Genomic DNA, 72,089 nt, shown 5'->3' on the forward strand with positions numbered 1-72,089 from the left:
AATTAATGTCTGTTTTTTTTAACCTTTCACCTTTTTTTTTTTTTTTTTTGTTATCACCGCTTTGTCGAATATTTGTTTAAACTTGGGCACATGAAATTGTTAGATTTTGGCCATTGCTAACAATCTTATTGTTTCTTACGTCTTTATCATTTCTTTTTCTCAAGCGCTTCATTGGGGGACACAGGACCATGGGTATATGCTGCTTGCCACTAGGAGGCTGAAACTAGGCTTAAAAAAACAAAAGAAGGTCTGCCCCTCCCGGCAGGATATACCTGGCTCAGAGCAACTCTGTTTTAGCTTAGTGTCAGAGGAGGCAGAGGCAGGTCTGGAGCCTCTCCAGACCTGGTTTTAATTCTTACGTTTTTTTCCTAGTTTCAGGTTCTAGTTAGATTTTCTCTCCCTTTTTTGTTTTATCTAGCATGGGGCGACAGGAGCATGGCGCTGCCTGATCCCCCCCACCTGCGAGCTAGGGGCACGGTGCATTGCTGAATGGGCCGTTAACCCCTATTCGCCATCAGCCAGCGCTTGGTTGTGTACCCTGGGTCCGGGTCCCCCTGTTTGCCCCTGTCTGCCAGCTGAGCATGGCTTAAGGCAGGTGGCCCTAGCTGGCCGAAGACTTCATTGGTGAGTATGCTGGAGCTCTGTAGGTGAGTATTCCCTCCCTTTCCTGGGCCCCCCTCTCCCTTTCCTGGGCCCCCCTCTCCCTTTCCTGGGCCCCTCTCTCCCTTCCCTGGACCCCTCTTTTCATAGGGTTGGGGAATGTTTGTATTCCGGGGAAGTAAGGGTTAATCTGCCGCACCCCCCCCCCCACCCCCATCTCCGGCAAGCTAAAGGTTAACTTGCCTTTGGTTCCCTGTTCCCGGGGCTGCGCACGCTGTTCCAGGCTTCACTCAGTTTCCAGGCATCAGCACTCTGGAGGCTGGGTTCCCTAGGTCCTCTGGGGAACCCGGACCGTGGGCAGGCATTAACGTTAGCCCACAGCTTGGGCCTGTTCTGCCGTGGCCTTCATCCCGGCGCTTCTCCACTCCTGGGGCACTTTCCTACCGGCGGCACTCTGTACTGCCAGAGGTCTCCTCTATGGCCGGGGCTGCGCTCTGTGTACTGGGCCTTCCTTCTCCTCTCCTGGCCTCTCCACCCTATCCAGCATGGACCTCAAGGCTACAGCTCTGTACAACTCTGTACAGCTTCTGATTCAGCTGCTCCTTCTAGACCTGCATCTCTCTGGACACAGGACCTGGGTGAGCTCGCTCCTTGTCTGTCTGTCTGTCTGTCTGTCTGACTGACTTACTAGTGGCTATGTCCGACCCCAGCCCTTTCCCCAGCCTTTGCCTCTACCTGAGTTTCCAAGACTCTCTTGGTCTGGGCCGTTCAGTTGCGCCAGGGGATTTTGTCAAGCGCCTCCCCCGGTGATTTAGCGGAGCTAGCTCAGCAGATCGCAAATGCCGGGGATCACCTCTGCTCGGCCTCCTTGGAGTCGGCTCGCTGCGCTGCCTTTGCATCTGGGAATCTGGTGGCCCTTCGGCTTTCGATGTGGCTTAAAGCTTGAAACGCCGACGTGCCCTGAGCTGCCTTTCTTGGGGTCCCACCTGTTTGGTAAACGTCTTGATTAGATCATCTCTGATGCTACAGAAGGTGAGAGTTCTTACCCCATAACTGTCCGCACCGTTCGGACTCGCGGCGGAAGGCCCCTTCCTTTCGCTCCCTTCCACCCTCCCCTCTTCCAAGGCTGGGACTCGCAAGCCTCCCTCCGCCTGAAGGTGCGCCCTCATCCGAGCCTTTCCCTCGGGTGGGTGGTCGCCTGTCCCTCTTTCAGGACGTCTGGCTGGCGCAAATCCAAGATGCTTGGGTTCAGGAGGTTGTATCCCATGGCTAACGAATAGAATTTTCTTCCGTTCCCCGGGATCGTTTTTTCCGGTTCAGCCCTCCTCGTTCTCCCCTCTTGCTGCAGCTTTTCAGGTGACCCTTCGCACCCTCCTGGCTCAGGGGGTGATAGTACCGGTTCCTCCCCAAGAAGGATGTCCTATTCTCGATTTGAAGCTTCTGGACCGTCTGATTCCGGATGGAATCTCTGCGGTCAGTGGTTGCCTCCATTGACCCGGGGGAGTTCCTCTCCTCTGTGGACATACGGGACGCCTACTTACACATTCCGATCTTCCCGGGCCACCAAAGGTTTCTACGGTTCGCTGTTCCTGCGGGGCATTTTCAGTTTGTCACCCTACCCTTTGGACTGGCCACTGCTCCGCATGTCTTCACAAAGATGCTGGTGGCAGTGTTGGCTCTCCTCCACTCTTGGGGGGTCTCAGTACTTCCCTATCTGGACGACCTTCTCATCAAGGAGCCCTCCCTGGAACAGAACCTGGTCAGCCTCAACATCACTCTGCAGACTCTCTCCAGTTTCGGTTGGATCATCATTGTGGTCCCTTGGACCCCCTTCGCTCTGCCCTACCTTTTACTTCTGCTTCCACTTCTTCCCAAGGTCATCAGGAAGCTCAAGGCGGAGATAGTCACAGCGATTCCGGTAGCCCCCGACTGGCCGCGTGTGGTATGCCGACTTGGTTGGTCTCGTGGCGGACGTTGCCTTCCGGATCGCCCCAACCTCCTCTCCCAAGGACCCCTCTGCCACCCCAATTTACTTCCACTGCATTTGACGGCGTGGCTTTTGAGACCGCAGTTTTGAGGGATCAAGGTTTTCGTTGCCGTGTGATTCAGACCATGCTCCGTGCTCGGAAGCCCTCGTCCGCCAGGATTTATCACGGTACCTGGCGGGCTATTTCCGCTGGTGTGAGGCTCGTTCGCTTTCTCCCACCTCCTTCTGTTTGCCTAACCTCTTGTCCTTTCTCCAATCGATGGAGACACATCTTGCTCTCAGTTCCATCAAAGGGCAAGTTTTGGCGTTGTCTGTCCTCTTCCAATGCCCGCTTGCGTCCGATCTTCATGTGCGGACGTTTTTGCAGGGCGTGGCTCATGAGGTTCCCCTGTTCTGGTCACCTACTGCCCCTTGGGACCTCAACTTTGTTCAGGATGCCCTACAGGGTTCTCCGTTTGAGCCTCTGGGGCAGATTTCCCTTTGCTTCCTTTCCTGGAAGGTAGCCTTCCTTATCGCAGTTACGTCCATTCGCAGGGTGTTAGAATTGACCTGGTGCTTCACCAAGACAAGGTAGTCCTTCGGCCTGTGCCCTCCTTTCAGCCCAAGGTTGTGTCTTCTTTTCACTTAAACGAGGAGATTGCGTTGCCTGCCTTCTGCCCGTCTCCTTCTAATCCTCGAGAGCACCAGCTTCACAAGCTGGACTTGGTTTGAGCAGTCCGGACCTATTTGTCGGTCACTTCCTCCTTTCGGCGGTGTGGTTAACTGTTTGTGCTTCCAGAGGGACGGCGCAAGGGACTTCCGGCCTCCAAGGCCACTATCTCCCTGTGGATACGTTTTGCCATTTCGGAGGCGTACCATTGCAAGGGTCAGGCGCCCCCTTTTCGCGTGAGAGCTCTGGTCGTCTCTGCACACCTTTGCCAAGTTTTACCGTGTGCATACTTTTGCGTCCTCCGACGCCGGCCTTTGCCACAAGGTTCTCCAGGCTGCAGTTCCGTCGTCCGCCTGAGTTCTGATCTGGCTGGGATGTTAGGCTCTCCCTCCCAGGGACTGCTTTGGGACATCCCATGATCCTGTGTCCCCCAATGAAGCGCTCGAGAAAAGTAGATTTTTGGACTTACCGTAAAATCTCTTTCTCTCGCCCATTGGTTTGTTAGTGACCAGCCAGTTTCCGCCACGTGGTTCAGGGGTGTTTTGTTTGTGGTCAGCTCCCTTCTTTTTCTGGGGTTTGTTCGGACAGTTTTGTCTTGGTCAGTTCTCCTTTGCTTTGGGACTAAACAGAGTTGCTCAGAGCCAGGAGGCGGGTATATCCTGCCGGGAGGGGCCGACCTTCTTTTTGTTTTTTAAGCCCAGTGTCGGCTTCCTAGTGGCAAGCAGCATATACCCATGGTCCTGTGTCCCCCAACAGAAGCTCAGAAAAAGAGATTTTACGGTAAGTCCAAAAATCTGCTTTTTGCACCCTAAAAAAATATATCTGATTGTTTCACATGGACAACTGCTTTACTTTTCCTTTTTTTTAATTTTTAACTTTTTATGTCTTTAAACATTCTTATTCTCTACCTTATTTTTTCTCTCTCTCTCTCTCTCTCTCTCTCTCTCTCTCTCTCTCTCTCTCTTTCTCTCTCTTTCTCTCTCTTTCTCTCTCTTTCTTTTTTGCAAACAGACAGGAGTAGTAATCTTTTTTTAGACCTGGTCAGGAGGTGGTCTAGATTTGCGTTTTTGTTTTTGTTTTTGCGCCAGTTGCTACAAAAGTTGTGCAAAAATCTAAAACACACAGAAAATAAATTCGTGACCACTGCATCCGTCACTTTAAAAAAATGGTCTAGCAACACCAAAAGGTCAAAATGACGGATTTTAGAACTTTGAAAAAAAAGGGGGAAAAAAAAACACAATTAGCGCAAAAATAACAGAAAATTGCAAATGTAGACTAAAAAAAAAAAGCAATAGAACAAAATGATAAATAACCCCCTATGTGCCCTGGGATCGTCCCTGTTAAGGATAAACCCTTAAGAGTTTGCAGTGATACAATCCTATTCCTATAAAAGAAAGTCTTTCCTATTTGTTGTAGGGCTGTTGTGAGAGCTCCACTTGTGAGATCAAAGTCCTTTGTATATCAGCAGAGCTATGCTCTGTAATTCGATCCTAGGGAGAGATGTTAGTGAAGACTGTGTCCTGGCTCACCCATTCTTGTAGTTGCTGTGGTCCTGTCTTTGCCGCAACTCTTTCAGCTGGATGTAGCGGCTGCCACTGCGGGCAATCCGTCTCTCACAGCGAGCGCCGGCGGTCTGCTGTGATGCGAGTCTTCGGCAGTGTGTGAAGGAAAGGGTGTGTAGTGTAGGAGACAAAGCGCTCTTTCTGCACTGAAGCTGGATCGGTGCAGGGGTCTGGGATGAAGTCTTATGCCGATTATTGTTTTGGTATGCAGGCTAGACGCGTTTCTGGAGGCTTCTCTGTTCTTTAGTAGCTAAGTGTTTTTCCTCCACAGGGATGATCCCAGGGCACATAGTGCTCCAACAGATACACCATTTTGTGTTTATAGGAACAATTTGGAGTACAGTATTTTAATAATTTTGATTATATATGTTTAAATATCTATAGCAATAAGAAATGAAATAGTCTTTTTTTAGGAACTGTACTTTGCATGTTTTATTACCAAAACTTAATTTATCTATAGTGCCGCACGTATATTAACTCTGCATTTAAGGCTGGGAGTGATAACCGCAAGGGCCCTGCGGTTTAAACTACCCACCACTTTGCACCAAGTATATTAATAAAGCATATTTATATATTTTATCCAGTGTTGTAGCTATCTTCTCTTTCTTCTCTCCCCTTTTCTTCCCTTTTCCCCTCCCTTCTCTTCTTTCCCTCCCCCCACAGAATCCCATTAGAGAGTGCTTTGAGAACTGTACCCCTCCAATGCAACAGTATGTAGTCATGCTGTCCCCGTTCTCTTCCCAGCCACTCAGGCTTGATTTACACACTGAGTGCACCCATATTTCTTTCTTTCTTTATTAATAATTAAAGAAAAGCTATATAAATTGGATATGGCTATAACCAGATTGACTCACAAAATAAAGATAAGATGCTTGTTTTACTGTAAACAAATGCCCCATAAACACCCCCCCCCCCCCCCCACAACCACATACCCACACTCTGCTTGTTTGTTTTTTTCAAATGTTTCAAATTCACCTTAAAAAAAATGTGTACCGGTAAGTTTTTACAAATTTTATGGTGAAATGAAAGTTGTCATTACCAAGTATGCATGTGTTTAGATGATAGGGGGGTCTGTTCCTAGTTGAAGTACTCTTAACTTTGTTTGTTTATTATAACAGGCAAAGCTGCATGCCAGCACCCTACCAATCTCAAAATTTCACTCAGAAAGAATTATTGCAGACTTTGTACGACTGCAAGCTGAGCCAGACTTCTCACACATCCATATGGACTCTAGTCATCTAAACAGCGGAATTTTCCAGCCTATTGACTTCTCATCTGTTAGCGACTTTAAATTTACACCCATGCAAGAGCTGCCAACTAAGACCTAACAGTTTCCTTCCCAGCAATGACCATGTTCCCATGTTTTATTAAAGACAACATCCCATGGTGTAAATTTTCTTTATTATGATCATGTCTGTTGTGTAAATGATCACTGATATTTTGTTTTATATGCTTTGTACTATATATACTTTTTTTTTAAACGTTATTCGTTAATTTATTTTTAAATTAACTTAAAATTACACCTAAACATTAATTTATTTTTAACCTGTTGGGGACCACGGGCGTATGGATATGCCCTTGCGCCCTGGTACTTAAGGACCACCAAGAGCATACCTGTACACCCGTGGGAATTTTGATCCCCGCCGCTAGCCGGACGGGGATCAGACCGGGATGCCTGCTGAAATCATTCAGCAGGCATCTCGTGCAAATGCCTGGGGGGGGGGGGGGGGGGTCCTGAGACAACAGATGTTCAGATGTTGCCGAACTACAACTCCCAGCATGCCTGGGCATGCTTGGAGTTGAAGTTTTGCAACATCTGGAGGGCTACAGTTTGGAGACCACTACACAGTGGTCTCCAAACTTGTCTCCCCCAGTTGTTGCATAACTAAAACTCCCAACATGTCCTTCGGCTGTCTGGGCATGCTGGGAGTTGTAGTATTGCAACAACTGGAGGCACACTGGTTGGGAAACACTGAGTTAGGAAACAGACAGTGGTGCGGAAACACTGCGGTAGTCTGTTATCTAACTCAGTGTTTCCCAATCCAAACCAGTGTGTCTCTAGCTGTTGCATGACTACAACTCCCAGCATGCACAGTCTGTCAGTGCATGCTGGGAGTTGTAGTTTTGCGCCCCCCCCCCCCCACGCACATGTGAATGTACAGGGTACATTGACATGGGCGGAGGTTTACAGCAAGTTTCCCACTTCAAGTATGAGATGCGGCAAATTTTCCGCTTCAGCAGTCAACACACTATAAACCTCGGCCCGTGTGAATGTACCCTAAAAACACTAACCTGCACTAACCCTAAATAAAGAGTAAAACACTACATATACACTACACCCTGACACTGTTGCCCCCCATCCCAATAAAATGTATTTCAAGGCAACAGTTTAGGGCCACACATGGGGTATCGCCTTACTTGGGAGAAATTACGCTACAAATTACTGGTGGCTTTTTCTCCTTTTACCCCTTATGAAAAGGTAAAGTTGGGGTTTACAGCAGCATGTTGGTGTAAAAATTATTATATCTTTTTTTTTTTTTTTACACTAACATGCTGGTGTTGCCCCATATTTTTCATTTCATAAAAGGTAAAAGGGAAAAAAAAGTCCCCCAAAATTTGTTACACAATTTCTCCCAAGTACGGAAATACCCCATATGTGGACGTAAAATGCTCTGCGGGCGCACAACAAGGCTCAGGAGTGAGAGCGCACTATGTACATTTGAGGCCTAAACTGGTGATTTGCACATGGGTGGCCGCTGGTTACAGCGGTTCTGACATAAATGCAAAAAAATAAATACCCACATGTGACCCCATTTTGGAAACTACACCTCTCATGGACGTAATAATGGGTATAGTGAGCCTTAACACCACACAGGTGACTGACAGTTTTTGGAACAATGGTCCGTGAAAATGAAAAATTTAATTTTTCATTTGCACAGCCCACTGTTGCAAAGATCTGTCAAACGCCAGTGGGGTGTAAATGCTCACTGTACCCCTTGTCACATTCCTTGAGGGGTTTGGTTTCCCAAATAGTGTGCCATGTGGGGTGTTTTTCGCTGTTCTGGCACCATTGGGGCTTCCTTAATGTGACATGGCCCCCCAAAAACCATTTCAGCAAAATTCGCTTTCCAAAAGCCTAATGTCGCTCCTTCCCTTCTGAGCCCTCTAGTGCAGCCGCAGATCACTTTACATCCACATATGAGATATTTCCTTACTCGAGAGAAATGGGGTTTCAAATTTGGGGGACATTTTCACCTATTACCCCTTGTGAAAATGAAAAATTTGTTGGTAACATAAGCATTTTAGTGAAAAAATTAAATTTTTATTTTTCACGTCCAATTTTATTGAAAATTCGTCAAACGTCTGGGGGGGGGGGGGGGGAGGTGTTAAGGCTCAATGCACCACTTGTTACGTTCCTTGAGGGGTGTAGTTTCCCAAATAGTATACTGTGTGGGGTGTTTTTTTTTTGCTGTTTAGCACCATAGGGGCTTCCTAAATGTGACATGCCCCGCAAAAACCATTTCTGCAAAATTCGCTCTCCAAAATCCCATTGTTGCTCTTTCCCTTCTGAGCCCACTACTGCGCCTGCAGAACACTGTACATCCACATATGATGTATTTCCTTTTTCGAGAGAAATTGGGTTACAAATTTGGGGGGGGGGGAGTTTCTCCTTTTACCCCTTGTAAAAATAAAAATTAAAATGGTTCTACAAGAACAAATTTGCTGCTATTCCTGTGAAACACCTAAAGGGTTAACTTTCTGAATGTCATTTTGAATACGTTGAGGGGTGCAGTTTTCATAATATGGTCCAGTATGGGGTATTTCTAACATAAAGACCCTCAAATTCACTTCAAAACTGAACTGGCCCCTAAAAAATTCAGATTTTGAAATTTACTTGGAAAGTTGCTGCGGAACTTTGAAGCCCTCTGATGTCTTCAAAAAGTAAAAACATGTCAACTTTATGATGCAAACATAAAGTAGACATATTGTATATGTGAATCAATATATAATTTATTTTGTATGTTTTTTTTCCCTTACAAGCAGAGAGCTTCAAAGCTATAAAAATGCAAAATGTTCAAATCTTTCATGAAATTTTAGAATTTTTCACCAAGAAATGATGCAAGTATCGAACAAAATTTACCACTAACATAAAGTAGAATATGTCACGAAAAAACAATCTTTGAATCCGAATGAAAAGTACAAGCATCCCAGAGTGCAAAAAATGCTCTGGGCCATAGGGTCAAAATGAGCTCAGTCCCCAAGGGGTTAAATATATATATATATATATATATATATATATATATATATATACACACATTTTTAAACCTTAAAGGGGTACTCCAGTGGAAAACAATTTTTCTCAAATCAATTGGTTCCAAACAGATTTGTAAATTACTCCTATATAAAAATCTTAATCCTCCCAGTACTTATCAGCTGCTGTATGCTCCACAGGAAGTTCTTTTCTTTTTGAATTTCTTTTCTGGCTGACCACAGTGTTCTCTTCTGACACCTTTGTCCATGTCAGGAACGGTCGAGAGCAGGATAGGTTTGCTATGTGGATTTACTCCTGGTCTGGACAGTTCCTAAAATGGACAGAGGTGTCAGCAGAGAGCACTGTGGTCAGACAGAAAATAAATTAAAAAAGAAAAGAACTTCCTCTGTAGTATACAGCAGCTGATAAGTTCTGGAAGAATTAAGATTTTAAATAAGAAGCAATTTACTAATCAGTTTAACTTCCTGGCACCAGTTAATTTAAAGGAAGAAAAAAAATATTTTCCACTGCAGTACCCCTTTAATGTGGCCCTGTCAGTAAAAAAAAAAACTGGAGTGTAGATAAACACATAGGGCTAGTAATCAGGATTTTATTGAAAGACGGAGGCTCATATTATGCATTTCTTTCTTTTAATTTAGCCCACAGCAGCAAGGGTTAACATACAGAAAAGTGAAGAAAACTTTTTAGCGTAACCAAACATCGGGTGTATGGTAGTCCATATCATCCAATCAGCATAGAGTACAGGTGATAAGGTCCGTGAACACCAACTGTTATTCCTCTTTCTTGCTGCTCACAGCTTAAGATAAGTACACACAAATTTTGCTCCTGCATTATTTCACGCATATATATTTATATACATATATATAGGTATATACCCGCGTGGTGTGTGTATGTGTATATGTGTTTTTTCATGTCATACATATTCAGATATATTTGATATTAAGTATATAGATATAGTTTCCCTATCTTTTCTTCCCGTTGCCTATTTCATTGTGGTACCGGGGTTCTCAACTGTTAAACACCGTTTCTACTCACGGTCTTTCACACCTGGTCCCGGTTTATTGGGTCGGGTCCACGGGGTGATCCGGAGCGTTCTCCATGTCTCTCGGTGGACTCCGTTTCATATTTTCTTCGGTGGCGCAGTTCCTTTTCGCTATCGGCCATCTTTCGGCCGCGCGCGCATGCGCAGTATCGTCTGATTCGCATCTTCTCGTTTATCGCGAGAGTTGCGGCGCAACTGGTTCTCAGTTGCTTCCCCGCCCCGTTTCTCCTCACAGATCTTCCCTCACAGTATTGCGCTACGATAGCTCGACAATATTAGGAAAAATATTGAGTTTTGTCCTTTCATCTGCCCATATACCTTAACTAGTGTATTTTTCAATACATTTGATAGGGTTTTGAAATTTCATACATTTAGAAAATCTCATTTAAAATTTTTTCATTATATTATATCACCATGACTTCTGAGGTGAATACTGTCTCCCCATCTGAGGTTAGAGAATTAACCTTTATTAATGGGGCTCATGTACAAAATTTGGTCTCAGACTCTGTGAATAAGTCGGTTCACTCTGTCATTAAGGAGGCTTTTTCTTCTTTACAAGAATCTATTTCTACCTCAGTCAAAATGGCGATTACTCAAGCCATCCCTATGCAACAGGGTCTGACTACTCCCTCAGATTTATTCTATTCTGCCGAAGAGTCGGTCTCTCAATTAGCCAGAGGCTTCAAATCTGGTAAAGCTTCCAGAAAGCGGCATCATTGCCATGACGACCCTTCATCTAATAAGAAATCAAAGAAGGGTCAAGTTGACAAAATTACTGATGGCCGTTCACATCATCACGGCAAAAAATCAAGTGGAAAATCTTCCCACAAAAAACCCTCAGTCCATGAGGAAGTTATAAATAAACGGACATCGAAATCCTCATTTAGAAACAAACCGGACTCTTATGTCCTATCTGACCGGTCATCTTCCGAGTCTGATACCTCTTCTGAGGAACATGATTCCAGTTACGAGGATGTGTCGGAATCTAATGAATCAGATAATGTAGCTGTAAATGACACCTCGGCTGAGGTAAGGTTGGACAGTTCTGGCACCCCCTATTTTGATCCGGATCAAATTTTTCATCCGAGATCAGGGTCCCACATCCAAATGTGGCCAAATATGTTTAGTCCTGTTTTAACAAACCTATGGACAAGAAAGCCAGAAACAGACTTAGGGCAGAATGCCCTAGACCATCTTTACCTGACATAACCACTACGACCCCTGACATAGACCTCACTTTGGTGAAATATCTATCTAAGTCAGGGAAGAACCCCAAAAAGGGGCTGGACCGATCTCTAAAATCGTGCCAGGATAAATTAATTGACATTTTGGGTCCTTTAACGAAGATTATGAATCTTTCTGAAGAGGCTCTAGCCTCTAAGGATCCCATTGACCCTCATGTCCTACATGGGTGGATACAAAGGGCATTTTGCTTCTTTGGCAATGCCAACTCTGCCCTCTCAGCTGAACAGAGAAGGGCTATTTTACTAAAGATGGATCCCCAACTTACCCATCTTGCTCCCAATGAACCGTCTCCCTCTAATAAGGGATTGTTATTTGGAGAATCCTTCATTAAAGAGCTCAACAAATATGTGGGCTTATTTTCAAGCCTAGATAAGGCTCAAACATCCATAAAAAAGGTTTTTCAACCAAAGGTTTTTCCCAAGGCTGGGAGAGGAAGGGGCCGCTTCCCCAGCCGTACTGTCCAGGAACGACAACAGTTTCGAGGCCCCAATCAACCCAAGACCTCTCAAACAACAAACTCCTATACCTCTCCGTTCTTTCCCTATCGTGGAAGGCCATGGCGGTCCAGAGGATTCCAGAAATCAAGACCTTCTTCAGGTAAGTCCGATTCCTGTTCCTTTCCCTCACATACCCCTAGGGGGCAGACTAACCCATTTTTTCCAAAATTGGTCTATGATAACATCAGACTCTTGGGTGCTCAACACAATCAAAGGTTATCAAATAAAATTCATGACTCCTCCTTTTCAGTCTCATCTCCCCAATCCAATGTTTTTTTCCAGTCTAGATCAAAATCTTATAGATTTGGAGATCAGCGAACTTCTTTCAAAAAATGCTATCATCCCTATAGAAAGATCTCCTCAGAGTTTTATCAGCAACCTTTTTCTGGTGAAAAAGAAAGATGGCGGTCACAGACCAGTCATAAATCTCAAGTCTCTCAATGCCTACATCAGATATCGTCATTTCAAAATGGAGGGTATTCATCTCTTGAGAGATCTTCTTCTTCACGGAGATTGGCTGGTCAAGATAGACCTCAAAGACGCCTATCTCACGGTTCCCATTCATTCTTCATTCCAACATTATCTTCAGTTTTCCTGGAAAAATCTAATTTGGCAATTTACGTGCCTTCCATTCGGTCTGGCATCCGCTCCTTGGTGTTTCACCAAGTTGATGAAACCAGTAGTGTCCATATTGAGGAGTCGGGGTGTATGTCTGATAATATATCTGGACGACATCCTCATCATGGCTCAATCTTTTCATCTCATCAACCTTCATATGCAATGGACTCTTTCACTACTCACAGACCTAGGATTTGTTATAAATTACAAAAAATCTATTCTGACCCCTTTAAGGGAAGTAGAATTTCTAGGGTTTTTGGTGAACACCGTTACAGACACTTTGAGTCTCCCCCCAAGACGGTTGAAAACTATTCGTCGGGAGATTCGCTCGATTCTGAATAAGAATCTGATTTCCTTGAGGAATATTGCACGTCTAGTGGGCCTCCTATCTGCATCCATCCAGGCTATTTTCCCGACCCCATTACATTACAGAGCATTACAATGATTCAAAATTCAACACCTCCAGAACGGTTTAAGTTATTCAGACTCGATCTCTCTCACACCAGAGACGAAGGAAGAATTATTTTGGTGGCTCCAACATATAGAATCTTGGAATGGGAAGGCAATTTTTCATCCCTTCCCGGACTTTTCTATAGAATCAGATGCAAGTCTTTTAGGTTGGGGTGCTCGCTGTGGCCATCTCTCCACCGGAGGGAAATGGTCTTCAGACGAATCCCTCCTTCATATCAACTGTTTGGAGCTTCTAGCTGGATTTTTCGCTCTCAAGAGTTTTGCGAAGAACAAATCCGATTGTTGTATTCTTCTACGGATGGACAATATTTCGGCGGTTCAATACATCAACCGCCTAGGGGGTACGAAATCAAAAATGTCAGAAATCTCCAAAGAATTCTGGCATTTTTGTTTAGACAGGAACATTGTTCTCAAAGCCGAATATCTTCCTGGTCTTTCGAACAGGATTGCGGACTGGAACTCTCGTTTTCTTGTGGATGCCAGCGACTGGCGCCTAGATCCTCCCATATTTCATCAACTCAATTATCTTTGGGGTCCTCTGTACCTAGACCTCTTTGCTTCTCATTTAAATCGTCAACTACCTCTCTTCTTCAGTTGGCGTCACGATCCAGAAGCCTTAGGCGTAGACGCCCTTCTCCAATCTTGGCCCGCAGAGACCCTTTACGCCTTTCCTCCCTTTTCTCTAATCCCCAGAGTCCTCCTTCAAATTCTCTCCCAGAAATCGACTGTGGTTTTAATAACCCCCTGGTGGCCATCTCAAGCATGGTTCCCTCAGCTTCTGGGTATAACCGTAGATTTCCCTCGGATCATTCCCATGTCCCCTTCAACCCTTCTGGATCCATCAGGGAATTCACACCCTCTAATTCTGTCGGACACCTTGTCTCTAGTAGCTTGGCTAGTATCAGGGAAATCTCTAATGATCAGGGACTTTCACAATCGGCTAGAGACATTTTATTGGAAGCATGGGCCCCAGGAACCAGATCTGCTTACAGATCTGCCTGGAAGGTTTGGTCTCATTGGTGCGCACAACGGGATCTGGATCCCGTTCACTCATCTTTGAATGATATTCTAAATTTCCTCTCTTTTTCGTTCGATCAAGGTAAAGCTTATCGCACGATTAACGTATACCGTTCTGCTATCTCATCAAACCACATCCCTATTGATTCTAGTCCTATTGGCAAACATCCTTTGGTTTGCAGACTCTTGAAAGGGATTCGCTTCAGAAGACCCCCTCAGCCCAAATATACTTCTACTTGGGATGTTAATCTAGTATTGTCATTCTTGGATTCTTTAGGTCCTAATGACTCTCTATCCTTAAAACTCCTTTCCCTTAAACTTTCCATGCTTTTATGTTTAATCTCTTGTAAAAGAGTCTCTGATGTCAAGGCTCTTGATATTTCTCATAAGTCTTTTTCTCCTCAAGGTGTTACTTTTTCCATTTACAAACGTACTAAAACCAATTTACATTCAGTGTTCTATCCTTATTTTCCACACAATGTAAATCTTTGTGTAGTTCTTTGCCTTCAATCTTACGAACGTAAAACACTTTCTTTACGCTCTAATTCTTCTTCTCAATTATTGATCTCTTATTGTCGACCCCATCTTCCCGTCTCGTCGGCCACTATTGCCAGATGGGTCAAGCAAACCATGCACCTAGCAGGTGTGGACACCTCCAGGTTTGGGGCTCACTCTGCTAGAGGGGCTATGGCCACTAGAGTCATTCAATCCGGAGGCTCTCTTTCAGACCTTTTGAAGGCTGCTAATTGGTCTTCAGAATCTACTTTCAGGACCTTTTATTTCAGACCTTCCTCTCATGTTTCTATGTCTGTATTTTAACCCCTTAAGGACCAAGGACGTACCGGTACGTCCTTGGTCCTGCTCTTCTGATATAACGCGGGGTTACACAGTAACCCCGCGTCATATCATGGCGGGCCCGGCGTCATAGTGAAGCCGGGACCCGCCTCTAATAGCGCGCAGCGCCGATCGCGGCGCCGCGCGCTATTAACCCTTTAGCCGCGCGCTCAAAGCTGAGCCGCGCGGCTAAAAGTGAAAGTGAAAGTTCCCGGCTAGCTCAGTCGGGCTGTTCGGGATAGCCGCGGCTAATCGCGGCATCCCGAACAGCTGACAGGACAGCGGGAGGGCCCCTTCCTGCCTCCTCGCTGTCCGATCGCCGAATGACTGCTCAGTGCCTGAGATCCAGGCATGAGCAGTCATCCGGCAGAATCGTTGATCACTGGTTTCTTATGAGAAACCAGTGATCAACATAGAAGATCAGTGTGTGCAGTGTTATAGGTCCCTATGGGACCTATAACACTGCACAAAAAAAGTGAAAAAAAAAAGTGAATAAAGATCATTTAACTCCTCCCCTATTAAAAGTTTGAATCACCCCCCTTTTCCAATAAAAAAAAAACACAGTGTAAATAAAAATTAAAATAAACATATGTGGTATCACCGCGTGCGGAAATGTCCGAATTATAAAAATATATCATTAATTAAACCGCTCGGTCAATGGCGTGCGCGCAAAAAAATTCCAAAATCCAAAATAGTGCATTTTTGGTCACTTTTTATATCATTTAAAAATGAATAAAAAGTGATCAATAAGTCCTATCAATGCAAAAATGGTACCGTTAAAAACTTCAGATCACGGCGCAAAAAATTAGCCCTCATACCGCCCCATACACGGAAAAATAAAAAAGTTATAGGGGTCAGAAGATGACAATTTTAAACGTATTAATTTTCCTGCATGTAGTTATGATTTTTTCCAGAAGTCCGACAAAATCAAACCTATATAAGTAGGGTATCATTTTAATCGTATGGACCTACAGAATACATATCAGGTGTCATTTTTACCGAAAAATGTACTACGTAGAAACGGAAGCCCCCAAAAGTTACAAAACAGCGGTTTTTTTTCAATTTTGTCGCACAATGATTTTTTTCCCGCTTCACCATAGATTTTTGGGCAAAGTGACTGACGTCATTACAAAGTAGAATTGGTGATGCAAAAAATAAGCCATCATATGGATTTTTAGGTGTAAATTTGAAAGAGTTATGATTTTTTAAAGGCAAGGAGCAAAAAACGAAAATGCAAAAACGGAAAAACCTCCGGTCCTTAAGGGGTTAATGATATGATTTATAGTTTAGCTTTAAACATGCATAATATGAGCCTCCGTCTTTCAATAAAATTGGAGATTTTCCTAGTCTTGATGACGGAAAATATGGATTTTATTAAAGACAGGAGGCGAATATTATCCCTCCCTTTGATCCCCCCCCCCCCTATTTACCTTTATTTGTCGTTTTCTTATTTGTTTCAGCCTAGAGGAGAGAATACTGATTCGCTTCGTGGTCAAGTCTTTGTTCCGATGTTTTCCTGTTTGATCTCCAAACTCCAGTTCTACTTCGAATTTACTGTGTGGTTTTTCTCCTATACTCCTCGCAACAAGAAAGAGGAATAACAGTTGGTGTTCATGGACCTTATCACCTGTACTCTATGCTGATTGGATGATATGGACTACCATACACCTGAAGTTTGGTTACGCTAAAAAGTTTTCTTCACTTTTCTGTATGTTAACCCTTGCTGCTGTGGGCTAAATTAAAAGAAAGAAATGCATAATATTTGCCTCCTGTCTTTAATAAAATCCATATTTTCCGTCATCAAGACTAGGAAAATCTCCAATTTAAGGCATACCTTTTTTTAATCTTAATTGTACACTGCTTAAAAAAAAAATAAAGGGAACACAAACAATACAATGTATCTCCAAGTCAATCACACTTCTATGAAATCACACTGTCCACTCAGGAAGCAACACTGATTGACAATCAATTTCACATGCTGTTGTGTAAATGGAACAGACAACAGGTGGGAATTATAGGCAATTAGCAAGACTCCTCCAATAAAGGAGTGGTTCTGCAGGTGGTAACCACTTCTCAGTTTCTATGCTTCCTGGCTGATGTTTTGGTCACTTTTGAATGTTGGCAGTGCTTTCACTCTAGTGGTAGCATGAGACAGAGACTACAAACCAAACAAATGGCTCAGATAGTGCAGCTCATCCAAGATGGCACATCAAAGCGAGCTGGGGCAAGAAGGTTTTCTGTGTCTGTCAGCGTAGTGACTAGAGCATGGAGGCGCTGTCAGGAGACAGGCCAGTACATCAAGAGATGTGGAGGGCAACAACCCAGCATCAGGACCACTACCTCTGCCTTTGCAAGGAGGAGCACTGCCAGAGCCCTGCAAAATGACCTCCAGCAGGCCGCAAATGTGCATGTGTCCACTCAAACGGTCAGAAACAGACCCCATGAGGGTGGTATGAGGGCCTGATGTCCACAGGTGGGGGTTGTGCTTACAGCCCAACACCATGCTGGATGTTAAGCATTTGCCAGAGAACACCAAGATTGGCAAATTCCCCACTGGCACCCTGTGCTCTTCACAGATGAAAGCAGGTTCACACTGAGCACATATGACAGACGCAACAAAGTCTTGAGATGCCGTGGAGAACGTTCTACTGCCAGGGATGCATTTCTTTGGGAGGCCGCACAGCCCTACATTTGCTGGCCAGAGGTTGCCTGACTGCCATTAGGTACCGAGATAAGATCCTCAGACCCCTAGTGAGACCATATGCTGGTGCAGTTGGCCCTTGGTTCCTCGAGACAATGCTAGACCTCATGTGGCTGGAGTGTGTCAGCAGTTCCTTCAAGAGGAAGGCATTGATGCTATGCACTGGCCCGCCCGCTCTCCAGACCTGAATCCGATTGAGCACATCTGGGACATCATGTCTCGCTCCATCCACCAATGCCATGTTTCACCACAGACTGTCCAGGAGTTGGCAGATGCTTTAGTCTAGGTCTGGGAGGACATCCCTCAGGAGACCATCCTCCACCTCATCAGGAGCATGCCCAGGCATTGTAGGGAGGTCATACCGGCACATGGAGGCCACACACACTACTGAGCCTCATTTTGACTTGTTTTAAGGACATTACATCAAAGTTGGATTAGCCTGTAGTGTGGTTTTCCACTTTGATTTTGAGTGTGACTCCATATTCAGACCTCCATGGGTTGATAAATTTGATTTCCATTGATAATTTTTGTGTGATTTTGTTGTCAGCACATTCAACTATGCAAAGATGAAAGTATTTCATCCGATTAGTTCATGCATTCAGATCTAGTATGTGTTATCTTTATGTGTTCCCTTTATTTTTTTTGAGCAGTGTACTTTTCCAGTATGTAGATGCAAGCCTTTTTAATATGTTAATGAGGCTCAAATGCCCATTTATAAAGGTGACATGTAAGAACTCAGACGTGTTAACTGAAACATTGAAACTTACTACCTACAGGATGCACTTGATATTATTGCACAGTAGATGAGGTGATCAATAAAACTGAGCACCAAAACTCTGAATTAATTTCCTCATGTACTAATACATCGTTCAAGCTATATGATAGGTTTAACTGCTCAGAACTTTAGGTATGTCTACTGAACAAGATAAGTTTTTCCCTCTTTCTGAACACTGGGAATTTATTTTTTAAAGCAGATGAATGAAGAAAAAAAAACATTGTGGTCATAACCATTTTTATCTCTGGTTCAATTTAAGTTGCTAATTTCTGCGCAATGTCGAGTATATGCGCTTCTCACCTCTTAACATTTTTTAAAATTTTTGTTCCTTTTTACAAGTAACACCAGTTAATAAGTCACTAAATAAATACAAAAAATCTTCTAATTTCCATGGAAGCAGAAGCATTATCTGTAGATTAGCTCATACATTAATACAATAATTATTTTTTTTTTATTTGAGGACATCTGGAACTTGTAGAGGTTTTACGTAAATAATTTTAACATTAGTACCATAAATGTCTTTTGTCTTCTCAACTGACTGCTGGGTGTCCGTTTCATTGGTTGTTTCTATGAAGCTCACAGAGGATGAGCTGAAAATCACTCTCTTTGGTCTATTACAAGCATTAAATATTTTCACTTTGGCTCCAACACGCTTCTTTCTTCCTTTTGTTTGAATTGTCCAGCACCTGAAGCAGAAGAGTTTTTGAAGACCTTTTCTGAACTAGGAAATAGAAAAATCAGGTTACTGATGTTTACCACTACATCTTAAAAAAGATCTGTCTTTTTTGTTATTATTATTATTTAGCTATGCAAATTCTCAATATTTTGTGCCATTTTATTTTTTTGTTATTGTTTACCATCGCTAAGCTATTCTTTAAAGATTGGATGACCAGTCTGTAAGCTTGCCTATTAGTAAAAGTATTCACTTAAAAGGAACTCATTACTTTAGATATGCAGGCTGATCTGACAGCACCATGTTATAGAGCCTGAGGAGCTAAGAAGACTAATATATATTGTTTCAGGGGAAAAGGTTCAGTATAAATTCTCTTTTTGTTGTCCCCGTTCCAAGTACATGGGAGGCAGACAAAGAAAAATGAGTGGAGACGTGACCCATGGTTACATCAAAAATCAAAGTATTCCTGATGCAGCAGGGCCATGGGAGATATCTAGGGCGACAATTAAAGGGGTTGTGCGCTGCCCTGCCTTTCGGAGCTCCGCTCGCAGCGTCCGGCAGTTCATTACTCCGAACGCTGTGTGCGGGCTTCCATGTTCGTGGCCACCGGGCGTGACATCATGCCCGGCCCCTCATGACGTCACGCCTGCCCCCTCTACCAAAGTCTATGGGAAGGGGGCGTGACAGCGGTCGCGCCCCCTTCCCATAGACTTTCGTTGAGAGGGCGGGCGTGACATCACGCCCAGCGGCCGCGAACACAGAAGCCCACAGCATTCGGAGTAATGAACTTCCGGACGCTGCGAGCGGAGCTCCGAAAGGCAGGGCAGCGCATAACTCCTTTAAATGGGTTTGCCCATGAACAAGAAAGGTTGCTCTCTGGCCATCTCCAGCCTCTTTGCTACCACCAGAAATGGCTGGGAAGCCAAAAAAAAAAAGTATTTATTTTACGCACTTTGTGTAATTCCCACTGACGTTAATGAGAGATGTGTAAACCGCGTAGCCCTTTGAACTATGCTGTTTATATAATTCCCGGAGTTACATAACCATTGTAGCTCCGTGTGCTATGCCAACTCAACTGTTTTTGGCTTCCTTACCATCCCTACCAGCCACAAAAAAAGCTGAAGATTGTCAGGGAGCCATTTTTTTTTTTTTTTGGACAAACCCACCCAAAGAACAGTTTGTAATGAGGTAACTTACACAATCACTGAGTGTAATCACTATAGTAGATATGAGGAAACTGAAAACAAGACCCCTGTACAATGGCGCTGCAAACTCCCAGAGTAAGGATCAGAGTAGACAAAAGTAATGGTACAAAGGTTGTCAGCAGAACCGTTTATTAGAACAAGAAAAAGAAAAAAAGGTGATCCCTCCCATCCTCAGATCAGAATACAGTATAATGCACAGTAGTACACATTAATAGTGTGAAAATGGGGCCAAATACAAGAAGGGGGCATGGCTAAAGTGACGTCATACATTCAACAGACACATATCAGAATACAGTAATTAACATGCCATATTAGTAAAATACATGAGTACATAAACAAAGTATATAACAGGTTTGGCGCAGGACCGGAAGCACCCACCGGCTCGTATATGCAGTAGGGGAGACCATCAACGCGTCCCGGCGCTAAGTTGCCAGGGACGCGTTGCTATGCGCACGAGGTCATGTTATTTTGCGCTGGCCAATAGCGCGAGATCATGACGGCACAATGTAAACAGTGAGCTCCGTGTCAGTGGTTCAGTGCGACGCTAACAGATCGTGATAGATCTCTCTGTTACAGATATAAAGGCGGGTGTATTATTCATAGAAGGGCACATAGCAGCATGTAAGTATAGGATATTAAATAGCCCAAAACGGAACTGTAATGTGCACAAAAACATGAGCATATATCTTAGATAAGTAGGGGTGCACAGGAGGGGCCATTAAAAGAGAGATATGGACAGAGTACACTATGTATTATGCAGGATAGATAACAACATAAAGAATGTGTATTTATAGGGGTCAGTAGTAACTAAGAGGTAATATAATAAAATATATAAATAAATAACTAATAGGTGAAGGGAATAAATAGGAGCGGCATCACTAAAACATCTCTATTAAAATGAGGAGATACTCCTATGGGCAGACTAACTGAAAAAACAATCAATAAATTACATAGGATAATGTCAAAAAACTGGGTCAGACATTCTTACTAAAAGAAAGTTCAGGATGTTACATTATAAATTCATAAAAATTGATAATAAGTTTTAACATAGATAGTTGTGATGCTACTAATGGCAGTTCAGCCAGTACAGTTAATAACTGAAACCAAAGCAGAACCTCACAGGGAGCACTCAATATGTTCCTTTAAACCCGACAGAAGCAGTGTTTGTAGCTTATAGATCCAATAGTGCTCTTGTTTACGGAAAGCATTGACTTTTTGGGGGTTCTCTTTTGGTATACTCTCGATTGGGGTCAGGGTGATACAGTTGAAGTCATGATTGTGGTGCTGGGTAAGATGCCTCGAGACACTATGGAGTAGGAAACCGTTGTTGGTATTATTCCTATGTTTGTTGACCCTCTCACGCAGGCATCTGATGGTCCTACCAACATATTGGACCCCACAAACTCAATCAAACAAATAAACCACATATTGTGAGGAACAGTTAAGAAGGGTTTTAATATGAAAAATTTCTCCTGAACTCTTGGAAGAAGATGTTTTGGCATGGTGATTAATAATAGAGGAGCACTTGCAACAAACATGGCCACATTTGAATGCACCAGATATTGATTAAAAAAAGTGCAAGTTGAGGGAGTGTTAGTTCTGAGTCTACTTGGAGCTATAATATTGCAGAGAGTTCTCCCCCTCCTGAAGGTAACCCCAAGTTTGGTGGGGAGAGTATCTTGCAAAAAAGGGTCCCTCAGTAGTATTGGCCAGTGTTTATGCAGAATCTCTTTAATGTGTTTGTGTTCACGGGTATATGTGGTAATAAAATTAGTGGTCCACTCTTTGTTGGTAACTTCTTCCGGCCTCTTCCGGCGCATGCGCAGGTAGTTTGTTTGTTTTGTTTACCAATAAAGTTTTTTTTGTCTAATTGACAAACTGTCTGCGCATGCGCCAGTACGCAAGTGCTACGCTAACAGCGTAGCGTACGTTAGGTCTACGCTAATAGCGTAGCTTTGCGCAAGCGCAGGCAGTTTGTCAATTAGACCAAAAAAACTTTATTGTATACAAAAAAAAAACTACCTGAGCATGCGCCGGAAGAGGCCGCAGATTCGTCGCTGAGACACGGAAGAAACAGGAAGAAAATATTCGTCTCGGACATCAGAAGATAGGAAGGACAGAAGCAAGAACACACCCCCGACATCCCTCATACCGAACACAACATGGCGGAGGCCGAGGTACACAGCAAGCCACTGGAAGAAAAAGAGACCAGCTTCCGGATCTTCCCAAAAGGTAAGAAAAAAACATATACATAATCACAACACACATAAAAAAACACATACTTATACACAAAAACATAATAACAAAAAACATTATAAACAAGGGAGAACCCCTTTAACCAGAAACTCATCTTCGGACAGGGCACTAGCTCTCTTGAGGGAGAACTCCACAATGACCCTAGGATATTTTTTTTACCTTAAAACGAGTTATTAAAAAATTACTTTGAACTTTAAAATCACTGTCGGAGGTACAGTTTTGTCTGATTCGCTTAAACTGTCCATATGGGATGTTTGCCAGCCATGTTTTATAATGAGAGCTTGTGAAGTCGAGATAGCTATTGCTATCGACTTTTTTGAAAAATGTCTTAGTGTTCAGTTTACCTAGGCCATTATGGAAGACCACTACATGAAGGAACTCAGTCCTCATACACATTTTGTGTGAATTGGAGACGCCATGTGGGAGAAGATAATTCATCCAGTAAAACCATAAAACCCTTCCAGATAAAAATTATATCATCACTAAAACGCTTGATATATATATACAATGTTGGAAGAAATTGTGGAGGGTAAATGACAGACTCTTCAAACAGGCCCACAAAGAGGTTAGCAAAACTGGGTGCTACCCGAGACTCCATTGCGGTCCTTGTATGCTGCGCATAAATATTAGTTTGGAACTGGAAATAGTTATGGGTTAAAGTATATCGTAGACCTTTAAGGATAAAATCACATTGGACATGGGGTAAAACAGGATAATTTCTTATCCATTACAGCATTAATCCCCAAATCGTGGTCAATCACAGTGTAAAGTAATGTAATGTCCATGGTTACTAAAACATATTCATCCTTCCAATCCACATTTAAAATAGATTGTATAAAATCAGTGGTGTCTTTCAGGTAAGATCTCAGGTTAAAAACATATTTATGCAGTAAAAGGTCTAGATAATGAGACAGATTGGACGATACAGAGTTAATCCCGGAGACTATGGGGCATCCGGGCGGGTTAGTATACTATTTATGTGAACTACTGTTCATTATACTGTATTCTGATCTGAGGAAGGGAGGGTTCCTCCCGAAACGTGTCATCATCTTTTTTTCTTTTCTTTTTTCTTGTTCTAATAAACTGTTCTGCTGACAACCTTTGTACCATTACTTTGGTCTACTCTGATCCTTACTCTGGGAGTTTGTAGCCCCATTCTACAGGGGTCTTGCTTCCAGTTTCCTCATATCTTATTTCCAGGACAACAGCCGGCTTGTTCCTGCGACCCACAAGGCTGAGCAGCAACTCCGTTTTTAGTACCCCATTATTACTGAGGTGAGAGGCTTGCATTTGATTGCATTATTCCTATCCAAGGTGAGCGGCCACCCATATGTTTCGTGGGTCACCAACCAGACCCGTTTCTCGATAATCCTAGGGTAATACACGAGGCGCCACTATCGGTCTTCTTTTTTCTTATTTCCACAGTCTCTGATCCACCATTTGCTATAACGTGCCAGGGAACAAAAAACACCCATGTGGCTCACCAGGTACTGTCACAATCAATGAATTTGAGCAGATGAAATTTTTTTTTTAACTAGTGGAGAAATTACAGAAGAAAAACATTACCAACTTCACAGTTCTTTCTTAAAAGTGTATCTGACTGAAAAAATTATCCCAAGAGATCTAAGATTGATACCTATTGCCTCTTTCAAAGAGGACTCCATCTTCGGTAGTGAATGGGTAATAAATGCACTTAACATTTGTTCTTCCTGTGACGTCTGTTGTCTGAAAAGAGGGATTCTGTTGTGGAATATGTCTCAGATAAAATAGATGCCTGTATTTTTGCTCTGTCTAAACTTCAACATTTGGTTTGAAAAAATATGGAATATCTATTAAAATTTAAATTTACCTAAAATGAGCGTGAAATATAACATATTATTAGAGCAAATGAAATAAATTACAATTCTTGTGCCATTGGGCCCTAATGGCAAAAAATAGGAAAATAGATGTAGTACTGCCGATAATATGAAAGTCAGCAATAGTGTTTGGTACAAAATGCCGATAATCTGGAGGAAACTGTTAATCCGGCAATTGAATGTTAAATATATTTAAGTCTCTGTGGAGATTAAGATATTCTGCCCATAGTCTTTGCACAAATATATGGTTTTCTCACCGTGTCCAGAGCCGTTGGTCCCTTACTGCAACGGGCCAGCGTTGACAGATCCCGCAGTTGCTGGAAAATCACCGGCGGTTGTTGTATAAAGAGATCATCACGAGCCTCGGAGCTCTGGCATGAGATTCCTCTGTGTGGGGTCCGTGCTAGCAGTGTGCCCGTGTTGGACCTTTGCTGTAGATCTTATAGCAGGATACTCGTGGTGAGAGCGGACAGACTGGAAGTGCACCTGGTGAGGAGGACAGCTGATTTGGAAAGCAGGTGCAATGGGCAGCCTCCTTCTATTCTTTTATGTCGGCTGTGGTATAATCGGCAGTATTGTATTGTATCGCTCAGTTCAGATTTTAAATATATGCCTAGACACGTTTCAGGGTGCTAAAAATGACCCCTTCCTCATCATTTGCCTACTGAGGAAGGGGTCATTTTTAGCACCCTGAAACATGTCTAGGCATATATTTAAAATCTGAACTGAGCAAACAACAGAGACATAGTCATCCGACCAGCGGATAAGGGTGGAGGTGTGGTCATTCTGAATATAGACGACTACATCACAGAAGCAAATAGGCTTCTTTCATACACCAAATATTACAATACCCTACCATCTGACCTGACCAGGAAATATGCACAGGAACTAAAAGACCTAGTAACAGAAGGTTTCCAACTAGGCATAAATTAATAAATCTGAAAAAGATTTTATACTCATTAACTAACCAACCCTTCCCATATTCTACTACTTGCCAAAGGTACACAAAAACAGCACTAACCCTCCTGGATGCCCCATAGTCTCTGGGATTAACTCTGAGATCTTAGCTAAAAGACACCACTGATTTTATATAATCTATTTTAAATGTGGATTGGAAAGATGAATATGTTTTAGTAACCATGGACATTACGTCACTTTACACTGTGATTGACCATGATTTGGGGATTAATGCTGTACCACACTTTTTAAGAAATTATCCTGTTTTACCCCATGTCCAATGTGATTTTATCCTAAAAGGTCTACAATACATTTTAACCCATAACTATTTCCAGTTTCAAAATAATATTTATGTGCAGCATACAGGCACCGCAATGGAATCTCGGGTAGGAGTGAGTTTTGCTAACCTCTTCGTGTGAATTTTTATCTTCTCTTAATAATAATTCATGGGGTCTCCAATTCACACAAAATGTGTATAAGGACGACACTGAGTTCCTTGATGTAGTGGTCTTCCACAAAGGAAAATTGAACACTAAGACATTTTTCAAAAAAGTCTATAGCACTAGCTATCTCGACTTCACAAGCTCTCATTATAAAAAATGGCTGACAAACGTCCCATATGGACAGTTTAAGGGAATCAAACAAAACTGTACCTCCGATGATTTTATTTTAAAGTTCAAACAAATTTTTTAATAACTCATTTTAAGGCTAAAAAATATCCTAGGGCCATTGTGGAGTCCTCCCTCAAGAGAGCTAGTGCCCTGTCCCAAGATGAGTGTCTGGTTAGGAAAAGCACTAACATTACCAACCAAGAGTGGACCACTAATTTTATTACCACGTATACCCGTCAACACAAACACATTAAAGAGATTCTGCATAAACACTGGCCAATACTACTGAGGGACCCTTTTTTGCTAGACATTCTCCCCGCCAAACCGGGGGTTACCTTCCGGAGGGGGAGAACTCTCCGCAATATTATAGCTACCAGTAGACTCAGAACTAACACTCCCTTAACTGGCATTTTTTTTTATCAGTATCTGGTGCATTCAAATGTGGCCATGTTCGGTGCAAGTGCTGCTCTAATATTAATCACCATTCCAAAACACCTTCTTCCAAGAGTTTGGGAGAAATTTTTCATATTAAAACCCTCCATAACTGTTCCTCACAATATGTGGTTTATTTGTTTGATTGTGTTTGTGGGGTCCAATATGTTGGTAGGACCATCAGATGCCTGCGTGAGAGTTTCAACAAACATAGGAACAATACCACCAACGGTTTAATACTTCATAGTGTCTCGAGGCATCTTACCCAGCACCACAATCATGACATCAACTGTATCACTCCAACCCCAATTTAAAGTATACCAAAAGAGAACCCCCAAAGAGTCAATGCTCTCCGTCAATGAGAGAACTATTGCATCTATAAGCTAGAAACACTGGTTCTGTAGGGTTTAAACAAACTTATTGAGTGCTCACTGTGAGATTCTGCTTTAGTTTCAGTTATTATTATCCGTACTGGCTGAACTGCCATTAGTAGTATAACAACTATCTATGTTAAAACCTGTTTTACATTTTTTATGAATTTATCATTAGTGATGAGCGGCATATGCCATATTCGAATTTGCGATATTTCTCGAATATGAGGACGAATATTCTTCGAATATTCGTGAAATTCGAATATTCGTGATATTTGTGAGGTTTTTTTTTCATTGCGAAATTTCGCTCGCTATGACATCATGCAGGATGTTTTTCGCATCACGATTTTCTGCTGCCCTGCGAAGCGAAGAAGGTGGGGAGTAACTTTTCACCAAGTGAGGAAAAACTGCTGATTTGTGTAAGTAATGTCACCACTGTTATTTCATTATATTTAACTGCATTTTAAACTAGTTTAAAAGTTATGATATAAGATCAGATAGCAGTGTTTCCCAAACAGTGTCTCTCCAGCTGTTGCAAAATTACAACTCCCAGCATGCACTGACAGACCATGCCTGCTGGGAGTTGTAGTTTTGCAACAGCTGGAGGCACACTGGTTTAAAAAACAAACAAACAATTGGGTTCTCTTCTGCTTTTAAAAAAGGACGCAAGCAAAAGCACAGAAACACTCTCCTCTCTAAACCACCATGTGAATCTGCAAAGGAATGCTGGTGGGGAGCGATGTTATATACTGGTCGTGCCAGCAAGTTTCTATTGGTTGCTAGGGATGTTGCTAAGCTCTGACAACTGTGCTTGCAGAACTCTCATTGTCTCACAGGCATAAATAGGGTGGAATTTCAAAGAATATTCGCATGGCGAATATTCGTATTGTGAATATTCGCAATGCGAATATTCGCATGCATAAACCTTTCGCCACACAGTCTCATCCCTGGGTCTTTAATGATACAAGCATTGCATTTATCAGTCGAAGGAGATCCCTACAATGTGCTCAGTTTTTAAAACAGTTTGAAAAAAAGCAAATTTTTACCACAAAATTCGTAATATTCGCGAATTTGCGAATATACGATATTCGCTGCGAATATTCGTGAGCAACACTATTTATCATGTAACATCCTTAACTGTCTTTTAGTAAGAATGTCTGACCCAGTTTCTTTTTTTACATTATCCTACGTAATTTATTGATTTTTTTTTTCAGTTAGTCTGCCCATAGGAGTATCTCCTAATTTTAATAGACATGTCTTAGTGATGCCGCTCCTAGTTATTCCCTTCACCTATCTATTAGTTATTTATTACTATATTTTTGTATATTACCTCTTAGTTACTACTGACCCCTATAAATACACATTCTTTATGTTGTTATCTATCTTGCATAATACATAGTGTATTCTGATCATATCTCTCTTTTAATGGCCCCTCCTGTGCACCCCTACTTATCTAAGATATATGCTTGTGTTTTTGTGTAAATTACAGTTCCTTTTTGGGCTAGTTAATATTCTATACTTACATCCTGCTATGTGCCCTTCTATGAATAATACACCCGCCTTTATATATGTAACAGCGAGATCTATCACGTCCCAGCGAGCGGCTGTCAGCGCCACACTGAACCACTGACACGGAGCTCACTATTTACATTGTGCCAGTCATGGTCTCGCTATTGGCCAGTGCAAAATCACATGACCTTCTGAGCATAGCAACGTGTCCCTGGCAACTTAGCGCTTGGAGGCGCCGATGGTCTTCCCTGCTGCATGTACGCGCCGGTGGGTGCTTCCGGTCCTGCGCCAAACCTACTACCAATTCCTATGGAATGTACCGTCTTTATGTATTTATTATGTACTTTTCTACTGCTGTTATATACTTTGTTTATGTACTCATGTATTTTACTAATATGGCATGTTAATTACTGTATTCTTATACGAGAGAATCTGAATGTATGATGTCACTTTAGCCATGCCCCTTTTTGTATTTGGCGCCATTTTCTCACTATTTATGTGTACTACTGTGCATTTTACTGTATTCTGATCTGGGGAAGGTAGGGATCATCCCAAAATGTGTCATCACCTTGTTTTTTTTAAATTTTATTTTCTTGTTCTAATAAATTGTTCTGCCGACATCCTTTGTACCATTACTTTGGTTTAATCTGATCCTTACTCTGGGAGTTTGCAGCGTCATTCTACAGCGGTCTTGTTTCCAGTTTCCTCATATCTTCTATCCAGGACAACAGCCGGCTTTTTCGTGTGACCCACAAGGCTGAGCAGCAACTCTGTTTTTGGCACCCCATTATTACTGGGGTGAGAGGCTTGCTTTATTCCTATCCAAGGTGAGCGGCCATCCATATGTTGCGTGGGTCACCAACCAGACCCTTTGCTCGAAAATCCTTGGGTAATACATGGGGCATCGGTAACGGTCTTCTTTTTTCTTATTTCCACAGTCTCTAATCAGTATAGTAGTATGTTAAGTCAATCTAGATATGAAGGTGTAAAGCTGGAGGAAGAACTAAGTCAACTTATAGAAACCAGACCAATCATAACCTAGGTGCTCAGAATACCAAGTGACAACCAATTAAGGTGAAATGATACAGACAAGTTTGAGCCTAGCAGCCCTACAACCACTCTCAGGATTGGAGAAAGAGTGGTGCAGAAACAAAAACAAACAAATAATCTATAATCCGGGAATTCAATAAAGGCCATCCAGGGGCTCAATATTTTGTTTAAGCACTCCGCAACATTAAAACTGTAACACCAAGATGGAAAAGTTATGAAATTATGGAAATCACAGGATTTATAGACATGTTAATGTTTTTATGCAAATTATAAAAAATGGAAATAATATTTAAAACATCTAGATTATTCAGTGGCACACACAGAAATACACACATTTACATCCCTTGGTATGCTATTGATGAGGTTATTAATGGGTGTCTCAGGAATATTTTGCCATGCAGAAAGCACACATTAGTAAGATTCGCTGCTGGCAGCTCCCTTTGCCATTGCCGACCAATGCTGTTCAAGATATGCTCTAGGGGAGACAAGTCTGGGGATGCTGTAGGCCATGGTAGCACATTTAGGCCATGCAGGCTCCTCACAGTAGCACAAGCGATACGCAGGCCTGGCATTGTTGTATTAAAAAATGGTTCTTAGGACACTTTAGAGAAATGGCTTTACCACTGGTTCCATGACAAAATCAAAGTAACGCTAAGCTGTTAGTGTACCTAGCATGAAGACTAGAAAGGTCCTGCTACTGTACAATATGCCACCCCACGCCATAACCCCAGGAGTAGGAGCGGTGAGATGTTTCCACTTTATGGAATTGTCCATGTGTTCTCCAGACCAATCTTTGGCTATCATTGCTTTTAATAGAAAAGTGGGACTCTTGCTGTTATTCCAGTCCTATGTTGGTCTTTCAACCATTGGGAAACGCAACATCTGCTGGAGTGATAAACTAAGGTCTGCTCGTTCAAGATATCTATCCCTCTCAACTTGCCAATAACTGGCACATTGATGAACATAAGGTATCTCACAATCATACTGTATTGACAATTTTTGAGGTTTCATGTGGCTGAAAAAGATGGCTTTCCATCTGGCCATTCCCAATAAAGCCACTCCTACATGCCATAGATTAGAAATGTGTGCTGGAAACTTTGCAGATCTTCTGCAGACATATCTGTTACTTTGTCAATTTGCATAACCTTACAACTTGTCCTTTTTGTTGTTGCAATTTCCCTGTTGTGGAGTATAGTATCACCATGTTCAATTGTATCTTCTATCATTTCTTCCATTCTTTGGAGATCTAATATCTCTGTATATGTATCAGACAGCACTGGAGGTTGAGGATGCCTCCATTTCATTGAGATGACGTTCTTGCTACAGAAATAATATAAAACTTATTATTACTTGATCCAAATCTCTACTCATTCTGTGGTTTAGAGCCCAGTCGGTAGTCTCTGATTGACAGCAACCTTTATGCAAATTCAGAAAGCTAAATAGGACCACCCGGAGGACGCCTAAGCCCAAAATGAGCAAGAATTTGCATCAATAAATTATCAGTTGTGCCAAATCCTTTCCTTTTTAATCAGTAGCAGGTAAAGACTTCGGAGAAAACGGTGGCTTTCAACGGCGCTGACCAGGAATAGACACGCCAGGTGAGTAGAGAAGGGTTTATTAAAACAATTAAACGCATTTCACCACGCTTTCATCAGGCATGACAATCAAGATGGGGAAGGATCTTATAAACAAAGTGATATTAACTCTTCCCTAACCTATTTTTGCATCTTAATAATTGTTAAAAGAAATAAGAGGATGCAAGAAACATATATCCATACAAATATATAATGCATACAGTGTAAAAAAAGAAAACGTTTTTAATAAAAGATCTGTGACATACAATTTGTGATCTATTTATTGGCATGTAGTTGTAATTTACAATACGTGGGTTGCTCCGTACAGACGGTGCGATCCTGTATGTGCAAACATAGATTTAACATAAAAAATCTATTTCTATTGCATAGTATTTCACGACACTTCTCTATTGTCCATAATGGCGATATAAGTTCTTTACACCTAACCCATACTTGAAAAAATCCCAGAAGATTGCCCCAACCAATTTCTACGTTTGATTAATAGAGAATCTTTTTGGATTCATAAACTGACCATGCTGACCCCCCAGGGGTTAAATGAAATGATCGAAAATGTGCATTGAAACACAATCCTGATACTCTGTATATGTATATGTATTTATATTTATATTTTGTATACTATTGGGAACCTTGTGTTTCTTTATATATATATATATATATATATATATATATATATATATACATATATATATATATATATATATATATATATATATATATGTATGGAAATATGTTTTATTCTTTTAACAATTGTTAAGATGCAACATAGGTTAGGAAAGAGTTCATATCACTATGTATATAAGATCCTTCCCCATCTTGATTGTCATGCCTGATGAAGCCGTGCAACCGCGGTGGAACGTGTTGCTTTGTTTTAATAAACCCCTTCTCTACTCACCTGACGTGTCTATTCCTGGTTAGCACCATTGAAACCCACCGTTTTCTGGAAGTCTTTACCTGGTATTGTTCGCATGGCTGGGGAAGCTGCAGACCAGGCCTAACACTCACTCACACTGACCATTGTTGTGTGTGAGCTCACACAACCGCCTCTGGTAAGGGTTCTTCTAATTTATTCCTTGAACCTTATACTGGCTGTTTAATCAGCTTTTTCATCAGTAGAGCTGTTTGAAGGCTTGTTTTTTGCCGGACAAGTTGTATTTTGTGTTACTGCTACTGTCATTTTGAGTAACGTAAATTTTTTAAATAACTTTTTTAATTAAATTTTTGTTGGGTAGAGAGACAAATAATGAGAAATGTATGCCTACTGCAAAGCTGGTTCTATTCTTTTTAGCATTCCATCCAATGCCCATCCAGTTCAGGTCATGCCATCTGGATACTAAGTACATCGCTTATAGCTGTCCAATCTCTAGTAAGAGCAGCATCCGGTAAAGGAAACAGTTGAAGTTAAATCATGTTTGTTTGTTTTCTCTTTACATTACTGTTACATTTTATGTAAATAATTGTATGTAATTATATTTTTTCCAAATTTTGCAACATAATGTATAAATATGAATCGTACCTTCATGCTTGTTAATATGTAGATGAGAGGATTTGTAGCTGTACTTAATTTTGTCAAGACTGAGGATATAACGGCTATGGTTGGAGTTATTATGTCCTTGTAACCACACAGCATCAGCAGAGACATTATATAGGAAGGTGTCCAAAACATAAGAAATGCTAAAATCATCAACGTGCACATTGTTGCCACTTTCATTTCATAGTACTGTAATTTCAGTACACGGCCGGTTTGGTAATTTTGTTGCCTTTGCAGCTGAAAAAAGTAAAAAAAAAAAAAATTATATTAGAATTCCCATTTTATAATTGGAATATTTGATTTCTATTTTTCCATGTCAAAGAGGTAATCAACTGGAAAATATATTTTTTAAATCGACGGGTGCCAAACAGATTTGTAAAATACTTCTATTTAAAAATCTTAATCCTTCCAGTAGTTATCAGCCGCTATATGCTCCACAGGAAGTTCTTTTCTTTTTGAATTTCCTTTTTGTCTGACCTCAGTGCTCTCTGATGACACCTCTGTCCATTTTAGGAACTGTCCAGAGCAGGATAGGTTTGCTATGGGGATTTGCTTCTTCTCTGGAGTGTCAGCAGAGAGCACTGTGGTCAGACAGAAAGAAAATTCAAAAAGAAAAGAACTTCCTGTGGAGCATGTAGCAACTGATAAGTACTGGAAGGATAAAAATTTTTAAATAGAAGTCATTTACAAATCTGTTTAACTTTCTGGCACCAGTTGATTTAAAAAAAATAAAATAAATTCCCTGTGGAGTACTGCTTTAATCAATGTAGTAAAAAAAGGAGACCAATGAGGTATTCTCTGGGGTGGACTTTTGTTTTTGCTCTCTCATGCCTATAGTGATTTAAATGGAGGGAGCGAAATATTCAATATGGCATTTTTCTGTTCCCACTGTATACATTTTTCATATACTTTATTACTTTTTATTTTTTTGTTTGTTTTTTTCCATTCTGCCTGTGTTGCAATAACAAAAATAATAAACTTTAACTTACCTTCTGCCGCACCCCCAGTTCCACTGATATCGGTTTCCAATCCTTCAGCCCCGATCTTTTTCCACATTCTATGGCACGACACGTCACATTGTGCTGAGCTAATCACCGGCCGCAGACATGTCCCGCCTTGGGCAGTGATACGCTGAGTGGCAGTGTCATGTAACGGTTCGGGCTGTTCACTACCAAGTACTAAGCCTACAGATTATATTTTGTAGACTACCGTATTTATCGGCGTATAACACGCACTTTTTAGGCTAAAATTTTTTGCCTAAAGTCTGTGTGCGTGTTATACGCCGATAACCCCCCAGGAAAGGCAGGGGGAGAGAGGCCGTCGCTGCCCGCTTCTCTCCCCCTGCCTTTCCTGGGGTTTAGAGCGCTGCTGTCGGCCCTTTTCACCCCCTGGTTATCGGCGCCGCTGCCCGTTCTGTCCCCCTGACTATCGGTGCCGGCGCCGATAGCCGGGGGGAGAGAAGCGGCGCCGACAGCCAGGAGATAGAGAAGGGGCAGCGGCACCCATTGCCGGCGCCGCTGCCCCGTTGCCTCCCCCCATCCCCGGTGGCATAATTACCTGAGTCGGGTCCGCGCTGATCCGCTGCTCCAGGCCTCCGTCGTTGCTATGCGCTGAACGGCGCGGCGCATGACGTCAGAGCGCCGCGCCGTGCATAGAAACGACGCTGGTCCCCAGCGTCGTTGCTATGCACGGCGCTCTTACGTCATGCGCCGCGCCGTTCAGCGCATAGCAACGACGGAGGCCTGGAGCAGCGGAGCAGCGCGGACCCGAGCAGCGCGGACCCGACTCAGGCCTGGAGCAGCGCGGACCCGACTCAGGTAATTATGCCACCGGGGATGGGGGGAGGCAACGGGGCAGCGGCGCCGGCAATGGGTGCCGCTGCCCCTTCTCTCCCCCTGGCTGTCGGCGCCACTTCTCTCCCCCTGGCTATCGGCGCCGGCACCGATAGTCAGGGGGACAGAACGGGCAGCGGCGCCGATAACCAGGGGGTGAAAAGGGCCGACAGCAGCGCTCTAGACCCCAGGAAAGGCAGGGGGAGAGAAGCGGGCAGCGACGGCCTCTCTCCCCCTGCCTTTCCTGGGGGTATATCAGGGTATACATGCGCACACACGCACCCTCATTTTATCATGGATATTTGGGTAAAAAACTTTTTTTACCCAAATATCCTTGGTAAAATGAGGGTGCGTGTTATAGGCCGGTGTGTGGTATACCCCGATAAATACGGTATTTACTTTATTACCAACATACTGAGTATTCATTTTTATTTAATAAAAAGTGAAAAAAAAAAAGAGGCACAGACATGAAAAGAACTGTCAAAAGATCTGTTTCAGGATATTATTTTCAACAATCCAGAAATGTAATAAAAAACTATACTTTGCAAGTATCGTTGGCAAAGTTTACGAAACCAACCTTTTCATTTTATTATCATATAGCTAGTTTTACAGTTATAAGAGCTGTATACGTTTTTCAGTGGATATTTAAGCGTTATCTCCAATTGAGCTGTCGTTATGGCTTGAAATACGGTTATACAAATGATACTTACCATTCTGATAGAGTATAATATGTACCCATAGCAATATGCCATAGTGCTTACTGGGGCTACTAGAAAAGCAAGGAAGGAAAGAAGAACAAAATACACTTGGCTTGAATATTGAGATGTCTGATCTAAAGAGCAGTCTAGGCCATGGAGTTCCAGAGTATATCTGTTCCATCCAAGTAGTGGTGCTGAACTCCAGGCTAGTGAATAGATCCATATGTAAGCTATTGCTTGCCATGACCATGGGAAGTCAATCACTTTGTTACATGCCACTTGAAGGTACCTTCCATAAGCAATCACTGTAATAGTAACAATTGACACATTACCTGTAAAGCAAGTTAGACAAGCGATAAGTAATATTATTAGGGATATGGCATAAAAACTCAGTAAAAGGTTGGTGATGGCAAATCCACCCTGAAGATGGCATGAGCCACCCAGAAGATCATGACATCTATGTCGAAGTAGGAAAATTGAGAATTCAAAGGATCATGTTTCAGTGTGCCTGTCACTTGCCTTTATGATCAATATGCTTATTGATGTGTATCTCAAGCAGTGTCATAAGTTGGTGTAGATCTTGCATAATTCCTGAAAGCTTGTGGCTGGTATTTATCGTTGTGGGTGTAATTGAAGAATTTTTCTACACCTTTTTTTGTGTGTTGGTAATGTGTGTGAGCACCAAATATATTAACTGGTAGTAGAGCATTTGATAAATTTTATGCAGGTCACATTTTCTGAAACTTCACTCTTCACATACACCAAAAAGCTAAGCTAAATCTGGGCCGGTATAGGTTTTTGGTGGTTTTGCGCCTTTTTGGGGGTTTTGCACCTTTTCACAAAAAGGCACAGTTTATAAAACCCTTCCATATCATGTGTATTGCCAAAATCAGTGGATTGCAACTCAAAATCAGCAGAAATGTGTAAATCAAAAGGTGCAAAAAAGGACGCGCGCTACAAAATAGCGCCAAATATAGACAGTAAAAAAGTGTAAACACAATGATAAATGCCGGCCTATGTGCAGAGCAGCACAGAGCAAAGAAGCAGCATGGTCATATATGCAGAAGGCATGGCTATAGAGAGCAAGGGCAAATACCTGTGGCTGGCATAACTATTATGGGTACAGCAGGGTTTATTGGATGCTACATGTTCTTACCCTCACGTCTATGAATAATTAATGCTCGTTAAAAATAATATATATTTAAAATTTAAATTATTAAATTTAATGTTGATCCAACATAAATTGTTTATAGACGTAAGGCTGTTAGTTAATGTTGAAAGGAAAGCAGCTCTCCTCCAGTAGTAATAAAAGGGGGGAAAAAGCCAGCTCCCCAATGCCTTCTGTTGGAGGAATGACTTTACTGTAACTCAAAAAATACATTTTAAAATGATCCTAGAAATTGTGAAACACTGCATTCAGTTTGATCATCTATATATATATATATATATATATATATATATATATATATATATATATATATATATAAATATATATATATATATATAAAACTCCCCAAACAGAGGGGTAAATAACTATCAATAGTGCTATATGACACATGTATTTACAAGTCAACAACATCAGTGCAAATGGTACATGTACCATAGCTCTGCATTTACCTATAGGGAAGGGGGGGAGAGGGGGGGGGGTGCTCTGCATTTACCTATAGGGAAGGGGGGGAGAGGGAGGGAGGGGGGGTACTCTGCTTTTACCTATAGGGGAGGGGGGAGAGGGGGGGCTGCTCTGCATTTACCTATAGGGAAGGGGGAGAAAGGGTGGGTGCTCTGCATTTAACTATAGGGAAGGGGGGGAGAGGGAGGGGGGGTGCTCTGCATTTACCTATAGGGAAGGGGGGGGAGAGGGAGGGAGGGGGGGTGCTCTGCATTTACCTATAGGGGAGGGGGGAGAGGGGGGCTGCTCTGCATTTACCTATAGGGAAGGGGGAGAAAGGGTGAGTGCTCTGCATTTACCTATAGGGAAGGGGAGAGGGAGAGAGGGGGGGTTACTCTACATATACCTAGAGGGAGGAGGGGGGGGTGCTCGGCATTTACCTATAGGGAAAGGGGGAGAGGGAGGGAGGGGGGGTGCTCTGCATTTACCTATAGGGGAGGGGGGAGAGGGGGGCTGCTCTGCATTTACCTATAGGGAAGGGGGAGAAAGGGTGGGTGCTCTGCATTTACCTATAGGGAAGGGGGGGAGAGGGGGGGGTGCTCTGCATTTACCTATAGGGAAGGGAGGGAGAGGGGGTGCTCTGCATTTACCTATAGGAGAGGGGGGTTGCTCTGCATTTACCTATAGGGGAGGGGGGGCTGCTCTGCATTTACCTATATGGAAGGGGGAGAGAGGGGGGGTGCTCTGCATTTACCTAAAGGGAAGGGGAGGGGAGAGGGGGGGGGGTGCTCTGCATTTACCTATAGGGAAGGGGGGGGGAGAGGGGGGTGCTCTGCATTTACCTATAGGGAAGGGGGGGAGAGGGAGGGGGGTGCTCTGCATTTACCTATAGTGAAGGGGGGGGAGAGGGGGGGTGCTCTGCATTTACCTATAGGGAAGGGGGGAGAGGGGGGGTGCTCTGCATTTACCTATAGGGAAGGGGGAGAGAGGGGGGGTGCTCTGCATTTACCTATAGGGAAGGGGGGGGGGGGGTGCTCTGCATTTACCTATAGGGAAGGGGGGAGAGGGAGGGGGGTGCTCTGCATTTACCTATAGGGAAGGGGGGAGAGGGGGTTGCTCTGCATTTACCTATAGGGAAGGGGGGGTGCTCTGCATTTACCTATAGGGAAGGGGGGGAGGGGGGTGCTCTGCATATACCTCTAGGGAAGGGGGGGAGAGGGGGGTGCTCTGCATATACCTAGGGCTGGGCGGTATGACCATATATGTGTATCACGGTATTGTTTTAACTTACAGTGGTTCCACGGTATATAACGGTATTCCCCCCCCCAAAATCATGTGACCCGCCAGTGCTGTTCTGCCCCCACCCACCCTATCATGTGACCCGCGCGCGGTGTTCAGCTTCCTCCTCTTTGTTGGGGGCCGCCAGCATGTTGGGAGTTGTAGTTTTGCAACATCTGGAGGTCCGCAGGTTGTAGACCACTGCTGTACGCTGTATACGGCTTCATACATGACAATGGGCTCAGCCTAACACTGGCAGGGGCGGGGCATCGCTCTGGCCGGTGATAGGCTGACGGCTGTCCGGCGTTCCCATCCCCAGTGACGTGGGTGAGTTAAAAGTTTATTTTCTGTATCTTTTGCAGCCCCGGCATAGGTATACAGCATACAGCAGTGGTCTCAAACCTGCGGACCTCCAGCTGTTGCAAAACTACAACTCCCAGTATGCCCGGACAGCCGTTGGCTGTCCGGGCATGCTGGGAGTTGTAGTTTTGCAACAGCTGGAGGTCCGCAGGGTGGAGACCACTGGCGTACAGAGAGTTCCATCGCCGGCTGTCCCCCAACAAAGAGGAGGAGGGCAGTGCTTGACATATGTGAGTAGTACCCAGCTGGGCTGATCATTAATTGGGGGGAGCAGAACAGTGCTGGCAGGTAACATAGGATTAGTTCCCCGATGTGGGGACAGCGCTGTGCTAGGCTGATAATACATTCCCGAGGGGGAGGGGCCCAACCGGTATTGCGGTATGGGGGAAAATCCATATTGTGCAGCCCAAAAAATTTGGTATTCGGTATGAACCGGTATACCGCCCAGCCCTAGATATACCTATGGGAAAGACGGGGGGAGGTGTAGCTCTGCATATACCTATGGGGAAGAGGGGGGTTAGCTCTGCATATACCTATGGGAAAGAGGGGGGGGTGTAACTCTGCATATACCTATTGGAAAGGGGGGGTGTAGCGTAGCTCTGCATATACCTATGGGAAAGAGAGGGGGTGTAACTCTGCATATTCCTATGGGAAAGAGGGGGGGTGTAACTCTGCATATACCTATGGGAAAGAGGGGGTTACCTGGCTACCTACCTACCTGCCCTTTTACTGTGCAGGACACCAAGGAGGGCATTATTACAGTTTGTGGGCCTATAGATGGGAAGATTGTGTAGAGGAGGGGAGGGCACTGAAAATATGCAGAGTCTGACATGTTTTTCCTGCAAATGTTAAGAGATCCACATGGCGGTCTTATCTGGACGGAGAAGAAAAGGAAAGAGGACGCCGCTGATCAGAAAAGACGTAATTGTGAGTCCCAAAATGTAATTGTAATCACTTATATGGTATACACATCCTGTGTACAGCTGATATCTACCTCCATATGGTCCTGTATATAATCACTTATATTGTATACAGATCCTGTATAGTATACTGGTCTGTGTATAGTGGTTTAATTCAGTACAGTATGGCGGTATTATTCAGTTATTGTGTGGTGGTATGTATTTACTCCTTGTATACCAGTATTATTGGTCATGGAAATTTGCCTATGTTAAAGTGTTTCTTACATATATAAATTTTAGTTTATTGTGTGTGGGATTTGGGTGGAATAAGAGTGTGGCAGAAGATTGACAAGCTGCAGGGGCCCTTGCTTTTTTTTTTGGTCCGGGGGCCCCGAGTGTTGTCAGTTCACTCCTGGGGGGAGGGGAGGGAGGGGGTGTAATTAAGGGGAGGGGGGGGTGCGCGTGTGTGTGTGTGTGTGTGTGGGGGGGGGGGGGGTGCCAAACAAAGGGTCCGCCCCGGGTGCCAAATGCTCTAGGTATGCCCCTGGGCCTGTCATTTTCATCATAGGTATACCTCAACTATGAGAGAAATAATGAGAAAAAAAATCCATAAAATCACATTGATGAAGAGAAAAATATTAAAACATGCTTGCAGTACACAAGATAAGCATGATGGTGACACGTTTCGGCCAGTGGCATTTGCATGATGCAAATGAGAGGTTAAGCGCAGCAGTGGATGTATGAACAGAAGGCAGAAAACGGAAAACAACAAGGAGATGGAAATATATAGCATCCATTAATATAAAGTGAAAATATATCTTCAATAATGCAGAATAACATCCTGCCTCGTGTTCATGTCCTGAGGAAAGTGAGTGTGCAATTTAAGAATCTAGTTTCTGTTTGTGGTTGCCCCTTGGAGTCGGTGCCTTAACCCTCTCTATGCACTGTGTTACGCCGAGCGCTCCGGGTCCCTGCTCCTCCCCGGAGCGCTCGTGGCGTTCACCTCCATGCAGCGCCCCAGTCAGACCAGCTGACCGGGAGGGCTGCATTAGTGTCATCGGCGGGGATGCGACCCGCGTAGCGGGACGCGCCCGCCCGCGGCTCGCATCCAAATCCCCTCACCTGTCCGTCAGCTGGGGTTGAGTCGCTATCGGGTGGAACGACCTGGGGGTTACATGCCGCTGCAAGTCCATCCTGCTTTGCGGCGGGCTCTGGTGAAAACCAGTAACCCCTTAGACTCCGTTCCCCTGGTACGGCCCATGTCATCACCCCGCTGACACAGAGGATCCACCACCAGTATCCTCACTGCATACCCATCCGGACCCTGACAGTAGATCCGGCCATGGATCCCGCTGAGGTCCCGCTGCCAGTTGTCGCTGACCTTACCACGGTGGTCGCCCAGCAATCCCAACAGATCGCGCAACAAGGACAGCAGCTGACCCAACTGACCGTCATGCTGCAACAACTTCTGCCACAGCTTCAGCAACCATCTCCTCCCCAGCTCCTGCACCTCCTCCGCAGCGAGTGGCCGCTCCTAGCCTCCGCCTGTCCCTGCCGGACAAATTTGATGGGGACTCTAAACTGTGCCGTGGTTTCCTGTCTCAATGTTCCCTACCCTTGGAGATGATGTTGGACCAATTCCCCACATAACGGTCTAAGGTGGCTTTCGTGGTTAGTCTCCTGTCTGGAAAGGCCTTGTCATGGGCCACACCGCTCTGGGACCGCACTGAGTCTGTCACTGCCACTGTCCAGTCCTTCTTCGCTGAAGTTCGTAGAGTCTTCGAGGAGCCAGCCCGGGCCTCCTCTGCCGATACTGCTTTGCTGAACCTAGTCCAAGGAAGTTCTTCCGTAGGGGAATACGCCATCCAGTTTCGTACCCTCGCCTCAGAATTATCCTGGAACAATGAGGACCTCTGCGCGACCTTCAAGAAAGGCCGCACGAGAAATTCCTGCTAACCTGTCTGAACTTATCCATTTGGCCACCCGCATTGACATGCGTTTCTCTGAAAGACGCCAGGAGCTCCGACAGGATAAGGATCTTATTCGCACCAGGCGATTTCTCTCCCCGGCTCCTCTCTTCTCTAGTCCATTGCAATCTGTTCCTGTGCCTTCTGCCGAGGAGGCTATGCAAGTGGATCGGTCCCGCTTGACCCTACAAGAGAGGACTCGCTGCCGTAACGAGAATCTATGCCTGTACTGTGCTAGTACCGAACATTTCCTAAAAAACTGTCCTATCCACCCTCCGCGTCAGGAGAGACACACTCCGTTACCTCACAAAGGTGAGACAGCTCTAGGTGTGAATTCTGCTTCTCCACGTCTCACTGTGCCTGTGCGGATTTCTCCTTCTGCTAACTCCTCCTTCTCAGCTGTGGCCTTCTTGGACTCCGGTTCTGCAGGAAATTTTATTTTGGCTTCTTTTGTTAATAGGTTCAACATCCCAGTGACCAGTCTCGTCAGACCGCTCTACATTTTTTCAGTCAACGGAGAAAAATTGGACTGCACTGTGCGTTACCGCACAGAACCCCTGATTATGTGCATTGGACTGCATCACAAAAAAATTTAATTTCTTGTCCTACCCAACTGCACCTCTGAAATCCTCCTCGGTCTGCCATGGCTCCAACGTCATTCTCCTACCCTTGACTGGACCACCGGAGAGATCAAGAATTGGGGTTCATTTTGTCTCAAACATTGCCTCACGTCCGCTCCCATTTGTCAAACCCCTGTGGCTCCACCTATACCAGGTCTTCCCAAGGCCTAACAGGACTTTGCCGATGTTTTCTGTAAAAAGCAAGCAGAGATTTTACCACCTCATAGGCCTTATGACTGCCCTATTGACCTCCTTAGTGGTACTACTCCACCCCAGGGCAGGATCTACCCTCTGTCCACCCCAGAGACTCAAGCCATGTCCAACTATATCCAGGAGAATCTAAAGAGGGGATTCATTCGAAAGTCCTCATTCCCTGCTGTAGCGGTTCTTTACGGCCATGCATTGTCTACCGCGGTTTAAATAAAATCACCATCAAAAACCACTATCCCCTGCCTTTGATCTCTGAACTCTTTGACCGTCTTCGTGGCGCCAATATTTTCACTAAATTGGACTTAAGAGGCGCATATAATCTTATTCGCATCAGAAAAGGGAATGAGTGGAAAACCGCATTCAATACCAGAGACGGACATTTCGAATATTTTGTTATGCCCTTTGGGCTCTGCAACGCTCCTGCAGTCTTCCAGGACTTCGTTAATGAGATATTTCGGGACTTGTTATATACCTGTGTTGTGGTTTACCTGGACGACATCTTGATTTTCTCCTCTAGTCTAGAGGAACACCGTCGTCATGTCCGCCTAGTGCTCCAGAGACTCCGCGAAAATCACCTGTATGCCAAAAGGGAAAAATGTCTCTTTGAATGTGAATCTCTTCCTTTCCTAGGTTACCTAGTCTCTGGCCAAGGACTTCAAATGGACCCAGACAAACTGTCAGCGGTTTTAGATTGGCCACGCCCCTCTGGACTCTGCTATCCAATGCTTTCTGGGATTTGCCAACTACTACCGACAGTTTATTCCCCATTTTTCCACCATTGTGGCCCCTATTGTGGCCCTGACCAGGAAGAATGCCAACCCTAAATAATGGCCTCCGCAAGCAGATGAGGCCTTCAATCGCCTCAAAACTGCCTTCGCTTCTGCTCCAGTTCTGTCCAGACCTGATCCATCGAAACCTTTCTTGCTGGAAGTGGACGCCTCCTCAGTCGGAGCCGGAGCCGTACTTCTCCCCAAAAAAAACTCTACCGGACGTAATATTACTTGTGGTTTCTTTTCTAAAACCTTCTCTCCTGCAGAAAAAAATTACTCCATTGGAGATCGTGAACTTCTAGCCATCAAGTTAGCACTCGAAGAATGAAGACATCTATTGGAGGATTCCAAACACCCCATTGTCATTTACACTGACCACAAGAATCTCTCGTACCTCCAGTCTGCCCAGCGTCTGAATCCTCGCCAGGCTAGGTGGTCGTTGTTTTTTGCCTGCTTTAACTTCGAGATTCACTTTCGTCCTGCAGACAAAAACGTCAGGGCTGACACCCTCTCACGTTCCTCTGATGCCACCGAATCTGAAGTTCCTCTGCAGCATATTGTACCTCCTGAGTGCCTGGTCTCCTCTGCTCCAGCTTCTATTGGACAAACTCCTCCTGGAAAGACCTTTGTCCCTCCACACCAGCGCCTCAAGATCCTCAAATGGGGATATTCCTCTCACCTTGCTGGCCATGCTGGCATCAAGAAGTCCATCCATCTTATTTCTCGTTTGTATTGGTGGCCTATGTTGGAGGGTGACATCACTGATTTCATTTGGGCCTGTACAGTTTGCGCCCGGGATAAAACCCCTCGCCAGAAGCCTGCTGGACTCCTACTTCCTTTACCCGTTCCCGAGCAGCCATGGTCCTAAATTGCCATGGATTTTATTACGGATCTGCCTGTATCCCATGGCAACACCGTCATCTGGGTGGTCGTTGATCGTTTCTCCAAAATGGCACATTTCATTCCGCTTCCAGGTCTTCCTTCTGCGCCACAATTGGCGAAGCAATTTTTTCTACATATTTTTCGCCTTCACGGGCTACCCACGCATATCGTCTCGGATAGAGGTGTTCAATTTGTGTCGAAATTTTGGAGAGCTCTCTGTAACCAATTAAAAATCAAATTAAATTTCTCGTCCTCCTATCACCCCCAATCCAATGGACAAGTAGAGAGAGTAAACCAGATTCTTGGTGACTATTTGCGACATTTTGTCTCCTCCGGCCAAGACGATTGGGTCGACCTTTTACCCTGGGCTGAATTCTCATACAATTTCAAAAATTCAGAATCCTCTGCCAAATCCCCGTTTTTTGTGGTGTACGGCCGTCACCCTCTGCCCCCCCTCCCCATTCCCACTTCTTCTGGATTGCCTGCTGTAGATGAAGTTACCCAGGACTTCTTTGTTATCTGGAAGGAGACTCAAAAGTCATTCCTACTGGCCTAGTCTCGTATGAAAAGACATGCCGATAAGAAGAGAAGAACTCCTCCTCTCTTCGCTCCTGGGGACAAAGTGTGGCTCTCTGCCAAGTATATCCGCTTCCGCGTTCCCAGCTACAAGCTGGGTCCACGTTACCTTGGACCATTTAAAATCAAGATTCAAATCAATCCTGTCTCCTACAAACTTCTTCTTCCCCCTTCTCTCCGTATTCCTAACTCCTTTCATGTTTCACTTCTCAAACCTCTCGTTCTTAACCGCTTCTCCCCCAAGGTTGTCGCTCCAGCTCCTGTCTCTGGTTCCTCTGATGTCTTCGCTGTAAAGGAAATCCTCGCTTCCAAAGTGGTCAGAGGTATAAAAAAAAAATTCTCGTAGATTGGGAGAATTGTGGCCCCAAAGAGAGGTCTTGGGAACCGGAGGATAATATCCTCGACAAGGAGCTCATTCACAGGTTCCTAGGCTCCAAAAAGAGGGGGTAACCCAAGGGGGGGGATACTGTTAAGCCGAGCGCTACGGGTCCCTGCTTCTCCCCGGAGCGCTCGTGGCGTTCACCTCCATGCAGCACCCTGGTCAGACCCGCTGACCGGGAGCGCTGCATTAGTGTCATCGGCGGGGATGCGACCCGCGTAGCGGGACGCGCCCGCCCGCAGCTCGCATCCCAATCCCCTCACCTGTCCCGTCCTCCGTCGGCTCAGTCCCGGGGCGCGCGGCCCTGCTCCCTAGGGCGCGCGCCAGCTCTCTGAGATTTAAAGGGCCAGTGCGCCATTGATTGGCGCCTGGCCCAATCAGTATATTCACCTGTGTCCTCATGATGAAAACCCACTTCCCCTTCCTGGTATCGCCGGATCTTGTTGCCTCAGTGCCAGTGAAAGCGTTCTTGTGTATGTTCCAAGCCAGTGTTCCAGACCCTCTGCTGTTGCCCCTGACTACGATCCTTGCTGCCTGCCCTGCCCACGTCATCACCCCACTGACACAGAGGATCCACCACCAGTATCCTCACTGCATACCCATCCGGACCCTGACACCCTGAAGTTTGAAGGTTGCCGTACTACCGGAATGTTGTTCGGCACAGGGACGTGTAATCATGGATACATTTCTCGAATTAAAATGCACAACATCCGACAAATGTTTGGGCACTCTAACCTTCTGAGGGTTAGTAGTGCAACCAACATATTGGGTCTGGCAGCTTTCACGTGATATTAAATAAATTACAAAAGGAGCATTGCAATTGACATATTGTTTTATATTGTGAGTGTCACCCGTGGAGTAAGATGTAAACTGCTTACCATTGGCCATAATTCCACAGCAAATACACTTTCTGTGTCCACATTTATAAGAACCAGGGACATTGAGCCACGTAGGTTTGTGACCAGTTTTAGATTGAAAAAGGCTGGGTGAAATATTTTTTTTACTGTATATTCTACATTGTAACAGTCCTATATGGGTGGGAGGCGCTTGTCAATTCTGCACTACAGGTGCAGTTCACAGGTGCGTATTCCCTTGACGAGCATCCTCCTCCTTATAAAGACAGCATGGCAGTCTTACCTTTGTATGAGCATGGCCGGGTGCCACCGGCCGAAACGCGTCACCATCATGCTTATCTTGTGTACTGCGTGCATGTTATAATAAACCACGCAAGCTGCTTTGAATATACCGTGCTGGACTCCTATTTTTCTCTTCATCTTGTTGTGCTGAGGTCCGCACCTGTCCGCGCCACGTTTAGTCTATTCTGGGTGAGCTGACCCATACTCTATTCCTATAAAATCACATTGTCTTATTTTTAAAGAATTTATTTGGAAAAGATGGTGGAAAATAAGTATTTGGTCACCTACAAACAAGCAAGATTTCTTCTTTAAGATTCTCCTCTGTCCTCCTGTTAATGGAACCTGTTTGAACTTGTTATCAGTATAAAAAACACCTGTCCACAACCTTAAACAGTCACACTCCAAACTCCACTATGGCAAAGACCAAAGAGCTGTTGAAGGACACCAGAAACAAAATTGTAGACCTGCACCAGGCTGGGAAGACTGAATCTGCAATAGGCAAGCAACTTGGTGTGAAGAAATCAACTGTGGGAGCAATTATTAGAAAATGGAAGACATACAAGACCACTGATAATCTCCCTCGATCTGGGGCTCCACGCAAGTTCTCACCCCGTGGTATCAAAATGATCATAAGAACGGTGAGCAAAAATCCCAGAACCACATGGGGGGACCTAGTGAATGACCTGCAGAGAGCTGACCAAAGTAACAAAGGCTGCCATCAGTAACACACTATGCCGCCAGGGACTTAAATCATGCAGTGCCAGACGTGTCCTCCCTGCTTAATCCAGTACCTGTCCGGGCCCGTCTGAAGTTTGCTAGAGAGCATTTAGATGATCCAGAAGAGGATTGGGAGCATGTCATATGGTCAGATGAAACCAAAGTAGAACTTTTTGGGGAAAACTAAACTCGTCATGTTTGGAGGAGAAAGAATGCTGAGTGGCATCCAGTGAACACTGTACCCACTGTAAAGCATGGGAGTGGAAACATCATGCTTTGGGCTGTTTTTCCGCTAAGGGACCAGGACAACTGATCCATGTAAAGGAAAGAATGAATGGAGCCATGTATCGTGAGATTTTGAGTGAAAACCTCCTTCCATCAGCAAGGGCATTAAAGTTTAAACCTAGCTTTCAGCATGACAATCATCCCAAACACACCACACGGGCAACGAAGGAGTGGCTGCGTAAAAAGCATTTTGAGGTCCTGGAGTGGCCTAGCCAGTCTCCAGATTTCAACCCCATAGAAAACCTTTGGAGGGAGTTGAAAGTCTGTGTTGCCCAGTGACAGCCCCAAAACATCACTGCTCTAGAGGAGATCTGCATGGAGGAATGGGCAATAATACCAGCAACAGTGTGTGAAAACCTTGTGAAGACTTACAGAAAACATTTGACCTCTGCATTGCCAACAAAGGGTATATAACAAAGTATTGAGAGGAACTTTTGTTATTGACCAAATACTTATTTTCCACCATAATTTGCAAATATATTCTTTAAAAATCAGACAATGTGATTTTATGGATTTTTTTCTCATATTGTCTCTCACAGTTGAGGCATACCTATGATGAAAATTACAGGCCTCTCTCATCTTTTTAAGTGGGAGAACTTGCACAATTGGTGGCATACGAAATACTTTTTTTTGCCCCTCTGTATTGCTTTGCATAGGACTGCAGAAAAACAAGATGCATTAATATGATAAATAGACCGTGCAAACATTTACTTCCTTTACTATGATGCTAAGGGTATGTTTACACAGCGGAATGTCTGTGTGGAATTTGCAGGTATATTCCACACAGACATTCCACTGCAGCAGAGTCCCTTAAATTTCAACGGGATTCTGCTGCACTGTTCACATGGGGAATTTCCGGAGTAGATGTTTCAGCCGCGGAAATCCCCATTCCGGTGTCCGCAAAAAGCATATACATGCCTATCCTTTTTGTGGATTTTGCTCAGAAATGCATTGCTGTCTATGAGATGGCACATTTCGGCGCAGTCCTATCAATCGCCGGATTCTTCAAATGTGCAGAATGTCCACACGTGTTTTCCGTGCTGACATTGCGCACAATTTACGCCGTGTAAACATGGCCTTATTGTTAATGGAAAACAATGGTTAGTTCACCTACCAAAGACGTTTTTGCAGAATCCAACAAAAACACAGCCTGCTTCATTCCAAATCCACTCTCTGCTCACACATGAGGCGAAGTGAAAACTGAATCCAAAAATGCATAATAATAGGTCGCTGAAGTTGACGTGCACCAGCAAAAGATTTGTAGGAGTCCTTAAAGTTCTAAACTTAAAGTATAGAATTAAAATCAGCAGGTTATTCCACAATCCCCAAACACCAAGAGTAGCTAGAATTAGAGCCAAAAAATCATAGGCGTCCCGGGTAAAGAGCTCTTTAGGGTGCACCCTGCTGTCATTCCTGGTGACATTAGACATGCTGCAGTGGGCCATACATCACATTGTATGCATTAGAATATTTGCTCTTTCCCTTTAATAAAAGGACATGTTACTTTGTACCTAATCCATTCTTAAACCTCTGTCAGAACTGGATTACTGAACAAGATTAGAACACAGGAATAATTAAATAAATTAGGATTAGAATCGGATCAGTAATCCCCACCAACGTATACATGCTTCCTGTTTAGAAATATACTGTTATAGACACTAAGTGAAGGTGGAGGAGTTTTTTTCTTGTTTCTATGTGGTACAACAGGAGACCTGTATGAGATGGGTTGATGATGGGAGTAGTAGTCCCAATTATGTCACATGACTGAAATGTACAAACAATATTCCTTTGTCAAATAAACTGTTCCCCTTACAGAGAGACCAGGGAAGATTTAGTTGATTTGGAGAGCAACTGCAGATCTTACTGAACTTTCTTCAAACAGTACAGAATAATGCAACTTGACTTGGTACAATTCTTGACAGTACACAACTACTTGTGGAGCCTCGGAGTCTGGTCACTTTTCACAATCCCCTTTACTTGGTGCAATGTGCTATATGTTGGTATTGCACTAGCTGGGCTTCTCCGATGGTTAATTATAGCACTGAATCAGGATTTGACGCAGAATGTTACCCAGTGGATATGTGCAATGGAGCCCACAAACAATCCTTTTCAATGCAACCCCTTTATTCTATATTTCACTTTGGTGGTATGTATCTGTGGTGTCGGGTAATGTGCAAATTAACCTTTTCGTGACGCCAGGGCATGGTTAGCCTTTACAATCTCCGAGGTTGAGACAGCGTCTCCTGGGCCAGGCACGGGGCAATAAGTACTCCGATGCAAAGTTACGGAAAAATTGACTTTATTGAGGCAGGATAGATGGTAAAATCCATTACAGCTTAGATTGGTATAAAGGGAGGTACAGGGTAAATCTTGGGAGCTTATCGGCTTGCTGGGATTTTTAGTTGATTGTGCTGAATATGACTGATTTTCAGACTTGACTGAATTGTATGACTGACTGCTTTAGACTGACTTGGATCCCTGGGACTTTTGTGCTTTCCGCTAGGCTTGACATTCACCTGGGTGCAGGGAATATGCTTTAGAAGATGCGTAGTTGCATTATTTGACTTGTGGCCTTCTTAGAACACCTCACACTCTCTCTTCAGACTTTCTCCAAACTGTACCTCAGCTACAACTGCACTAGTCCGCAGAACTGAACTCTGAACCAGAGATGAGCAAACTTTTCAAAAATGTGATTCGGCCGATTCGCCGAATTTTCCGAAAAAGTTTGTTTCGATCCGAATTTTTTCGCCTCAATAGGGGTATAGAACACTTAGCTGTGTTCTAAAACGCATATGGAGTGTGCTGGGGTAGTGAAATAATACTGTTATTCAGAATAACATGCAGATTACCAACATCATTTTTAGAATCACTGCGGCACAATGACAGAGCCTGGTGGTGGCATCAGTGTGAGGAGACCATATAGTGGCTGAATGACACAGCGTGGAGGTGTTGGCAGCATGAGGAGACCATATAGTGGCTGAATGACACAGCATGGAGGTGTTTGCAGCATGAGGAGACCATATAGTGGATGAATGACACAGCGTGGAGGTGTTGGCAGCATGAAGAGACCATATAGTGGCTGAATGACACAGTGTGGAGGTGTTGGCAGCATGAGGAGACCATATAGTGCCTGAATGGCACAGCGTGGAGGTGTTGGCAGCATGAGGACACCATATAGTGGCTGAATGGCACAGCGTGGAGGTGTTGGCAGCATGAGGACACCATATAGTGGCTGAATGACACAGCTTGGATGAGGCTGAAGCATGAGGACACCATATAGTGGCTGAATGACACAGCGTGGAGGTGTTGGCAGCATGAAGAGACCATATAGTGGCTGAATGACACAGCATGGAGGTGTTGGCAGCATAAGGACACCATATAGTGGCTGAATGACACAGTGTGGAGGTGTTGGCAGCATGAGGACACCATATAGTGGCTGAATGACACAGCGTAGAGGTGTTGACAGCATGAGGAGACCATATAGTGGCTGAATGCCAAAGCGTGGAAGTGTTGGCAGCATGAGGACATCATATAGTGGCTGAATGACAGAGCGTGGAGGTGTTGGCAGCATGAAGAGACCATATAGTGGCTGAATGACACAGCGTGGAGGTGTTGGCAGCATGAGTAGGCACTAGGCCTTCACGATTAAAAGATGAATTTAGAAATTTGAATCGAAGATTTTGGATAGCGGGTGCTACCTATGATAAAATTTGAGTTTCCCAGACCCAGGCCCAGGCCCAGCAGCGGCATCAGTAAACCATATATTGCCTGAATGACACAGCCTGGAGTTGGCTGATGCATGAGTACACACCAGGGCTTCACAATCCCCCCAAAAAAACTCAACAATTTTTGAAATTTTTGAAGAAGATTTTGGATAGCGGGTGCTATCTATGATAAAATTTTAATTTCCCACACCCAGGCCCAGCAGCGGCCTCAGTAAACCATATATTGCCTGAATGACACAGCCTGGAGTTGGCTGATGCATGAGTACACACCAGTGCTTCATAATCCCTAAGAAAAAACACAAACATTTTTGAAGAAGATTTTGGATAGCGGGTGCTACCTATGATAAAATTTGAATTCCCAGACCCAGGCCCAGCAGCGGCATCAGTAAACCATATATTGCCTGAATGACACAGCCTGGAGTTGGCTGATGCACGAGTACACACCAGGGCTTCACAATCCCCCCAAAAAAACACAACAATTTTTGAAATTTTTGAAGAAGATTTTGGATAGCGGGTGCTACCTATGATAAAATTTGAATTCCCAGACCCAGCAGCGGCATCAGTAAACCATATATTGCCTGAATGACACAGCCTGGAGTTGGCTGATGCACGAGTACACACCAGGTCTTCACAATCCCTAAAATAAAACACAATAATTTTTGAAATTTTTGAAGAAGATTTTGGATAGCGGGTGCTACCTATGATAAATTTTGAATTCCCAGACCCAGGCCCAGCAGTGGCATCAGTAAACCATATATTGCCTGAATGACACAGCCTGGAGTTGGCTGAAGCATGAGGAGACCATTGAAATGTCTGATTTTTTTATTGGAAATTTAAATCAAAGTTTGAGTGTCCCGGACCCCAGCGTGAGGGTACAAAGGACCAAATTTAACAAGCTCCCACAGGGTTCATGTGGCCGTGAGATGTAGGTGCAACGTCTCCATTCCTCTGACCGGCCATTGATTCCAAGACTTTTCGCCAAGGCAAACCATGTGAAGAACAGCGTGACACTGCCGTGTCCTGCACACATGGTATGCTGGAGGGCCACTGAGACTTGTCCGGGCAGTGGAGACTTAGGACACAGTGGAGGATGTGGAGGCGAAGTCACACCCTGTCACAGGACCAACGGGCTAACAGAGTGGAGCAGGAAGCAGCATGAGTACACAAGAGGGGTTCACAACCCCTAAAATTAGAAGGTGAACTTTGAAATCTCTATTGAACATTTTAGGTAGTGCTACCATGCAAAAATGTAAGGCCCAAGCCCAGAAGCATCAGTAAGCCAAGTAATTCCTGAAAGACACAGGCGCAACCATCAGCAGTACACCCGAGGGTTTCATAACCCCTTTACATTGCAAGATCAATGTTGAAATTTCAATTAAGCTATTGCTAAATATCACAAAATTTGAGGGCCAAGGCCAGAAGCAGCATTAAGTAAATTAGTCCGGGAAAAAAAACTGTCAGGAAAAGGCATTTGCAGTACAACGGGGGATTTAATAAGCAATCAGATTGAAATATCAATTAATTTGAGGTTTTTAATTATTTAACTCAAGACCACCTGATAGCAGATTCTAGACTATAGGGTGTCTGAATGCCAGATCATTGAGGTGGCTGAAGCAATGGGAAGCCACTATGGCTCACACACATAGGAAGTAGGTCCATCCAAAGAAGCAAAAAGTAAATCCTTTGAGGATTTTAATTATCGAGATCACCAGATAGCAGATTCTATCTCAGAAATTCAGACAGACACTCCAATTTTAATAGAAAGTAAAAATGACAACCTTTAGACACTCTCATTAAAAGTGGATAACAGTGTTGAGTCACATGACACAGCAGTCAGCTGTAGCCCAGTTCCATCAAATAAAGGCTTGCACAAAATTGAGCTTCCGAAAATAAAGAATAGACTGAATAAAAAAAGGCTAACTTCAGTGTTTATTAAAAGATGTACTAGAATAATTCAATAGTTCACTCAGTCAGAAGAAAATATTAAAGTTGTTTTAGGTATATTGTCTGATGAAATACACACAACATGGTATAATGGTTAGTACTCTGGAAAATTCAAATTTACTTCTGTGAAAATTATCAGAAAATTTGAAAGAAACAGAACCCAAGAGGGTTTAATAACCCCATACATTGCACCATACATTTTGAAATTAAAATTAAGCATGTATGTATCTATTCCAAAAATGTAAGGCCCAAGTCCAGAAGCATCAGTAATCCTGAAAGTAGTTCCTGAAAGACACCGTCAGGAAAATGCATCAGCAGTACACAAGAAGATTTCATAACACCTAAGATTGAAAGATCAATGTTGAAATCTCAATTAAGCATGTATTTATCTCATGCTAAACATCCAAAAATGTAAGGCCCAAGCCCAGAAGCATCAGTAAGACAAGTAATTCCTGAAAGACACAGGAGCAGGCATCAGCAGCACACCTGAGGGTTTCATAACCCCTTTACATTGCAAGATCAATGTTGAAATTTGCATTAAGCATGTATTTAGCTACTGCTAAATATCCAAAAATTAAAGGCCCAAGGCCCGAAGCATCAGTGAGGCAAGTAGTTCCTGAAAGAGACACAGGATGAGTCAGGAGCAGGCAATCGCAGTACCCAAGAGGGTTTCATAACCCCTTACATTTAAAGATCAATGTTGAAATTCGCATAAAGCACGTATTTAGCTACTGCTAAACATCCAAAAATTAAAGGCCCAAGGCCCGAAGCATCCATGAGGCAAGTAGTTCCTGAAAGACACAGGATGAGTCAGGAGCAGGCATTCACAGTAGCCAAGAGGGTTTCATAACCCTAATTGATAACCCAAGAGGGTTTTATAACCACAATTGTGAAGTGTTGGTGTAGCATGGTCAATCTGCTCTGAGGCATCTGGCATTGGTGGCTGTAAATCCTGGCTGATCCATCCCTGATTCATCTTCACAAAGGTCAGTCTCTCCACATTTTTCGTGGACAGACGAGTTCGCCTTGGGGGGACTATGGCCCCGGCCGCACTAAACACCCACTCTGATGGCACACTATTGGCCGGGCAGGACAGCTTTTCCAGGGCAAACTCTGCTAGCTGAGGCCATAAATCAAGTTTGACTGCCCGGAAGTCCAGCGGATCTTGAATGTTTGTTGGCATGGCCATGTCAAGGTATACCACCACCTGCTGGTTCAGGTCCTGCTCCATGTCTACCTGCTGCTGATGAGTTGCTTCACTATGCGGGTGAAGAAAGCTACTCATCAGCGACTGTAGACTCAGGCTGCTGCTGATGGAGCTGGTACTGCTCATGCCCCCCCTCCCCTCCTAAGCAGTCATGGCAGTGGAAGGTGAGCGCAGAGGGCCCCCCGAGTCAGACCTGCGAGTGGATGTACCATGTCGCCGAAATGCATCGGCCAACTGACTACGTAGGATGTCTCTGTAGTAGGTCAGTTTGTCCTCCCTCTCAGTGGGTGTAAAAAAGACCCCCCATTCTGGGACGGTAGCGAGGGTCCAATATGGTGGTGAGCCAGAAGTCATCCCGCTGACGAATTTTGACAATTCGGGGGTCACTACGCAAGCAAATCAGGATGCATCGTGCCATTTGCGCCAGTGACTCGGAGGGAATACCTGCCTCCATCTCCACTGCATACTGCCACGGTGTGTCTGGGTCCTCTGTCTCGCCTTCCTCATAACCCTCTAGCTCCTCTGGCTGCTCCTCCTCCTTCTCTCCTGTCCGATGACTAGAAACACCGGCCATCTCGTCCAACCAAAAGTGTGCTCCACTCTGCCCCTCATCCTCCTCCTCCAGTTCAGCCCCCACAGGGCTCATGTAGTCTTGAGATATAGGCGCAACGTCTCCATTGCCGTGACCAGCCATCGTTTCAATAATTTGTTGAAGGAAATGTAGGAGTGGATTTACGTCGTTCATGGCATAATCCAGGTGATTTACAAATAATGTGGCTTCCTCAAAGGGCCTCAGCAAATGGCAGGTGTCACGTATGAGCTGCCACTGGTTCACATTGAAGTTACACAGGAGCATACTCCTATCTGCTTGGATCATCAAGAAATCGGTGATAGCTTTTCTTTGTTTGTATAGTCTGTCCAACATATGGAGGACGCTGCAGCTCAAGGAGGGTGTGCTTTGCAAATGGGGTGAAGACTTCAGGAAGTGCTTGACAACCAGATTCAACACGTGTGCCATGCAGGGCGCATGTTTCACACTTCCTTGTCACAGCGCGGACACAATGTTCTTCCAGCTGTTGGTCACCATAGTTCCCATTTCCAGATTTCGTGGAGTAAGCCATACTCGGATTTCCTGACGAATGAATTTTAGCAGTTCCACCCCTGTGTGACTCCGTTCGCCAAGGCAAACCATGTGAAGTAAAGCGTGACACTGCCGTACCCTTCACACATGGTACGATGAAGGACCACTGAGATTTGTACCTGCAGTGGAGGCCGAGGACACGGTGGAGGATGAGGAGGGGGAGTCGCACACTGTCACAGGACCAACTGCCTGAGAGCGTGGAGGAGGAAGCGGTGTGACCTGTCCAAGTAGCTGTTGTGGCTGTGCAGGAACCACATTTACCCAGTGGGCCGTAAAAGATACGTATTGTCCCTGCCCGTAGTTACAGCTCCAAACTTCGGCGCTGCCGTGCTTTTTTGAACACACCAACAGGCTCAAGGACTGGCCTACCTTCTCTTGTACAAACAACAAAAAACGTGGTCTCAAAATGGCTGGAGGTGCTCAACCTCAAATGCGGTTGTGCATTTATACTGGGGTTGAGCACCTCCAGCCATTTGAGACCACGTTTTTTGTTGTTTGTTTAAATTTTATACTTGGAGGTGTGTAAACTCCTTATGTAATGCACCTTGAATATCTTCCAGGCAGCATTAGGGTAGCACCTGTGAGGCCATGCACCTATATTAGCCAACTTAGTTGGGGCTTGCAGCCTGCCTCTCTCCTCCCATTGTATGTGTGTGTTTGTAGCCACGCTGGAGGGTACCTGGGAGGACGCTGTGAGTCGATCTAATGCTGCCGTAATTGCCCACTGGCCCCTGTTTTGCTTATCACGCACAGGTAGGTTTAGCGCTAGGTCCCGTGCCATTTGAGAAACCTTGGCGTTGGTGTGCGGGCTCGGGTATATCCTTCATATAAGGATATACTGGCGAATGTCTCAATTTTAACATCAGTGTTGAGGGATAGCCAATGTCATTGTATACATCTATCACAGTAATGCACCCATATTCCTGTATTGTATTATCCACCTTCTCTTGTACAAACTTATGCAGGGCTGGTACTGCCTTATTCGCAAAGAAATGACGGCTTGGGACTCTCCACCTCGGCTTGGCACAAGCCATCATTTCTCTGAAAGGTGCAAAGTCCACCACTTGAAAAGGGAGGGACTGCAGCACCAGCAACTTAGACAGGAGCACATTTAATCTCTGCACTGTTGGATGAGTGGGAGCATACTGTTGTCTCTTGGACATGGTTTCACCGATGGATTGTTGGCGGAATGGCTGAGTAAAAGTGGGAGAAACAGGAGCATCTGGAGCGACAGAAGGAGGGTTTGACACACAGCTCCCTTTGGCTGAGGTGGTGGAGTCTTGGCTGGATGAAGGAGGGAGCGGATGGCCACTGGGTGATGCAGCAGGCTGGACCACTACATCGGAGCCACGGTTCTCCCAGGCCGCTTTATGGTGGCAAAGCATGTGTTGACGCAGGGCCGTGGTGCCGACATTGGGAGCCTGGCCACGCTTCACCTTCTGCCAACATATCTTGCATGTGGCTACGCGAACCTCCTCCGGATGCCTGATGAAAAAACTACCACACTGCCGAGTAGCTGATTTTCCCACCTACAGTCCGCACTAATTGACTGCTACTGGTGCCGTCTCCAGGAACCCCTGTTCCACTACCTCCTGGAAAGGTAGGTTGCAGCGAAGAAGGTGGTCTCCCCCGGGCACATTTGGCTCCAGAATTTCCACTCCTGTCACCATGCCGACTGCCAACCTTGCTGACTCAGCTGCTGCCTCAAGGGCAACCTGCCACTCTCTTCTCCTGATGATTATGAAGCCCCTTCTGCACCTGGCTCCCAATTGTGATTGACTTCATCATCATCATCAACAACAGGTGTCTTCATGTCACTGATGTCCTCCTCATGTTCCCCAACAGTGTCTGCTTCAGGATCCTGAACCCTGGCAACACCGCCTCCCACATCACTCTCCGCATCACTACTTGGCCGCCTAGCGGAGCAAGCGGCGCATGTCTCTTCCCCTTCTTGGCTGGGCAGTAGACTGTCCTCTATTAGATCGTCCTCAGTGAATAGTGGAGCTGAACCCAGAGCATAAGATACTTCTCTAGGAGAGGGAACAGCATAGGACAAAGGCATTGGGAGGACAGGGACTGCTCCCAGGCCATGCCAACTGAAGATTGTGTCTGAGGAACCCACCGACTGTTGACTGGGGGTGTCAGATGTCACTTGTGATGAAGTGGATGAGCGTGTTAACCAATAGACGACGGCAGATGGGTTGCTGGTCGAGACATGACCGCTGGCTGATTACTTGAGCTCAGGCCTCTCGCTGCGACTCCTGCTGCCACTCGCCCCTAGTCTGCTGCAACCTCTGCCTGAAGTATTTAGGCCTCTGCCACTCCTCTGTGCATGTCCTGGCTCTTCTCTGCCTGACATACTTAGTGCGTATATGAGAGTATTACAATACGCTTCACTACTCTTTAAACAGTATTTGTCTAGAACAGCAGCAGGTGATTGCTTTTGGCTGTCCTTTCACAGTATGTAGGCCCTTGGATGCACGTATGGGGTATGCACTGATGAGGGCAGAAAAATGCGCAACAATACACAGAAAAACTCTGTATTTTTGTAAAACACCAGCCAGTGAGTACTATTGTTTGGACTTTCACAGTATATAGGCCCTTGACAGATTAACAGGTATAAAATGGTACACTACTTTGATGTACGTATGCGGAATGCACTGATGAGGGCAGAAAAATGCGCAACAATACGCAGAAAAATCAGTATTTGGTAAAACACCAGCCTGTGAATACTATGGTTTGGACTTTCACAGTATATAGGCCCTTGACAGATTAACAGGTACAAAATGGTGCACTCCTTGGATGTACGTATTCGGTATGCACTGATGAGGGCAGAAAAATGCGCAATAATGCGCAGAAAAACTTTGTATTTTTGTAAAACACCAGCCGGTGAGTACTTTTGTTTGGACTTTCACAGTATATAGGCCCTTATCAGATTAACAGGTACAAAATGGTACACTACTTGGATGTACGAATGCGGTATGCACTGATGAGGGCAGAAAAATGTGCTACAATGAGCCTAAAAACTCTATAATTTTTGTAAAACGCCAGCCGGTAAGTACTATTGTTTGGACTTTCACAGTATGTAGGCCCTTGACAGATTAACAGGTACCAAATGGTACACTACTTGGATGTACGTATGCGGTATGCACTGATGAGGGCAGAAAAATGTGCAACAATACGCAGAAAAACTCTGCATTTTTGTAAATCACCAGCCGGTGAGTACTATTGTTTGGACTTTCCCAGTATGTAGGCCCTTGACAGATTAACAGGTACAAAATGGTACACTACTTGGATGTACGTATGCGGTATGCACTGATGAGGGCAGAAAAATGCACAACAATATGCAGAAAAACTCAGTATTTTTGTAAAACACCAGCAGGTGATTACTTTTGCCAGGACTTTCCCTGTATATAGACTTGTTACTGACACAAAATAGTAGACTGCTTTGATGTAGGTATGTGGTATGCACGTATGAGGGCAGACAAATGCACTAGGGTCCGCTGAAAAAACGTATTTGTGAACAGCAGCAAGACACAACAGTGCAGCACCACTAAAAGAAGAAAAAAAAAACAGGGATTAAACCCTAAATTGCACTCTGTCACAGAGTGTTAAGAATGGTGTGCACTGGTTTTTATACAGTCTACACAAAATTCTAATCAGCAGATTATTTCTGAAGCAAAAAAAGCACAGAATTGAGCTGAAAAATAAGGTGATAAGATGGTTCATAAAGTTCAGGCAGCTTGTTGATATGTATGAGGCAACGAAAAGCTGTCTGCCCCTCTCTGATGAAATGCTCAATAACGTGAATAGGAGGTATATATATCGTAAGATCCTTCTCAGTGAGCACACCAAAGCACTGCACTTCTGTCTGTCCACAATGCTGCTGTGACTAGCAGTTGCAGTGGTACGCTGTGGTATAAGCAATTCACACACACGCAGTACGTCCTCTCTCTCTGAGAGCATGGATGAAATGAGTAGCAGCAAGATGGCTGCCAGTTATATAGGGCTGTGACATTACAGGGGTCAATGAATGCTGGGTGTAGCCCCCAACTTTTCCTTTTCATAAGGGGTAAAAGAAGAAAAAGCCCTCCCCAAATTTTAGTGCAATTTCTCCCGAGTATGGAAATACCCCATATGTGGCCCTAAACAGTTTCCTTGAAATACGACAGGGCTCTGAAGTGAGAGAGCACCATGTGCATTTGAGGACTAAGTTAGGGATTGCATAGTGGTGGACATAGGGGTATTCTACACCAGTGATTCCCAAACAGGGTGCCTCCAGCTGTTGCTAAACTCCCAGCATGCCTGGACAGTGAGTGGCTGTTCGGAAATGCTGGGAGTTGTTGCTTTGCAACAGCCGGAGGCTCCGTTTTGGAAACACTGCCGTACGACTTGTTTTTCATTTTTATTGGGGGGGGGGGGGGGGGGGACACAGTGTAAGGGGGTGCATCTGTAGTGTTTTACCCTTTATTGTATGTTAGTGTAGTGTTTTTAGGGTACAATCGCACTGGCGTGGGTTTACGGTGAGTTTCCCGCTAGGAGTTTGCGCTGCAGCAAAAAATTAGCCGCAGCTCAAACTTCAAGCAGGAAATTTACTGTAAACCCGCCCGTGTTAATGTATCCTGTACATTCACATGGGGGGCAAACCTCCAGCTGTTTCAAAACTTCAACTCCCAGCATGTACTGACAGACCGTGCATGCTGGGAGTTGTAGTTTTGCAACAGCTGGGGGAACGCTGGTTTGAAAACCTTTAGTTAGGTTCTGTTACCTAACTCAGTATTTTCCAACCAGTGTGCCCCCAGCTGATGCAAAACTACAACTCCCAGCATGTATTGATCGATGAAGGGCATGCTGGGAGATGTAGTTATGCAACAGCTGGAGGTACGCAACTACAACACCCAGCAGTCCGAGACAGCTGTTTGCTGTTTGGGCATGCTGGGATTTGCAGCTTTGCAACATCTGGAGGGCTAAAGTTTAGAGACCACTGCACAGTAATCTCCCAACTGTGGCCCTCCAGATGTTGCAAAACTATGAATCCCAGCATGCTCAGACAACAAACTGCTGTGTGGGCATGCTGGGAGTTGTAGTTTTGCAAGATCTAGAGTTCTACAGTTTAGAGATCACTCCACAGTGATCTCCAAACTGTAGCCCTCCAGCTGTTGCAAAACTGCAAATCCCAGCATGCCCAAACAGCTGTCTGGGCATGCTGGAAGTTGTAGTCTTGCAACATCTGGAGGGCTACAGATTAGAGACCACTGTATAGGATCCATAGGATCTAGGGAGCCGCATCGCTGTCCTCTGCTACCGCCGATCACCGCCGCCGATTGTCGCCTCCGCCGATGGGTAAGTGCACTTCGGCGCCAGTCCCTGTCAGTTTCCCCGTTCTGCCCAGCCTACTGTGGGTGGCCAGAACAGGGAAACCGAAAGATAACCCTCCCGTCCCCGATCTGCTATTGGTTGTCGCTTCTTAATGAAGAATAGCAGAGATAGGAGGGGTGGCACCCCTGCCACCTCACTCCTATCACTTCAGGGGGATCGTGGGTGTCTTGGACAACCCCGATTCCCCTTATTTTCCAGGTCACTGGAGAAGCGTATGACCCGGAATCGCAGAAAATCGACGGTGTGAATTCACCGCGATTTGCGGCGATCACCGAAATGGGGGGTTCTGATGACCCCCCTGGGCATTTATGCGGGGCTTCCTGCTGATCCAGGCCCCAGCCCGTTGCGCAGCAGGGACCAAAATTCCCACGGGCGTACAGGTACGTCATGGGTCCTTAACTACCAGGGCGTCATGGCATACTCGTACATCCTGGGTCCTTAAGAGGTTAATGCTTTGGAAGCACTCTGCAGACCATAGAGATTAGAACATATGGTGGCAGTATGCAACAGCTTGGGGCTGGCATCAGCATGAGGAGAATATATAGTGGCTAAATGACACAGCCTGGAGTTGGCGGCCGCATGAGAACATATAGTGGCTGAATGACACAGCTTGGAGGTGGCGGCAGCATGAGGAGAACTTATAGTGGTTGAATGACACAGCCTGGAGTTAGCGGCAGCTTGAGGAGACCATATAGTGGCTGAATGACACAGTGTGGAGGTGGCGGCAGCATGAGGAGAACATGCAGTGGCTGAATGACACAGTGTGAAGGTGGCGGCACCACGAGGAGAACATATAGTGGCTGAATGACTCAGCCTGAAGTTGGCGGCAGCATGAGAAGACCACATCGTGGTTGAATGACACAGCCTGGAGTTTGCGGCAGCATGAGGAGAACATGTAGTGGCTGAATGACACAGCCTGGAGTTGGTGGCAGCATGAGGAGACCATATAGTGGCTGAATGACACAGCCTGGAGTTGGTAGCAGCATGAGGAGACCATATAGTGGCTGAATGACACAGCCTGGAGTTGGTAGCAGCAGGAGGAGACCGTATAGTGGCTGAATGATTCAGCCTGGAGTTGGCGGCAGCATGAGGAGCCCAAAAAGTGGCTGAATGACACAGCCTGGAGTTGGCGGCAGCATGAGGAGACCATATTGTGGCTGAATGACACAGCCTGGAGTTGGCGTCAGCATGTGGAGACCATATAGTGCCTGAATGACCCAGCGTGGAGGTGGCAGCAGCATGAGGAGAACATATGGTAGCAGAATGAGACAGCCTGGAGCTGGCATCAGCATGAGGAGAACATATGGTGGTAGTATGAGACAGCCTGGAGGTGGCATCAGCAGCATCAGGAGTCCTGAAAGTGACCCGGTGACATAGTGAGGCGGTGGGTGGCAATACCAGTACCCAGTGACAAAGGTGGGTGAAAAAAGGAGAGCTTGGCATCAGGCGGGTGGCAGGATCCGAATAGTGACTGAGGCAGGTAGGCAGAAGAAAACGGTCTCTTTTGTAAAAGTGTTAGTGTGCACAAGTAAGTATTGAGCTAAGTAAGCAAGCATTACGTAAAACTTAACTTTTAATAATATTGTTAGGATAAAATATATGTACCCCAATTTTTTCTCAAATCAAACAAAAGGAGAGGTGTGCAAAAAAAAACATGTGCCACCTACACCACCAAGTATTGATGTGATGCAAAGACCTCTAAAAGGTGAGAGGGAACAACGTATTGTTCATTGTAACCGGTGGGGGTAAAAACTTGCCCTGTAACACCCTACTCTCGCATTAATAATTCCTGTAACACTCACGTTTCTGAAGACAGGAACTCTGGTGTATGTGGATCCGCTGGACCTGTGTGGCAGATGACTCAGACCGTACCAGGGAGTGGAGTCTAAGGTGCCGCTGGTCTTCACCAGAGCCCACCGCAAAGCAGGATAGGCTTGCAGCTGCAGGCCACACCCAGGTTGCTACCTCTGGCACAGCTCGACCACACAGGCGGCTGAGGAGATGCGAGGCACAGGAGGGGTGAGGAAACTCTTAGTCGGGATAGCAGTAGGTCAGGGCAGGCGGCACAGTAGCGTAGTCAGGACGTAGCAGGAGTTCAGTAGGCAGGCGGCAAAGGAGCAAGGTCAAGTCACAAGAGCAGGAGATCTGGTACATGGAGAGGCAATACAATGTAACACTTTCTCTAGGGCACAAGGCAACAAAGATCCGACAGAGAACTGAGGAGGGTGGGGGAATTTATAAATAAACCACAGGTGGTTACACTAATGAGCGTACTGGTCCTTTAAATCTTAAAGCTCCGGCGCGCGCACGCCCTAAGGGACGGGGACACGTGCGCTGGAGCAGAGAGGCGGAGGCAGAGGCAGGAGAAACACCCGGAGAGTGACGGACTGGGGCTCGCATGCCCCGTCGGCAGCAGAAGGTAAGGGGACCATGCGCTCATGGCCAGCGTGTGAGGACGGAACGCATAGCGTAAGAATTCCCTTTTTGGCAAGTGTTACTCGCCTTAAAAAGGACAGAGCCACACAGGAAACTCTCCCTATTTCCATCTAAAAACTCTGTGAAATGGCAGTGTTTGAAGGTGGAAATAGGGAAAGGTTCCTGTGTGGGGCCGCCCTTTTTAGGGCGTGTAACACTTGCCAAGAAGGGAATTTATAATGCGAGAGTAGGGCCTTACAGGGGAAGTTTTTACCACCACTGGTTACAATGGACCATACGTTGTTACCTTCCACCTTTTAGAGGTCTTTGCATCACATTAATACTTGGTGGTGTAGGTGGCACATGGTGTTTTTTGCACACCTTTCCTTTTGTTTAATTTAAAAAAATATTTTGGGGTACATATATTTTATCCTGAGAAAAGTTAAGTTTTAGCTAATGCATATCCTCTTACTTGTGGTATGATGCGGAGGAATTTCTGGTGGAGACTTAAATAGGGGGAGCAGCACCTTAAATATGTTTTGCACTATCAATATTTGTGAAGTGTTGGTTTAGTACCATGGTCAATCTACTCCGATGCATCAGGCATTAGTAGGTGTAAATCCTTGCTCATCCATGCCTGATTCATCTTCGCAAGGGTCAGTCTCTCCATATTTTTTGTGGACAGATGAGTTCTCCTTGGGGTTACTATGTTCCCCGCCACACTACTGGCCAGGCAGGACAGCTTTTCCAGGGCAAACTCGGCTAGTTGCGGCCACAAACTAAGTTTGGCTTCCCAGAAGTCCAGTGGATCTTCGAGGTGCATTGGCATGGTCATGTCAAGGTATGCCACCACCTTCTTTTTCAGGTCTTGCTCCAGGTCTACCTGCTGCTGAGGAGTTTGTTTCTTCACTATGCGGGTGAAGTGTTAGGTCCCGCACCACTTGAGAAACCTTGGCGTTGGTGTGCGGGCTCAGGTATGTCCTTCATCTAAGGATATACTGGCTAATTTCTCAATTTTAACATCAGTTTTGAGGGTTAGCCAATGTCATTGCTTACATCTACCACAGTAGTGCACTTAAATTCCTGTTTTGTATCTTTCTAATTGTTATACATCCACACCTTTTTATCTGGTGTAGGATGCCATTGTGGTACTTGTTGTCTGCTGCAGGAATCCTCCATTGTATGCATTTTATGCTGGGGATCACCCTTAGCAATGGACCACAAGTGTAGGATCTGCTACCCAAATATATATGCACAACTGGATTAGGGGTTGAGCAATTCCTGCCATTTGAGGCCACGTCTTTTTTGTCACTATGCGGGTGAAGAAAGCTACTCATCAGCGACTCAGGCAGCTGCCGATGGAGCTAGTACTGCTCCTGCCACCCCAGCCCTCCCCAGCAGCCATGACAGGAAGGTGAGCACACAGGGCCCCCCGAGTAAGACCTGCGGGAGGACGAACGATGGCGCAGATGGGCATCGGCCAACTGACTACGTAGGATCTCTCTGTAGTAGGTCAGTTTGTCCCCCAAGTAAGTAGGCATGCATCGTGCCATTTATGCAAGTGACTCGGAGGGACTCCCTGCCTCCATCTCCACTGCATACTGCCATGGTGTGTCTGGGTCCTCTGTCTCGCCTTCCTCATAACCCTCTAGCTCCTCTAGCCACTCCTGCTCCACCTCTCTGTCAGTTGACAAAAAAAAAATGTACATCTCGCAAAACCTAAACTGTGCTCCACTGTGCCCCTCACCCCCTCCTCCTCCAGTTCAGCCCCCACAGGGCTCATGTGGCCATGAGATGTAGGCACCACGTCTCCAGTGCCCTGACCAGCCATTGTTTCCAACACGTGTTGTAGCAGATGAAGCAGTGGAATGACATTGTACATCCCATAATCCTGGTGAATGACTAATAAGGTGGCTTCCTCAAAGGGCCTGAGCAACAGCAGGTGTCACGTATGAGCTACGACTGGTTGACATTGAAGTTACACAGGGGAGTACCCCTATCTGCTTGGATCATCAAAAAATCGGTGATGGCTGATTATATAGTGCTGTGGCATCACAGCGGTGGCTGGCTGCTGTGCAGCATGTGATTCAGGGTCATCCTGCCGACCCTTGTCCCCACCTTCCCAGGATTCCTTGCCCCATGTCCTCACACGTGGATCCACCATTTTAGATGCCCCCTGGAGACTGGACCACAGTACATGGAGTTTAATGAAGCGATTTGCGCAATCGAATTGCGGCGATATTCGCATTCGTTGCAAATTGAATTTTTCCTGAAATCCACAATGAATTCTGATTCATCAGATTCAATTCGCTCATCCCTAAATATAACCTAAGAAAGCTTTATGAAGATAATCTAGTCTGTTTCTGAAGGTAAATCAATGCTTCCTTCTTATCTCTGACCATCTATAGAGCACAGGGCAGCTGTCTTCTGTGTAAATACCAGTGTACCTACAATCTCCCCTTCTCCCCTCCCTTTAGCTTTAGCTAGCTTTCCAGCAGTAGAAGCAGTTCCGTACTTAGTGTAACTCTTCCCTTTCTTTAATATTTACTTCACACCCACCTCTCATAGGGTATGATGTCACAATTGACCCAGGGTCGAGCCCTACGTCACCACAAGTCAGATTTTTTATTTAGGATTCCTTGTCAGGACCTCCTTCAACAGTGTTTTTTTTTTTTTATTAAGATTATAAAGATATTACTACAGCAAAGCTTAGTAACAGGTTTTTCAATTTTACATAACAGTAAAGGAAAAACCTAATAGCAAAGGTAGAGGGTGAATTGCAAACGTTGAGTTTAGATGTTGAGTCAATATGAACCCAGTCAACAGGGTAAGTCCATCCGTGGTGTTGTCTGTCGGTGTTCTATTGGATCTGCTGGATACAAGTTGACCTGATTCCTACTTCTCTGCACACCGGTACTTTATGGAACCGAGTCCGATGGCTAGCTGCTTCCACATGTATGCCTAATGGGCAGAAAGCACCTACCCCACTGCGCCTGCCAGCCCAGCATTCAAGGTGAGCACCTAAAAGAAATCTATAAATAATTTTACTGCACATAAAAGTGATCCAGCACTACCCGGTGCCACCTGTGTTTCCACATTAAATTTTTTCTTCACTGCACATAACTTGTCCAATGAAACACATAAAACATTCAGTTTACTCCTGACTTTGATAGGATTTGCACAAGTTTAGGCTCCCTTATGAGCAGCACTTCTGTGACATGGTAAATGGGGGTGCTGATGGGATGCTATGGCAGCATGGGGCCTTTTAAGAGTCCCCAGGTCGGTATGTACAAGAGCTTATTAGGCACTGCCTAAGGCAGGACATACAGTGTCTGGCACCTTTGCACCACTAGGCATTACACAGTCCATTGAATGAAAATACAAATGTTTTGGCTTTCAGTATTTTTGAAATGCAAAAATATATATATATCCCATGTTCTGAATGAATGTGAAGAGAAAAGGTAACCGTTCTCTAGTACTATCCTTGTATGTTTAGTGTATGGGAGCTTTTAGTGTAAAAAAAAACCTGAAAATACATGTGTATATCTATATATATCTATATATCTATATATATATATATATATATATATATATATATATATATATATATGTATCATATAAATGTTGTATCCAATCAGTAGAAAAATTTAAATAAAAATATATCATTTAAATATACACATTTATTTAGTATATGATTACACATTGAGCTGTCTGCATGGCCCTTGCAGAAGCTCACTATATTTATACGTAGATAAAATATTTAGTAAAAAATAACAAAAATTATAAATGTGTAAAACAAATTATTAAACTTCCACTTAAGTATGAAAAAGAGTCCTGGTTCAAGCTTATCTATAGGGTATATTGCAAAGATAAGATAACTCTGGTTCCTGAAAGATAAGCCAAAAATATTGTTTACTGATCCTGGGAAAGCAGTAGAGTCCTATGGTGGAAAAAAGGCAATAGGTGCTATGCACCATACTTTAGATCAGTGATGGCGAACCTATGGCATGCGTGCCACAGGTGGCACGCCGAGCCCCCTCTGTGAGCACGTGGCCACAGGCCCCCGTCACATTCCGGAAGTCCCTGTGTCCCGAAAGTTCATTTTGGGACACAAGGATGTCCCGGTTACCTCTCTGCGGCCCCGCGTTAGCTTTAAAAACGCAGGGACCGCCGGAAGGTAGAGCACACAGGGATGTCCCTGACGTCCCGTGCATGCGCCCGTAAAGCAGAGGGGAGCATCGGGGAGGACCGAGGATGGCGCGTGCATGGTAAGTGACCAGCGTGACTTCATCTTCGGTGTTCCGACACAGACATACAGCCTCCAGCCATACACTGTATATGGCAGGAGGCTGTATGTCTGTGGGGGAACACTGTCTGCCTAATGTTGGGGAACAATGCCTGTCTAATGTGAGGGAACACTGCCTGCCTAATGTGTGGGAACACTGCCTGCCTAATGTGGGGGAACACTGCCTGCCTAATGTGGGGGGAACTTTACTGCCAACCTTGTGGGGGGAATTATACTGCCAACCTTGTGAGGGGAATTATACTGCCAACCTTGTGGGGGAACTATACTGCCAACCTTGTTTGGGGAACTATACTGCCAACCTTGTGGGGAGAACTATACTGTCAACCTTGTAGGGGGGAATTATACTGTCAACCTTGTGGGGGGGAACTAAACTGCCAACCTTGTGGGGGGGGGGGGGGGGAATATACTGTCAACCTTGTGGGTTGAATTATACTGCCAACCTTGTGGGTTGAATTATACTGACAACCTTGTGGGGGGATTATACTGCCAACCTTGTGGGGGGAATTATACTGCCAACCTTGTGTGGGGGAATTTTTATACTGCCAACCCTAATGTGGGGGAACTATACTGCCAACCTAATGTGGGGGAACTATACTGCCAACCCTAATGTGGGGGAACTATACTGCCAACCTAATGTGGGGGAACTATACTGCCAACCCTAATGTGGGGGAACTATACTGCCAACCCTAATGTGTATTTTGATTTAATTGCTGTGCTGGCACTTTGAGGGGAAAAAAGTTGTCGTGTATTACGGTTCGGGCACTCGGGCTCAAAAAGGTTCGCCATCACTGCTTTAGATGGTATGTCCTATTGGATATTGTATATCCATTGGTGGTACAGTGGTAAACCTGTGCAGGAAAACTGAAAGGGAAGATGGTCTGTACTGTTCACTGCTTACCAATCCCGATGTTTGGTCCTGCATCGCTCTCACACTTACCTGACTATGGTTCTAGCCAGATAGTGGTATCGACTGGTCCTGGTTGGCGATCCATTGTCGCTGGTGAGCCTGGGTAGGGAGAGATCTCTGTGTGATGTCCTGAGTCGGAGATGTCATGTGGATGCTGCGGGTGGCGTCTTCCACATGGCATTAGCGCGCCTGATGCTGAAGTCCAGTCATTATGTCGGGATAGACTTTGCAAGTCTTGAAGTGGCAGTATTGTATTGCTAGTAGGCTAGACGCGTTTTGGAGCGTACAATGCTCCTTTTTCAATAGCTGTTTTCAATAGCTGTAGACGCATTTCGGAGCGTACTATGCTCCTTCTTCACAGCTATTGAAAAAGGAGTATGCTCCAAAACGCATTTAGCCTACTAGCAATACAATACTGCCACTTCAAGACTTGCAAAGTTTATCCTGACATAAAGACAGGACTTCAGCATCAGGCACGCTAAACCCACGTGAAAGACACCACCCGCAGCATCTATAGGACTCCGACTTTGGACATGACATAGAGATCTCTCCCTCCACAGGCTCACCAGCGACAGTGGATCGCCAACCGGGACCAAACATCGGGATTGTAAGCAGTGCACAGCACAGATCATCTTCCCTTTCAGGTTTCCTGCACAGGTTACCACTGTACCACCAACGTATATACAATATCCTATAGAACATACCATCTAAAGTACGGTGCATGGCACCTATTGCCTTTTTTCTACCATAGGACTCTACAACCACCAACAGATACATAGGGGGAGATTTATCAAACTGTGTGAGAGAAAAAGTGGAGAGATTTTTCTACAGCAACCAATCACAGCTCAGCTAACGAGCTCTGGTAAAGTGAAACATGAGCTGTGATTGGTTGCTGTGGAAATATCACTCCACTTTTTCTCTCACACAGTTTCATAAATTTGGGCCATAGTATCTAATTGAAACATCACCCTGCTTTCCCAGGATCAGAAAATAATATTTTTGGCTTATCTTTCAGGAACCAGAATTATCTTATCTTTGCAATATCCGCTAAAGATAAGCTTTAACCAGAACTCTTTTTCATACTTAAATGGCAGTATAATAATTTGTTTTATACGTTTATTATTTATATTATATTATTTTTATGTTTTTTTTTATTAAATATTTTTTATCTACATTTAAATATAGTGAGCTTCTGCAAGGGCCATGCAGACAGCTCAAATGTGTAATCATATACTAAATGTGTATATTTTAATTATATATTTTGATTTCTATTTTTCTACTGATTGGATACAACACTTATATTATACATATACAGGTATTTTACGTGATTTTTTGGGACACAATAAGCTGATTTTGTTAATTTTGTTACTTAAATAAATGTTAATTTTGTTACTTAAATAAATTTAAAATTAATAATGACAATGAGATACATTTTAGTTACCATTTATGCTTGTGGAATGGTGTAGTTAAAGGATTTTGCTGTTTCCAATGTACAGTATATGCTTGTAGCACCACCTAGTGGTACTTTATAAGTATTGCTGCAGAAGCACTTTATTTAAAGCACCACCACATTTTTAAAGGCTGGTAAAATGATTTACCTATCCTCATAGTTTTTAATTCTTCTGCTGACAGCAAAATATCAATGGAAATGAATAATGAATATATTTGTGTCAGGAATAAGAATACAAATAGATAGAGGGTAAAGGCATACTGCTTCATAAATTGTTAAATATTTTTAAACAACAAGGCTATATTATAATGCTTTTATTGTTTTTGTCATCAATGAATAGACACCTTTTATAGTGAGTCAAAAACAATTTAAAATCAAAAGTCTTCATAAGAAGGGAACAAAGAAACCTGTAAAGAAAAAATAATGTTGTACAGAACGGGCATTAAATGGGAAGGCATGCTTTTTACATTATGCATAATAATGCAAGAATAAGAAGTTTACAGGGATGAGGAAAACAGTAGGTAGCATATCATTTGTGTAGACGGGGCCATGTACATAGCCTGAGCAGTAGGACTATTGAAGAGGTCATAGTGTAAAGAACAATATTCTTGTAATTAACAATTATAAAACATGAGAATATGTGAAAAAGAGCAGGGATAAAGAAGACAAAAAAACACAAAAATGGAAAGGAGTGGGTCCCGAAGAAGGAAAGGGAGATCAGGGTAGTATCTAGGGTGAGAAGAGAGAAGCACTGCTGTGAGGGGGCACAGCAGCGGCCACCTAACTCACTCACCCCCCCCCCCATGTACTATAGCACATTAGCGCAGGGTTTATGTTGCCATCTGTGCGAGAGAAGGTCCGCGTGCAGGAGGAGGACGTGTGGGCCAGCAGGTACGTGAACTCATGGGAGTACTATGTATGGCACTATTCTAAGGGGACTGTGCCTGGAGGAGCAGAGCCAAGCAGCAGGATGAGTGGGCCAGCCAGGACAGTAATTTTGCAGTACGCCACCTTTGGTGCTCTGACCACTGCTTCTCCGGTTTGGGATGTAAATAATAATCACCAACTGACCTACACCAGTGATTAGAGGTGGCTTAAAACATCACTTTTAATATATACTCAATAAAATTAGATAGTACAAATAGTGCCGTTTCGTGCATGTACTCAATAATCTTTGAACCAGAATGTTACTGCTAAAAAGAAATACAATTATATCCAAGCTAGGAGTGCTATAGTGAAACGCAAGGACATCCAACCATAAGAAAAGGTGCTATAGCAAAGCACAATCAAACTGATATGACCAATCATTTGGGGTCACTCAGCAGATAATTACTCCTTCAGTCATCCGATGATGGCGACTGAATCTCCCAACGTGTTTCTATCGCCTATTGCGGCGATGTCATCAGGGGAGTTATTGACACAGGAGTCAATCAAGAAAGACCGTCAGGGTGTATATCAACTGAACGGACTATATCAAGGGGCTACAGCATGCAATTACACACAACATGCGGCAGCCTCTTAACTTAGGTACTTAGATATATGTAACATATCATATTAGATTTTAAAGAACCATATGAATGTGTTCCTTGAAGTCCAGCACCAACAGAGGCCTTTCTTAACCACCTCCGATTGGCTGCCTGTTACTTGACTTCAAGAGGAAAGACCGGTGGCGCGCACTCTCGCAGTGGCGAAGATGCCGGCTGACATCCAGCCCAACTGTAGCCCCTTGATATAGTCCGTTCAGTTGATATACACCCTGACGGTCTTTTTTGATTGACTCCTGTGTCAATAACTCCCCTGATGACATCGCCGCAATAGGCGATAGAAACGCGTTGGGAGATTCAGTCGCCATCATCGGATGACTGAAGGACTAATTATCTGCTGAGTGACCCCAAATGATTGGTCATATCAGTTTGATTGTGCTTTGCTGTAGCACCTTTTCTTATGGTTGGATGTGCTTGCGTTACACTATAGCACTCCTAGCTTGGATACAATTGTATTTCTTTTTAGCAGTAACATTCTGGTTCAAAGATTATTGAGTAAATGCACGAAACGGCACTATTTGTACTATCTAATTTTATTGAGTATATATTAAAAGTGATGTTTTAAGCCACCTCTAATCACTGGTGTAGGTCAGTTGGTGATTATTATTTACATTGATACTTGGCTTAGTGGTTTAAATTGATACAGGACCTTATTACTCCTTGCAGCCATATACTGTATATGGCTGGAGACAGTATGTCTATGGGGGGCACAGAGGGGCCTACAACCAGGGCTCAAGTCCTGCAGTAATGCATGGGAACGGAGTTCTTGCACTTTTTCACAGCAGGAATGCTGTTCCCATTAGCAGTCCAGCCTCTGAGTGAAAATCTTATGGCCAACAACTATATGTGGGGGCACAGAGAGGGCTTACAGCTATATATGGGCACAGAGGAGGCCTACAGCTATATATTGGAGCACAGAGGAGCCCTGCAGCTATATATGGGGCACATAGAGGAGGTCTACAACTATTTAGGGGGCACAGAGGGGGTCTGAAACTATATATGTGAATACAAAGTATACACTATTATTTTGTGGGCACTACACATGGAGAATTTGTATATAGGTAAGCCTTGTGCTCGAAAAAGGAGCTTAAAATGTTCTGTGAATACAAAGTCATGGCTGGGAGTTGTCAGGATGGTCTAAGCTGGATAGAAAAGAAAAGGAAAAGTGGAAGACTCTAAGAAGACGCCTCCTGTGATTGACTCAGAGAAGACATCCCATTAATAATATCATGCTGTATTCTGCCTGATTGTGTCCCATCAACGTTAAAGTCACTTGTAAGTTCTGCAGTTATGTTTAATGAAACATCAATTCCCAGCATTCCTTCACCACTGCTTATATCATACTGGAAGATGTAGCTCCACATGGTTAAATCATCTTAAGCCCTTTCCCTCACATTGCAATTGGTTTACTTGATTACGATACCCTAAATAATTTTCCACAACACTCTACACCACGGGTGTCCGTCACATTAAATAGGAAATCTGTAAAAAATTTAAACCCCACCTCTAGTGAGAAGCTCCCACCTTAACACACTTCCT

The 72,089-nt window shown here is 44.5% G+C and overlaps 2 protein-coding genes across 3 annotated transcripts in view; one reads left to right on the forward strand and one right to left on the reverse strand.

The window, feature by feature from the left end:
* Positions 1-6,185, forward strand: part of CCDC171 (coiled-coil domain containing 171) — a 120,726-nt gene extending 114,541 nt beyond the window's left edge. The window contains exon 26 of one of the 2 annotated variants that reach the window (XR_008843905.1): positions 5,917-6,032. Coding sequence is in view for 1 of the 2 variants with exons in the window: in XM_056519593.1 (XP_056375568.1) it covers positions 5,917-6,126 (210 nt within the window). In the remaining variant the exon portion in view is untranslated. Of the gene's footprint in view, positions 1-5,916 lie in introns of both variants that reach the window. The other variant, XM_056519593.1, reaches the window with a different exon arrangement.
* Positions 6,186-16,702: 10,517 nt separating this feature from the next.
* Positions 16,703-47,962, reverse strand: OPN3 (opsin 3). Its single transcript, XM_056563842.1, has 4 exons — positions 47,647-47,962; positions 34,857-35,176; positions 32,300-32,551; positions 16,703-18,992 (listed from the first exon to the last, which is right to left on the reverse strand). Exons 1-4 carry the CDS (start codon positions 47,960-47,962, stop codon positions 18,723-18,725), a joined length of 1,158 nt encoding a protein of 385 aa, XP_056419817.1. The 3' UTR covers positions 16,703-18,722.
* Between the last annotated feature and the right edge of the window lie 24,127 nt (positions 47,963-72,089).

Source organism: Hyla sarda, chromosome 1 (assembly GCF_029499605.1).
Source record: "Hyla sarda isolate aHylSar1 chromosome 1, aHylSar1.hap1, whole genome shotgun sequence".
Taxonomy (NCBI): Eukaryota; Metazoa; Chordata; class Amphibia; order Anura; family Hylidae; genus Hyla; species Hyla sarda.

Excerpts from the sequence above, each read along its gene's own strand:
- OPN3 (XM_056563842.1), bottom strand. The coding sequence starts at position 47,962 with ATGTCTAATGTCACCAGGAATGACAGCAGGGTGCACCCTAAAGAGCTC. Across the intron at positions 35,177-47,646 it reads ATTCTGCAAAAACGTCTTTG|GTAATGTGTCAATTGTTACT; the intron begins GTAGGTGAACTA and ends CTTGCTTTACAG. Across the intron at positions 32,552-34,856 it reads TATTATACTCTATCAGAATG|CTGCAAAGGCAACAAAATTA; the intron begins GTAAGTATCATT and ends TACTTTTTTCAG.